Genomic DNA, 70,950 nt, shown 5'->3' on the forward strand with positions numbered 1-70,950 from the left:
TAGGTACTAACTCTTGTATTGTAACGATCTCTTTTTTAATCAAAAGAAATATAAAAGTATCAGGAGTAGTAGTGAGCACTAATGCATATACAAACTGTGTTAAAATATAGACATCTTGCTCCCTCAATTACTATGTAAAAATACACGATTTTACAGAAGCAATCCGCTCAAAAAGTGCCCTGAAATTTGGTTACTGGGCACTTACACCACCGAGTCTCGACTTATATCATAACCATTGGAGGTTAACTTGCATTTTGGACGCTGTCCAGCCTTCCATGAAAAAAAAGCCTTTCGCTTAAATGGCCCTAGGACTGGCTTTGTTTGGAAGTGCATCAATACTTCACGGTAGATCATTGCAAAATATCGAACTGCCCTTGCCGGTAGTGACTATCACACTCCAATGTCGTTGAAGCTCAACACTAACAAACCAAGCGGAGAGGCGGAGACCTCGGGCGGTTCAAAAATTAATTGCCAATGTATGTGTGAGTGCTCTGGCAGGTTGCTCTCCCATGTCTGTTGCTAGATCTGCTGTGATGGAGACATGGTCTGGTGTTATACATTGATAGCGAACATAAGCGAGTCATCAAACTGATTATGACCGTAGCGAAATTATTGTTGTATTAATTTTTTATTTACCCCCCCCCCCCCCCCCCCCAAGTTATTTACCGTAAAGTCTCAAACGAGATAGTTTCAAACGAGATAAAAAAAAATGGAGTCTGGTGGATCGTTAAAATTGTTTTAATTGCTGCAAACATAGCATTTTTGAAGGACATTCCCTAACTGAGTGAGCAACTGGATTATTAGCGCTAAATTACCCAGCCTTTTGCCTTGGGCGGTCTAATGGAGGCGTCCACATAAAACTACCCAAGACTACAGAACAATGGACCCCAGCGACAGTGAGCGAGGAAAAAAAGTTTGGAGTAAACTTAGAACATTTCTTAAGAATAGAACTCCCTAATAACGGTTTGATCTCACAACACGGGGTGGTTTATAATCCGTTTTAATGCGACCGTCAATGTAATTGCTGCACGTTTCAAAAGGATTTGTGATCAATTTCAGTCACTACACGAGTCTGCCACCGCCCAATAACCCCCTCCGCTTCGATCCGATTCTGAATGCATCCAATGTCTGAGTGTGAAATGACGAAGACAACGACATTTCTGAAAACGGTTAAAAAAGAAGTGACAAATCGGAAAGGCTAAGATAAACTGATCTATCGTTATCTTCATAATTCCATTTGTCTGTCAATGGCTGGTTGGACAATGTAGAAACGTGAATCTTCTTGGTGCTTTGCTGGAAAGTACCAGTCTTTTGTCTTTTCTTTCTCACTGCAACGAGCAACAGCGGGTTTATTGTTGGTTAATACACCCAATATCGCGTTAAAATTATTTGTACATTTAGCCAATGTATTCAGGGTGATGAGAAAATCATTCCAAAAAGCAGATTTCTGAAAAGGTAGCTGAATGAGTGAGCAACACTGTAGTATTGTCTTACCTTTGGATTTTTTTAAATTAAATTTGAACTGTCGCAATATAGCAAATTAAAAACAAAACATTTACATAAAGGAAGAATAGACAGCTAACTGGCTAACGTTAATAGCTAGCCGGCGCACCTTCGCTTACCGAGCAAAGTCGCTTTTTCTCCAGCAACGCCCAATGGTCGCTCCTATTCACGGTTTCTTTTCACAACAGAGTCCAAAGATAACCCAGCAGACAGAAACTAGGGATGATCAGAACGTAAATGAAACAATGTAACACAGTCAAAGAGCCACGAGGACCTCAATGTCCTACCGCCTATATTCGAGTGAGCGATGCACGTCCCCCTGAAAAGAAAGGAAAAGCGCTTTTGGTAGTCAATGCACACTCCTTTGCCCGGACGGATGGACAGGCGGCAGTGAGGGCTTAACCACGACAGAGCGCGGGGGTGAAATTGAAAGGGATGAATAGCCAAGGAGCTTCGATTTCTCCAGCCACTGGCCAATCACGGCACAGACTGCGATTTATTCAAATGAAGGATGATGTCATTTTTCAGGCCACCTCACCCCCAGCTCCCATACCACCATCCTCTCCCTAAACTTTCACCGCTTCGCTGTCGCCCGACCCGTTCCCTCCTACACCCCCCGAATCGGCCACAACTCCTCCTCCGCTTTTCTCCTGCATGCAAAACACTCCCGCCGTTTCCTTTAAACCCAGCATTTACCGAGGGGACGCCATTATTCCCTAAACTGAATGTGTCAGACATTGTAAAACATACATTCTCTGCTATGAATCCATTAACATTTCTAATTAACAACCAGAGATGACCGTGCTGTGTTAAGGCTCGAACTACGAAAGGGTGACATAGACAGAGAAAAGATAGCCTCTACATTTCCAGTTCTTATTGAATCTCCAACCCTCTAGATCAGGCACCATATCTTAATGATAACTGAATGACAACACAGTTGTCTGCCACAGTACAGGACTCCTATTCCAGTTCTCTTCCTACCACCCTGTTCAGTATCTCCAGTGAAGTGAGAGGATGGAAGGTTGGAAGGAAAAAGAAAAAAAAATAAAGGATTTAAATCAAACGCTGAAATTAGTGCTAAGATGAACGTGGTGCCGCCACTGTAAGGTCTAAATCCTGAGACGTTCAGTGAGAAAGTCTCAGAGGCTCTGTGTGCTGTTGTTATTATACAAGCCTTTGTCTTCCTGCGCTGTTAGTTCAGATTCTGGCATTCACAGACAGACAGACAGGCTGGGTGGGCTAGCTTGCCCATTTGTCTGCTCTCTCTCTGTCTGTCTGTCTCTCTCTCTCTCTCTCTCTCCCTGTCTCTCTCTCTCTCTTACACACACACACACAAACACACACACACACACAATCCTGTGCTTCACATTGGAAGAAAGGAATGGTCTCATTTTGCCTTGACACGACAGGTGCTGTGTTGTGGAGTAGCACTAGGCAAAAAGCGTAATGCATTTAGGTTTTATTGATTGATGTCCTCAGTGATTTCTTCACGATACGCAATCTTATTATATCTGTAATGAACAAAAATTTGATCTATCTGTCTGTCTGCGTACACATACGAACCCCAGTGTCTTTGTGAACTCACATAGCTCTATGCATGGAACAGAGACACTAAAGCTGAGAGCTGACACTGTTATGGCTGACACACTCAGAAGTAACCTGTTATAATCAGAGACCTCACCACAGACAGACAGGCAGGTAGATAGATGGACAGACAGATAGACAGATAGATAGATAGATAGATAGATAGATAGATAGATAGACAGACAGACAGGCAGATAGATAGATGGATAGATAGATTGATAGATAGATAGATAGATAGATAGATAGATAGATAGATAGATAGATAGATAGATAGATCTATAATTTTACAGAGACTGACAGATACGTAGACACCTGATTGGTCCTTAGGTACTCTGACAAGTGAAGAGTATTGTGTAAAGTAAAACTGGCATTAAGGTTAGTGGCCGGTGTCAGCGTGGCATTGATGGATATATTGGCATGGTCCGGCGGGTCAGACAAAGAGAGGAAATGTTCGCTGGGAGCGGTGTTGAGTGCCGCTGGAGTGACAGGAAGGGGCAGGTCTGTACACCCGCCACTCACATCCCCTCTTATTTATCGCATTGTGTTTTTTCCCTCTCCCGGCTGACGACGCAGCTGAAGCAGACAGCACCATACACAAAAGCACTGGCATGCTGTCAACCACCGGTACACTCTGGGAACCACGGAGGAGGAACTCTCTCTCTCTCTTTCTCTCTCTCTCTCTGTTTCTCTCTCTCTCATACACACACACACAAACTACACTCCAACCAAACATACAAAGGAACTGGGTGTGTGGCTATGTGTGTGCTGTTTTTTTTACAGGCATATATGAGTGTTCCCTCAGGGGAGCGCAAGCACTGAAGAAAAACACAGCCAGAGATTTCATCTCTGCCTTGATGGAAAACGTGCCATACGCACACAGGCTACAGCGTTATGCGCGAGCGTTATCCAGGCTCGCGTAATCTCACAGGTTAGCACACGTGCCGACGCTGTCACTCAGCTGTCGGGAATGAACAGCATTTCCCAAGAGATTAGGACATGCTAAAACAACACCTGATTAACACAAGGCATATTAACATGCTAAAGCTCCGAGCTAACCGTAAACTGGATAGATTTAAATGCAAAATGGAACGTGATCTTTACAGTGTATCAAAATATGCAGCAGACATTATTCAAATATACCTGAATGCACCTATATACACTATGCAGCATTCGTAAAGAACTGAGTAAAATACGAGGGATCTTGCATTGCAGATATTTAACAGTCCTGAGAACTTCTTTGCCTATATTTTCTTTAAAAAAAAAAAAAAAAAAGGTTAACATCCATATCTATCTTTAACCAATCGTAAAAAATCCAACAAAGGCGGCACTATGTAGCTGATTGACAGGAACGGTCACGTGGTTTTGCTACTGACAAGTTTGAGCTCCCAGGATCCAGCAGTCTTTAAACCCCGTTGGCGTGTTTGACTCTCTCCATCCGGATAAAACGGGTCGATATCCGGACAGCTGGCTCCAAGTGAAAGAAATTCGGCTTCCCCCCAACGTCTCTTAATACCACATCTGAAGGGAAGTCAGTCGTAAGAGTTCACCTTTTAGAGATGTTCACAGACTCACAACACTGTGATTGTTGTGTTACATTCAAGGTGCAAAAGCTAAAAGCCAACGGAAACGAAGCAAGCATTTCAAATAACAAAATACGCTGCAGAGTACCAGCGTAAGGCACGATGTAAACCATTCAGGTACACTGATGTTTTTCTCAGTCCCTGTTGTTCCTTTTTTTAAATATTGTGTGTCATGCACGCAGAACAGAGACAGACGTCCAAACAGACAGCGAAATTAACAAAACAAACACATATGCATCGCAATATGTAGAAGGCACAAAACTTAAAAAGGAGGCTCTCACATGTCAGCTGCACTGAAGGATGGGGATTGCACCCATATCATGATTGTTAATTTGTTTGTTTATTAATTATTGAATCATATGTTGTTTTAAACTTCTGCATTAAACAAGTTTTTAGTCTTAAATAGAACCAATCGATTAGACAAACCCGGCCATAGACTTGTTCTTATTGAGCTATGCGTAAGGGAGTAATTGCCTTTGTTCTGGGGGGTGGGGGGCAGGTAATGCTGTATTGGTTGGGGGGGGGGGGGGGGGGGGCGTTGTTATGCTCTTAAGTGGCCTGGCTCCATCCTGTTCTGAATAATGTATGATGGTGTTTAGAATATTGGACAGAACCCCAGAGTACTACATTAGAGTGAGTGAGTAAGACAAGAGGCTAATCTGTCTTCTCATCTCCTTCATCCGTGTGTGTGTGTGTGTGTATTTGCACTGGAGTCCATTTAAAACCAGTCGGTAAGGGAGACAGATGTGCGTCGCTGCCCGTGGCACATTATACTACAGAAAGGATTCCTCTCTGGAGGTAGTGATGTGCTTCTGTGTCTTTTTTTTGTTTGTTGATGTCAGTTTTTATTCTGTCCATCCATTGCTTTTCTTCTTCTTCTTCTTTCATGGAACCTTTATTCATTTTTTCTTTCATTCTCCTTTCAACTCCTCCTTCTCCTTCCCTGTCTCGTTTTCCCCCTCCTCCCTCGCGTTCTTCTTCAGACAGTTATTGATTTTCGTTGATAGCAAGAGAACGCAGTTGCCTGGAGCTGTTGTGGCGCTGCGCGCCCTCTGCTGGACATTTCGAGCGCTTACATCAGGCTGTTCCGACTCCCTGGCTGAGACGGGTTAATATGAAAGGAATGAAACCTCAGGTTTTCACAATAAAACCTGACGAAACACTACTTTGTCTGACAGCTCTCTGCCCAACTGGTCTATGACTGTCTTATAAAACCAAAGACAAAAGACAACTGAACCTCCTTTTCACTTCCCCCCCTTTTTTATTCACATAATTACTTCATAGAAATACAACAATGACTCACCACATCTGCATATTTTTATTTATTTATTTAAGTTAAAAGAAAGAGGGACATCAAAACAAGTCATTTCCATTTAAGGTCATAATTTATTGAGGACTGGGGAATGGGTGTGTTAATTTAAAGTGAGATAAGAGACAATGAGATAAGAGAGCTAATTTAGTGTCAGAAATCTCTGGATTATCCCGTTCCCTATTTACACGCGCCTGCAGCAAAAACAAATTATTACCAGAGCTTCCCAACAGTGGTGCTTGATCACGGTAACGATGCCAAGGGCGCACACCTCAAAACCTCAACAGAGAAACATATCGTTTCAAAATGTTTACAATGTTTAACTTTATAATCTGAAAGAGACACAACATAGAAACACGTGCAATAAATGAAAAAAAAAAAAAAAACACATGATAAATTAAAAAAAAAAAAAAATTAAAATCCCTTCTTAGAAATGTACAATAGAGCCTTCGCAGAAAACTTTTTTTTTTTTTTTCCCTGAACAACTTCACAGTAAAAATGTGCAAAGATCATTTACATCTTTGAAAGACAGTGATGGTCCAATTAAAAGACACAGAATATGATCATTTCTTCACTGTATTTGTAATTGTTAACATGTCGCTGAAGAATCTACAGAGTCATGAAATTTTCCCTTTTCCTCTCCCATCTTCCCAAATTAGTAGTGTAAACATAAAACTGGTTCGGGTCATCACAGAGCGTTCCAGTAGGAGTCATTAGCTTTATTTGTTTGACCTCGTTTCTTCATCCTAATACCTCATTTTCTTTTTACTTTGATCTTCTCTCACTTTTACAGAAAAAAAAATGTATTTCTCTCGACCCAAATCTGAGTCAAAATTTACATTTCAAAAAGTCTTGCTGGTATAAAACACAAACACACACACGCACGCACACATGCACGCACACACACACACACACACAAACAAAACAAAACAACAAAAATTCAGATAATCATATTCTTTTTTTAAACTATCATTCTAGAATCTCTGTGAGTGCTCCTTTTTAACAGCTGTGCTCTACACAACACAAAAACACAAGCCTAAAAAAAAAGACAAAAAACAAAAACCCAAACGGTTTCAATCCGACCTGTATCATGCCTCCATGATGGGCTCAGTAGATGGGGGGGGGGGGGGGGGGGGGGGTTGGCTTTAAAAAACAAAACAAAACAAAAAACCCACACGAATAGAAAGACAAAACAGTCAGACAGGCACTGCACAGCAGAGCTGAACAAGCACAGGGGACATACTGTGCTAAAGGAGATGGTGGTTTGGGACCAAGGTTGTGGTCTGGGACTAAGGACACTCTGCTGAGAGTGCACTTGCCTAGAGGGTCATGCCCCCTTTCCTCTTCCCTTCTTCAGAACAAAACGCACCCCATAAATATTAATGAACATAGCTCCATAGCTATATTCATGGCTACAGAGCCCATAAATATTAATGGCCACAGCCAATAGCTGCAGGGTTCCCTTCTCTTACATACAATCATTTCACAGAGGACACAGAGAGAGACAGAGACAGAGAGAGAGACAGAGAGAAACTGTACACTACCTAAAACATGGTGCAAGAAAGACAACGGCGAATCAGCAAACACTATAAAACAATGCTTATGATGTCCTTATGTTCAAATATATTAGAGGCTGGCGGAAACTGGCTAAACGTGATTCTTGTTCAGTTTGTGTACTTCAGTGACTCCACCTTAAATCACCAGTGGCTATTACTTCAGACATGACACAAATCAGTGGTCAAGACAGAATTCAGTACAGCTTAAAAAAAAAAAATCTGGCATTTTAAGTCACTGATAATAATTAAAAACCCACACGCCATCACAATGACATAAAATTAACCCCTAAAATTTAACAGCAATCAAATCAATCAATGCCCAGAAATGACACAGAACATACACATGCTTTGCAAACAGACGACGGCTTGCGTGAGGTGAATTTCCTGAAAGAAACACCACTGGTTGTGCGCATGATGAATTCTCCAGACAGCCTTCAAAACTAAGTTTGTACTAGCTTAAAACCGCCCCAAGCCAAGGGAATTTTGGGTAAGTATCGACCGACAATACCAGTTCTGTGTCCGGCACATTAATAAGCCTTTTCAGAGACTGCAAAACACGATAAAACTGTCAATACAGACGTGGGGGTGGGGGTGTGTTTGTGTTAATACTATAGCACGGCCAGCAGAGGGCACTGTTGACTGAGGAGAATTGCCACTGTGATTAAAAAGCACTCATTTTAAGGCAGTGATGAAAATAAGAAATGTGATTCATTTGAATCCATAAAACACAAATCCGTTAGAACAAACACTCCCGACACTACTAAAGTAAATGTGAATGACACTTCAGTATATGGAATAACCTGCCCTAGCAGCACATTCACAGAGACTAGTCCAAAAGAGTGGCTTCCTATGACAAACACAGTGCCTCTTTCTCTCTCTCTCTCTCTCCTTCTCTCTCTCTCTCTCTCTTTCTTTCGTTCTCTCTCTAGTTGAAGCAGCAGAGGAGAGAGCAGGCGGGGGCCTCGGGGCTCCGGAACTTTCCTGAAGTGGGCGTGTCTGTGCACTCCGCAATGAAGGCATGCAGCTCTGTGATGTGGGTTGGCTCCTGGGTTTGTTGCTGCAGATACACACACGCACGCACACACACACACACACACACACACACAAAGAATGTTTAGGTTAAACTATGACTATTCAACCCCACGGAAATATCCAAAAACCAGGCAAGCACTATCTGGGAGACATATTTTTGTCATTAAAACAGATTAACTAAGATGGCCCACTCCCACCCTCCTCTTCCTCAATACCATGATGGTGTCGTAGGCTCCGGTAATGAGGGCGATGAAGAGGGACAGCACCATGTAGATGAAGAGGGAGATGAAGGTGTAGAGATACACCTGACTGAAGACCCACACGAGGGTCCCGCTGTGCTCCACCTCAGAGAACGTGGCGAACATGTCGTCCCCGTTAATCAGCGAGAACAGGCACTCCGACACCGTGGACAAGGAACGGAACTGACAGAGAAAAAGGAGAGGAGAGGAGAGAGATATGAGTTAAAGTGTCATTTTCTGACAGTCCCTTAATTTTTTTTTTAAAAACTTAAAAAAAAAAAAAGCCTGTATGCTTGAACTGGTGTTAATGAGGGTGTTGATATACTTTAATTTGATTCCAAATAAGCTTTAAATATGAACACCATGTACTTTGGCATGGTTCTGAACCGGTTTTGACGTAAAGGTTGTCATATACTTTAGTGTTGTTCTGAACTGGTTTTTAATGTAAATGCTGTCATATACTTTAGCGTGGTTCTGAACTGGTTTTAATGTGAATGCTGTCATATACTTTAGCGTGGTTCTGAACCGGTTTTTAATGTAAATGCTGTCATATACTTTAGCGTGGTTCTGAACTGGTTTTAATGTGAATGCTGTCATATACTTTAGCGTGGTTCTGAACCGGTTTTTAATGTGAATGCTGTCATATACTTTAGCGTGGTTCTGAACCGGTTTTAATGTGAATGCTGTCATATACTTTAGCGGGGTTCTGAACCGGTTTTAATGTGAATGCTGTCATATACTTTAGCGTGGTTCTGAACCGGTTTTTAATGTGAATGCTGTCATATACTTTAGCGTGGTTCTGAACTGGTTTTTAATGTGAATGCTGTCATATACTTTAGCGTGGTTCTGAACTGGTTTTAATGTGAATGCTGTCATATACTTTAGCGTGGTTCTGAACCGGTTTTTAATGTGAATGCTGTCATATACTTTAGCGTGGTTCTGAACCGGTTTTTAATGTGAACGCTGTCATATACTTTAGCGTGGTTCTGAACCGGTTTTTAATGTGAATGCTGTCATATACTTTAGCGTGGTTCTGAACCGGTTTTTAATGTGAATGCTGTCATATACTTTAGCGTGGTTCTGAACCGGTTTTTAATGTGAATGCTGTCATATACTTTAGCGTGGTTCTGAACTGGTTTTAATGTGAATTCTGTCATATACTTTAGCGTGGTTCTGAACCGGGTTTTAATGTGAATTCTGTCATATACTTTAGCGTGGTTCTGAACTGGTTTTTAATGTGAATGCTGTCATATACTTTAGCGTGGTTCTGAACCGGTTTTTAATGTGAACGCTGTCATATACTTTAGCGTGGTTCTGAACTGGTTTTAATGTGAATTCTGTCATATACTTTAGCGTGGTTCTGAACCGGTTTTAATGTGAATGCTGTCATATACTTTAGCGTGGTTCTGAACCGGGTTTTAATGTGAATGCTGTCATATACTTTAGCGTGGTTCTGAACCGGTTTTAATGTGAATGCTGTCATATACTTTAGCGTGGTTCTGAACCGGTTTTAATGTGAATGCTGTCATATACTTTAGCGTGGTTCTGAACCGGTTTTAATGTGAATGCTGTCATATACTTTAGCGTGGTTCTGAACCGGTTTTTAATGTGAATGCTGTCATATACTTTAGCGTGGTTCTGAACCGGTTTTTAATGTGAATGCTGTCATATACTTTAGCGTGGTTCTGAACCGGTTTTAATGTGAATGCTGTCATATACTTTAGCGTGGTTCTGAACCGGTTTTAATGTGAATGCTGTCATATACTTTAGCGTGGTTCTGAACTGGTTTTAATGTGAACGCTGTCATATACTTTAGCGTGGTTCTGAACCGGTTTTTAATTTGTGAATGTTGTCATATACTTTAGCGTGGTTCTGAACCGGTTTTAATGTGAACGCTGTCATATACTTTAGCGTGGTTCTGAACCGGTTTTAATGTGAATGCTGTGATATACTTTAGCGTGGTTCTGAACCGGGTTTTAATGTGAATGCTGTCATATACTTTAGCGTGGTTCTGAACCGGGTTTTAATGTGAATTCTGTCATATACTTTAGCGTGGTTCTGAACCGGTTTTTAATGTGAATGCTGTCATATACTTTAGCGTGGTAGGGTCCCAGGACAATCCAGCCACAGAAGCAGTAGCCCATGTAAATGGCAGCAGCACAGCAGCAGAAGCGGATCACGTTGGGAAACGCAGCTCTCAGAGTCACTATCAGAATCTAAACATCAAAAAAAAAAAAGGATATTAAACACTGAAACAGCTATTATAGACGAAAACCCGGCAAAAGAAAAACTAACATTCATGTATCTGATGTCAGTAGTGAGGAGTGTAGACTGATAAATGCCCATTTGTGTGCAGTGAGGCCTGTATACTTTAAAGTAACCAAATTCAGATTTCTGTGTGTCATACTCACGTTGTACTTCTGGAAGAAGCTGAGGTAACGAATAACCCCCACCCACACCAGCAGAGTGGACGTACCCAACAGAATTGCACAGCTGTCATAGGCTGACAGGTTCTGTGGGTGGAGACATCATCTATCAATCAACTTTAACAAAGGATTATTTAAGCCCACATTGAAAAAAAAAAAAAAAGAATTTCTGAAAATGAAGGTTTGGTTTTATGTGTCCCTTTAGCGTTATGAAAGAAGAGTTGCAACATAAAACATATTCAACGTAAAGAGGAGTTTCAACATTAACTCAGACTTTTCGGTGGTTTGTGAGGCAGGAGCCACAGTGAGTCTGTTCTGGCAGTGGGTAATCTTTGACATTGCTCTTCAAACTGTCCTTGACTTACTGTCCTCCACCTCTGTTCTGATGATTATGTTTTAAGTCGTAAATCCTTTTATATTATATAAATTATACATGAACAAGGATGCCCGAACACACTGAGACCCAAACAACAACAACCAATATGGCAACGTGGCGAACGGAGGTTATCGAATCAGACTATTGTGACCAAACATCGCTTCTTGAAAATAATATAACGTTAAAGGGAACAGCTGTTGTTAAGTCTGAGCGGTTGTAAGTCACGTGCATCGTAACTTGAGGACAACCTGTATTGCTGTTGATGTATATTTTTGAGAAGTTGGAATATGTCATTAATGTAAGGTTTGTTTTAATACGGCAGTGTTAATACTGAAGGTGGATAAAACATGCTGTGTGACATTATCCAGCAGTATTAAAGAGTGATGGAGAAGTATTCTGAGGGAGGGGGGATTTGAGAGTGGGGGACACAGACCTTGGCCTCAATGCCGATTTTAATGAAGCTTCCAGTGATGGTGAGAATGTCGCTGAGGATGAGGAGAAGGTACCACCCGTTTATAAACTCCATTCTGTCACCCCAGTCCACTCTACGGCTGAGACGAAGCCAAAAGTACTGCACAAACTCCTACAGCACACACGCACGCACACACACACGCGCACACGCACGCACACGAACGCACGCGCACGCACGCACGCGCACACACACACACACACGCACACACACAGAGTGAGAGAGAGAGAGAGAGAGAGGAATGCAAATGTTACATCACCGTCCATCACTCGAGTATCACCAAACTATCACACATTACATCATCAGCATTACATCACGCATCATCAAAGTGAACTGCACAAAGGCCTACAACACACACACACACACACACACACACTCACATGCACATACAGAAACATACAGACTGCATAATCATCTCTCAGAATATCTACTGAGTATGTAAGTGACAAGGGAACATATACAAACAAACAAGTTGTCACCAAGTCACTCTTACTCATTCACTTACACATTCACCCATTTATTCTTTCTTTCTTTAAGAACCTTCTGAAATGACTTTTAGTTCCAAATCAAGCCTGAACTTCGAACAAGTCAATTATTTTGTGATCAATTATTCGCTCCCTGTGTTTCTTGCTTGCTCTGTCTTACGTGTTGTAACTGCAGTCCCTTGAGGATGGAGCGTCCACACAGCACCAGAGAGAGCACACACACCACCACCACAAACACATCAAACACTTCACGACCGTAGGTCTCCCCTGCAGAGAGAGAGAGCGAGCGAGAGAGAGAGAGGGAGAGAGAGAGACAGGAAGGAAGGAAGGAAGATAATTAAAAGAAAAAGAAAAAAAAACAAATTTATGTTAAGCATTGTGAGTTATACCTCACTGTTCTATGTGTTGATATTCTTTGTGTCATTAACAAGAGGAGATTTCCCTCTTAACCACTGTGAGTCAGTAAAGCCAGAAATGTGCTATAATATACAAAGTGAATTAACATGGGAGCACGGGGCATGCAGGCTGTCTCCAAATCACAAAAAACCTGCCTCGTTTTACTGAGGGGAAAAAACAAAACTAAACTAAAAACCATTAACAGGAACTACATGAATGCACATAAATGCAAGTAACTGCTTTGCATTCCTAGTTCACAATTCTCTACACAACCTTGTGTCACATACACATACACTCTCTCTCTCTCTCTCTCTCTCTCCCTCTCTCTCTCACCATGTCCGGATACGTTGGGGTCTCTGCATTCTTGCATAGAGGCCATGTTGTTAAGACTGATCTTCACTTTACCACTGTGGGCTTTGTTATCCAGAAGAATCTGCCGATACACACACACACACACACACACACATACAAAGTCAACCTTATACCATAACAACTGACATATGAATACAAACTCAAACATCCCCACAATACACGGTACCTCTCAGCCAGGGATTAACTGTGGGTTATTAGTCTACCTTTTCAAACAATTTGCTAATACCACGTGAGAATTACCAAAGCAGGATACTTCCTTTCTAAACCTTAATGAAGAAATCGGTTCTTGACCTCAAAGCAAAGCGGCTTTCCCTCCCTCTTGCGACCGCTTTGACCGATAAACGCTGAGGAGGAGAACGTTAAGGTCCGGGCCGGGCTGCCTACCGTGATGAAGAAGGTGTAACAGTCTGGAATCTCATTATTGATGATGGTCTGAATGTTAATGGCCTTCAGCTGGAAGTCAATGGTGACGTTAATCAGCCTACGGAGATGGGAAAGAGGAAGAGACGAGAGCGGGGCGGCCATTATGTTACACGGCAAAATTTACTAGAAGCAGCTCGTTGCCACACTTTTAGCATTTCTCAGAAACTTCTGTCTGAACCAAGAGAGCTGACGAAGAGTTGGTTCATTTTTAATGAAGTTCTAAGAATAGGGAACAGTACAAATGAACAAAGAGTGAGAAGAAAGAACAGAAAGAGAGAGAGAGAGAGAGAGAGAGAGAGGGGGGGGGGGGGGGGGGGGGGGAGAGCGAGCGTAATTATCTGTATATTTCATAATGCTTTTGACAGAAATTCAAATGTGAATGAATGACATGCTGATGGCATTATTGATTAGAATGATTCAATCAGTATAGAAATCGGTAAACTGGGCTCACTTGTAAAACTGGAGGGTGAAGTTCTTGTAATCGGTTGGAAAAGGGGCCTGAGGATCTGGGGGGGGGTTCACTCCTATACAGTCTAGAGTTTTGAAGGAGGAAAGAGAAATATGATGTGGAGGCACATTTTAAAGCAGTAGCCATGGTTACCGGCTTGAACAGCGTTGACTTTTCTTTGACCCTAACTCTCCACAGTCTTCTAAAGAACACAAATCTGAATTCAAGCAGACACCTGCACTTTATCAACCACGGTTTCACATCACTATGAGAGTTAACCTCCATTTTACCAAAATGGAACACAGACAGGTGGATTAAACATCAAAGCATTCTGCTACAAAAGCTAAAATTTACATTAAAAACACAGGTTTATGCAGCGTGCTTAGGTTCAGAGAATGGAAGCGGGTTAGTCGGTGTTGCCGGGGCAACCTTTCAAAAACAGAACATTGATGTTAGCGGGGAGTTAGCAACCCGGCAGATCAAAAACCTTAAGGTCAAATCCTCACAGTAGATCTTAAAAGACAGGTACGAATATATTATAAAGCGTTGAAGTTGCCTTTTGACAGGCTTAACTGTGAATCTTGCAGGTCATTGTAAAGCTCTTGGAGGGGGTTAATAGAGGGGATTGGAGAACTGTTTGAGGAAGGCGTTTGGGCAGAAGAAGTGGTGAGTAGGTGTAAAAAACGATGACTGACACAAAGCAAGGGGCTAAGAAGAAAGCCGAAAGGGAAGCGCTTCAGCAGAGGCCCCTGCTGAGTTGTAGGTGACTAGACAATATACCAGTTAAGGGTTTATACTGGGAGAGAATGTGGGACTAATGGAACAGGACTAAGAGGGGGTTAGGGGTGTGGTACCTGTACGGCGGCTAATGTCGCGACAGATGAAAGACAAGGAAAGAGAAAGTCCTCGTTACCCGTGACAACGTGAGGATCGATGTCAAACGTGTCGTTGAGGGGGTCAATGGTGCCCTTCCTGTAGTACCGCTGACACAGAGAGAGGGCGCTGCCGTTCACGCCCGCGTCCATCACGTACGCGTAACGACCAACGGTGGTCTGGGGCAACGCCAGATACTGAGGATGAGGAGAGAAACCACAGGATGAAGTCGTAATTTTGACGACTTATGATCAAAAGATTCCCACGGTAATTAGTTTAAGATTGTAAACAAGCTTGCTCGTTTACACTCTTTCCTCAGTAAAAGTGAATACAACAAGTGTACAAAACTGCACCTGTGTGGCTTTAACAAATTACCCTGTCAAACAAACAAAAATCACATGGCACTGAATTGTAAAATATAGCCAAATGCAGCCACGGAGGACAAAACACACAAAAAATGCTGAGATAATGACTGTTTATAACAGATAGTTCAACAGTTATTGCAGGTTGGATATGCTCAGCAATGTAGCACTAGTAGACGAGTTGTAACTGACCAGTTCTGTGTTAGCTGTTTAGTAGAGGTGTTGCACTATGCACTATGTTGAAATACTTGCTTTAAGGTGAGAAAGATCTGTAGTAGATGTGTTATAACTACTCTCCTGTGCAGAGGATGAGTTAAGCCTAAGTGGGTGCGCTGTAGTGGAACTGTGTCTGCTTTTCTTGTGTAGTGCATTAGTAATAGGGATGTTGCATTTGCTCTTTGGTGTAGCAGATTTGCAGTTCGCTATGGTGGAAACTGGTCTAATGTAGAGCTGTTGTGAGTGAGGTTTTACATTAGAGGTGTTGCATTTGCTCTGTGGAGCAGCAGGCATAAATGAGATGTGTTGAATTTATTCTGTTGTGCATGAGATGTGTACATGAGGTGTCGCACCTGTTCTACAGCATAGTAGATGTGATCGTACACGTCAGCCTGAGTGTGGACAGCCAGAGGGGTGTCCGAGTCGTCCTGGTAGTCTTTAAGGAAGAGGTGTTTGAAGGACTCAGTGTTCTCGTCCTTAAATGCCACAACCATCTGATTGCTCAGCCCAAACAGTACCAGCTGAGAGACAGACAGAGAATATCCATATTCACATATTAGTAAAGGACACAGACGTACCAGTGATTATGTGATAGTGTATGATGTTTAACAGGCACACTGAAATGCGCACGCGCACACACACACACACACACACACACATGCGGGCGCATGCAGGCACGCACGCACGCGCACACACACACGTGAACGCGCGCGCACACACACACACACACTTAGGCGATAATGCAGGGGGTAATATATGTAGAATGATGACTTTGGCACAAAATATTTGACATGTGCATATACAACAAAGAGCTGTTATCGATACAAATCTGTTATTTATGAGGCTGTGGAATTTACAGTCACATGCTAGAGCCCCTACCTGAACAGTGACGATTACTATCTTAAGGAGCTGCAGGACCAGTTTGAACGGTTTTCTGCCCTTGGCATGGTATTTATCACAAGGGCTCATAAAGAAATACTTCAGCTTCCTGCGCAGGGCTTCCTCTTCCTCATCCACCTGTCGGCATGGTGATCCGCCGAGGTCACGCGGAGGTGGGTTGCCATGACGGCCACCGTTGTGATCGTTTGATCCGTAGCTGGCCACAGAGATTAACAATCTGTCTTTTTCTTCAGTGGCAATACCCGTAATAGTTGGTAAAAGGAACCATATCAAAAGAGGGAAGTGAAAAATCGGTTAGTGGTTTTTACTGAGGGGTTTAATTGGTTGGATAATTAGAGACAAGCTAAGATTTTGGTTGACATTTACATGATAAATCAAGATCTCAGGGTTGTATTCAACGTACTAAATTAACAACAGGTTTGACAATAGCGTTAAAAAAAATAGAAAGATCTGTTCCTGTGTTTGTGTTTAGGTGCAAGGTGATTATGTAATTTCCCCTTTTTCCTAAGGCAATTTATGAGGCATACACATTAATGAGGAAACAACCTTTTCCCAATTTCCCAGAGGCTACACCCCTCCATCGTTAGTATATTTCCTTAAATTAATTTGCTGTAATAGTGTGAAAGGACAGACTGACTGTCCTTGCGTTCGCAGCAGTGACAGAACGATTACGTGTTTGAAAGAGCCTACATGTCGCGAGCCATTTACCACAACAAACAGAGGACAACTGTCCAGCAATACGGGCTACGTTTTCAATATCAACTCGTACCGCTTATTGTTATGCTACGAAGTATGAACAAACATATATTCATCGTAGTGGGAAATAAGGTTTCCTTGCTTTACTTCTGCTGCTACTCAGACAGAGAAAGAGAGAGAGAGAAAATATTTGACAAACCTGTGCCCTCTTCAGTGGGATGAACAGGGTGCGAACTTGCCATAACGATGTTTTGAACAACATTAATAAATTAAATTAAAATCCATTGCAATACAACGACTTCACAGAATTACGCGAAAATACATTTTAATCGATGCTAACATTTTCCGCAAAGTTTATCATAACCGCAGGGTTGAGGGGTAGCAGTCAACATAAACACACACCTCTCTCATCTCCAAACCACGACTTCCTCCTTAGTCACGTGACGACAATCATATGATTCAAACGAACCTGTGCTTAGTTGTGCGTGACGCTGAAATAGGTCGTTGCGTGGCTTTATTCAGGTTAAATACGGACATACATGTAATTTACGTTTGAAATGAAAGGCACGTTGTCATATGTTAAGAGAATAGGATTAAGAAATGAGTTTTAAGTAGACCGTTGGTGTATAGTTTTGACAGGCACAACAAAACATCAAAAAGGACAAGAGAGTCAGATAAATAAAACCCATTAAAAATAGGACACTCTGTTTCCTGAATATATTCTTTTAATATCAGTTTACATGAACATGCAACCTTTTCTTCTTTTTAAAAGTTCAGCTCCTACGTTCATATGTGTAAACCAATCACAGAATTACATGGGATTGGTGAAGGATTACATAAAATATCAAACTGTAAAGACAGGCCCCCATTAAGATGAAAAATCAAAAACTTACATACAATCTCACAATAATCAATACACAAACTCAGCATCATCATTCACAACAATAGGTATACAGGTCCACACTTCCACAGTATATGACAGTACACTCAGCCAGTGAGTATGTATTTGGAGTTTTTGATTAAATACATACACTGGACTAGGAACCGTGTTTGATGGCCTGCTATTCTAGAAAAAAACATTACAATAAATTAAGATGATACTGATCTCTGTAGGCAACATGAATTCACTGACTGTGAGAAACATACATACTTCCTGTGGGTTTGACCGCTACAGAACTTACTGATTAACTGTATGATTAAACAACAAGCTTAACTTCAGTCACATTGATTAAAAAAACCCCTCTGCAATCTATATATTTGTTTGTGGATGGACTTTGCTTACTTGATTTAGTCATATGCGGAATAGTTCAGATACTCTCTTCTCATTCATTCATTACTGTGTCTCTATCTCTCTCTCTCTCATACGCACACATCTCTGAAATTCAAGCCTATTCCGTGATTGGATTTACTCTTTCAGTCAGTCAGAATTAAACACTAGCATTCGACTAGCGTAACCAGTATCTACCAGTCAGTGACTCAAACTTATTCATCAAATGAAACTTTTTTTCATCCACAAAACACCCAAATGCGCTCGCTCGGACAAATACGCCCATCACACCCTTCATTCATTATGCAAATGAAACACTCAGTCCAGTTGCAGTACCGTTACCTTTACATTCAGATAGCCTATCCTTACTCACATTTCTCAACCCAGCCCCAAAAAAAGCTCAGCTGATTTCTTTCCGTTTATCTCCCATCAAGCGCTTTGTCTCGGGCGATGACCGATTCGTGGAACTTGATCATTAGCGTCGTGCCCTTGTGCCAGTGAGCGGTGACTTTGGCAGGAAAACCGCTGTGGGTGAGAATGGCCTCTACGATACCTGCAGTAAACGCGGCGCAGTTGAGCGTACTGTTCTCTTTGGGCACTGATATAAAAGTGTTGACGAGTGGTTCCTTCTCGATAATATAGTACGTCTTGTCGTCGTCGTTAGCCTGCTCCAGCTTATCCGCCTCTTTCCCAAACAGAGCTTTCCATACAGATACCTGGGTGAGAGGAGGAAGTCAGATCACATGAGTGTGTATTAGTGCTCTATAACGAGTCTGAAACTTGGGTGAGTTTAGGTGTCCCGCTTCACCAATACTGAACTGATGATCATCCGATCCTGTTTGCACATTTTTTATACATTTTCGTTCAAACTACTGCCTTATACAATTACGTGGATCTAATGTCCTATCAATTCTTATATCCACTACTGTGAATAAATCCTGCGCGAGATACTGCACTTCCCTCTCGCGTGGGTTGTTCCATTTTACTCGTTATTGAATACTGATCCGTACCTTGATGAAGAGCAGGATGTTAAGCACTTTGGTCTCTCTTTTGCCGTTTCTCTCTCTCAGCATCAGTACATCGAGTAGACTGGCGCCCACACTCTGTCCCATGTCCGCCAGACGCGCCTGGAGGTCTGACACAGAGTAGACGCGACTCTGACAGTACTGGACCATCTCAGAGAAAAGTAGAGCGAAAGCACTCAAACTCACCTCAGTTTTAGGGCGAGTTAATGAGCGCTCGAGAATGACAGACTTTCCTCTTGTAAAACACGTGTCCATTTGCTTAAACGAGAAACAAAGGGGCAGAGAAGCGAGATTATTTGGCATGCGGCGTCATGGAAATATGACTTAGAATGTACCTGTATTACAACTAAAAGGACATTCATAATGTAAAATGACGGCTGATAATTAACGCACTGTCGGCAAATCTAAAGAGCCGGCACAAAAATGGTAACCTTATTTTATTAGTCTTACATTTATGCATTCAGTAATGAACGACTTTGTAAATCCTACAACTGATGAAAAGTGCTATATTCAACGGTCAATGTCTGCAATACTTCATCATTTTGCAACAACAATGAAAACTTTACCTATGTTCCTATGTTCAAATCGATGTCACCGGGTAATAACTTCCGGATCACGCCTCACAGTGTATTTTAAAATAAAAGCATTCCTTTTGCAAGACAGCAAGAAAAGGGAATTGGTACCTAGAAATTAGTTTCTAGTACTTGTGAAAACTCCCGTTTTGCATGAAATTTCTATATTTTCCTGTCCAAAACTTCATCTAGTCCTTCGATTTTTAGAGGAAAGGAAAAAAAAAACTTAAGTGTATCAATTAGACACCATGTAAGTTTGGCGTCGTTTTCAATGGTGGCCACCAATAACTACCTCCTTATCACATTTATCGAGAAACGGTGCTCTGGCTTCAGTTAATGAAGTAAACTTTAAAAATATTTATATATTGTATACTGTGCGCTTCATGGTTTTTATTTGTGCTCAGTTGCTAATGTGTTGCCTGAATCAGAACAGCCACAATGAATATGATAATGTCACGTTTTCATTGGAACTTGAGAAATGGAGTTAATTTTATATCTTGCATTTTGTAAGGCTCGGTTCCCAGAAGAAATTTTGTTAAAAATATTGTACATATTTAATTAATGACAGGGGTACATGCTGAAGTGAGGGTCTGTTACGTTCAGTGTCATTAATGCTCTTACAACTTGGTGGGTTATATTTTGTCTAGGCTTAGGACCTCCTATATCATCATCTTTTGGTATTCTCTGGTAGCATTTTGAACATATTTTCTGCTCAGACTTACCCCTTGCTGACTTACACAGCTAAGTCTTTTGTCAGAGAGCACTCTAGACGACCAAAAGATCAATAAAGCTGCTGATGTCACTTAGCAATGTCTAAACAGAGAGGGCAATCTGTGACTGATTAGACTGCCATCTAGTCATCATGTGTCATCACTAACCCATCACCTCACTTGTAGCATGAATACACCACCCTGGAACTTTCACTCATGTAAGACTGTTTTATGACCACTAGAGGGGGGCCTACATTGGTATACTTATGCAGACTGAGGGAGAGAACAGAGAGACAACTCTTGTGCTGACCCTCACCTTCTTTATTTTCATTAACGTAATATGGCGATTGTTAAGAATACCGAAGGTGGCTGAACGGCTAAGCAGTTAGTTCCACAAACAAAGCCAGCAAGCAAACAAACAAACAAACAAAAGACTGGTATTAGATCAAGAGACTGTGGCAGAGGCATGCATTAATGCTGGTCCTACCAAACATATCCTTGGACATTAACAAGAGGAAGAGGAAAGCATTGCAGGCTGACATATGGAAGCTGGCTGCCCTTTCTGCAGGTATGGCTATCATACCAGTCCCCGTTTCTCATTCTTAGTGGATCTTGACATCTTGGAGTTTGCATTGAAGCGATTTGCAATGCTTTCAGTCTCGATGATACATCCAGACAGAAACATGCTGTCAAATCAGGGAAGTCCTCTGAGGAGCCGAAATCTATGCTGAAGTCCCCTCTGAATGAGATTAACAGAGATGTAATCATCAAACTCCTGACTGGCAGCATTGGCTTTGAGGTTGAAAATGTGGTGGATTACTTTCTCAGCAACATCCCCCATCATGGGATCTTTGGCAGCTGGAGTGTTATCCTTTGGCACAACCTACCACATGCTGCAGACCTGCCTGGGTGTACTGGCTGAAGATGCTGTACTGGCTGAAGTGTGCGCATTGCTGCCCTCTAGACCCCACCTTTGAAATTGCAATGTGATTTTTTAAAAATTTGCCTATATCCCAAAGTACATCTCTATAAAGGAACAGCAGAATAACCTTCTGTTACAGGTTTGGTCCTATCTATTAAACAAAACAAAACAAAACAAAACAAAACAAAACAAAACCAGACAGCAGTGCACAAAACAAACACACAAAAAAAGATAAAAGGAAACAAACAACCCTCAGTACTGTATGTAAGTAGAAGCACTTCCATGCTTATAAGCAGCAGAAATAAGTAATTATTTTTAAATGATCATTGTGCTTAAGAGTGTTAGGCAATATCATTGCAGGATATGTATTTCATCTGTTGTCTGAGAGTAGGGGATGGTAAGACAGTAAAAGTAAGTGATAAAATGCCATGTTAGTGTGTTTTAGATACTTATTGCATTCATAAGGATTGCTACATTAAATTGTCACAAAATGCATTTTTGATTGAGAGTATAACTTTGGGTATGGTTTGGGTGGCCTGGTGATGTGTGATCTGCAGTCACTGAGATGCTGTTCTTAACATAGTGTGGGATATGTATGTACCAGTTTTCCTGATTGCCGTGGCTTGCATGTATTTTATTTTCCCGCTGTGGCTAACACGACATGCTCTGTTAAAAGTTTACAAAACATTTGTTGAACTATAGGATAACATTTGCACATTATTGTCCACACTATACAAATATTTAAGGCTGGCCCCTGGGCTTCCTGTCTGAAATACACTACAAATCGACCTTTTTTTCTTTAGAATAAGTAAGGACATCTAAAGGCTGACAGTGAAGTACTGAAATAAAGACCATCCCTAGAACTGATAATGTCTGTTCACCTAATTCCAATGTTCTTCACTGTGTGACATTCCAGTGGGAGTGCATTCGCTTTCTGAATGGTATACTATTAGGCTGAGAGTGGAAGCTGGTAGAAAGTCAAAGTTACATCCTTGTCTGTTATTTTGTCATTGCTGGATTACTCAATAGAGATGATGTGAGTTATCTATGACAAAAAGTTGCTGCTGATGTACAAACGTAATATGGAAGTGCTCAACACGCATCGTTTAGACTTAAGAAGCATAACATGTGAATAATCACGGGAATAAAATAAAGAAACATAATGATTTCCGGGTTAAGTCTGTGCCTTTTTCTTTTGTTTTCTCACTTGTTGGGTTCAGCGTTCTCATATGAGAACATGCCTGGGATCCATTTGAAAACCTACACAGGCTAGTTGCATCAAGTTTGCCGAAATGAACGTCACTGACATAGCTGTTTGGTTCTCGCTCTCACAGATAAAATACTGAATGGCCTCATCGGACAAATGTGCAGGCCATTACAACAGTGCTGAAAACACAATTAAAATCTGATCTGTAGCTAGTTTTGGATTAGTTGTAACGTTCTCTGTGGCTATTGCTGCTTTTTTTTTGGAAATTTGACAGATTCTGATTGCAGGCACCAGAGCCCCCCCTCCCGAACCAAACACCAGAACCCATGGCGATGACTGGGGTTGACCTTTTCCACTGCGGCAGCTCTACTTACCTGGTTGTTTTTGACTATTTGTCCAGAGCCACTGAGATGGCAGAGTTGACCTCTAAAAACCATAAAAATACAAACAAACCCCCCCCCCCCAAAAAAAATAGTTGAAACTGATCATTAACATCCCTGACACAATGTCTTACGTCACTTATTTGTCATTTCCAGCCAGATGAAACCTACTGGTCAAATAAAAATTCACTATAATACCAAATTTTGAATGGGAATGAATAATTTTAGGCTAACTGTGTATATTGCCATATATATAGCTCTGAAAAAAAAATGAAGAGACCATTGCAAAATTCAGTTTCTCAGGTTTTACTATTTGTAGGAATGTGAACATTTTTATTTTATTCTGTAAACTATGGACAACATTCCTCCCACACTCCAAATAAATAGTCATTTAGAGCATTTATTTGCAGAAAATGACAACTGGTCAGAAATAACAAAAGGTGCAATGTTTTTAGACCTTGAATAAATGCAAAGAAAACAAGTTTATATTCACTTTTAAACACGATTCTAATGTTTTAACTTAGGAAGAGTTCAGAAATCAATATTTGGTGGAACAACCCTGATTTTCAGTCCCAGCTTTCATGCGTCTTGGCATTCTCTCCACCAGTCTTTCACATTGCTGTTGAGTGACTATGCCATTCCTGGTGCAAAAATTCAAGCAGCTTGGCTATGTTTGATGGCTTTTGACCATCCACCTTCCTCTTGATCACATTCAAGGTCTTGATCTGGCGGTCCTCCATCCACATGTTGATTGACCTGGCTGTGTGGCATGGAGCATTGTCCTGCTGGAAAAACTGATCCTCAGAGTTTGGGAACACAGAGCAGAAGGAAGCAAGTTTTCCTTCAGGATAACCTTGTACGTGGCTTGATTTATGCAGCTTTCACAAAGACAAATCTGCCCGATTCCAGCCTTGCTGAAGCACCCCCAGATCATCACTGATCCTCCACCAAATTTCACAGTGAGTGTGAGTCACTGTGGCTTGTAGGGCTCTCTGGGTCTCTGCTGTCTAACCAGTCGACCAATGGTTCTCAATCCTGCTGCTGGGGGCCCCCTGCTCTGCATATATTCCATCTATCCTTGCCCCAAACACACCTGATTAGCGTGATTAATATGCTCTTGATTAAATCAGCTGTGCTCAGCCAATCAAAAGTGCCACTGATGAGTTCAGTCAGGTAGGTAGAGCAGGGAAAGATGGAACACATGCAGAGCAGGGGTCCCCCAGGAGCAGGACTGAGAAACACTGCAGCAGAGGACCAGGTGTTGGGCAAAGCTGAAAACTGGACTCATCAGAGAAGACGAACTTACTCCAGTCCTCTACGGTCAAATCCTTATGTTCTCTTGCAAACCTCTGCCTGGCTCTTCTTTGCTTATCATCGATGAAGGGCTTTTTTCTAGATTTGCACAGCTTCAGCCCTGCCCCTAGGAGCCTGTTTCGAACCGTCCTCGCCGGTGCACTTCACCCCAGCTGCCGTTTGCCATTCTTTTTGCAGGTCACTTGATGTCATCCTACGATTTATGAGTGACATTCGAATGAGTTGGGGTTATCTTGGTCAGTGGATGAGTTGTTTTCGCCCTCTGCCAGTCTATAGCTTTGTTGTCCCCAATGTCTGCTTCTTGACCTTGTTCTTATGAACCACTGTCTTTGAAATCTTAAGAATGGAAGCAATATATATATATATATATATATATATATATATACACACACACACACACACACACACACACACACACATATAAATACATACATATATACATACATACATACATACATACATATATATACATATATATATATATAAAATTACACATTTCACAAGATTAAATGAAACTGATCCAGTTGTTTTTACATTAATATGAAATATGAGCTGTTTGGAAATGGCACCAAATAAACACACTCTCAATTCATTCACATTCTCAACTCATATTTACCTTGATTTTTCCTCCTTTTATTACCCCCCATGGAAGTCACTCTTTTCTCCAGCCATGTATTCCCCTGTTGAGTGGCTGTTGCTATGGTTACCAAGGATGCAAACCCTAAAACATGATCCAAGCATTCTGTTTTGTACAGTGTGGTGGAAATGACTGAACGTGAGGGACAGGGGTTCTTTTTATGAAAAATACAAGAAAATGTGAAGAAATATTACAATACATAATATCTTTTGTTAAAATAGACATTAATGTCTAATTTGTATTTGAACTCAACATTATTTTCAGTATTAAATTCAAAATAAAGCAGGGTTGAAGGTCCAAAGTCTGGCTTAGGGACAAAGGCAATATAGTAAAAACCATACATAAAATGCCTCTTATATAGTAAAATTAATGACTGAGCTATTACTTATTTTTTTATAAGTTCCTCTTGGTGTGAAGTAAGTGTGACAAAAATAAAAATAGATTTTTTTTCTTCCAGGGACACAAATGATCAAAGCTGAAGAATCACTATGTATATAGGCCTAATAGATACATATAGTAAATATCATCCAACAGCAACAGACAGTTTATTTATTTATTTATTTATTTGATTACTTCTTTATTTACTATTTATTTTCCCTTTCTTTCAGTAGTGTCTGGGCTGTATTTTGAGCTGTATTGCACTGGGGCTAGTGGATTTATTTTTCATTATACTGTAAAGTATAATGGCAATAAACAACAGACTAAAGTAAACTTTTGTAAATTCATTATTAATGCTTGAGTCTACCTCCTCACGTGCTTAACGTTCCCTCTGTTTTCTCTTTTCATTTTTCCTTGTGAATGAGTGCCATTTGTTATTTTTATGTTGTCAGGAAGGACCACAGAGCTGCGCACAGGTGCGGAATAAAGCTTGTTTATAGACGTGGTGAACAGTCGGGTTACCAGGGAACCAGACTGGGCTACCAGGGGACCAGAAGCAAATGACACAAAACTAGTTCGACAGTGGGCCAGAGAAACAGGTACAAAACAAGACAAGGAATAAACATACTAAGATTTGGTAATGGAGTAATAATATAAGCGGCTCAGGAAACCCACGGAGGGTGTAGACTTCGCACTGACTGATACGACAGAAGGGTTTAAATAACGAGAGGTAACAGGGGAAACCAAAGTGAGAGCAGGTGTGCAGGATGAGAATGATCAGACTGGCTAGGGAGGAGACGAGGTCGTTACTTATGTCCAACTCAAAGTGACCATTAGCTCGACTAAAGTTTGTAATACACTTTCAATGCTTTTTTTTCGTAAAGCTGTTAATATTCGCGCAGTCGCGATTTAGGAACGAACAGTCTGTGCTCGTTTGATGTTTTGTATGTAGGGTGCTGCTAGTGGTGTTGTAGTCCGTGGAAAGTTTCGTTTTCGCTTTAGTCTTGCGCCGCGGGTAGGACTGTGGGATAAAGCAAGGGATTAAGCGTTTTGTTTTCCTACCAGCCATCATTGTTTGTTTTCTTCCTTGTTTGTCTGATTCCTTGTGAAATTACACTGTCTTTTTTTGTTTGTTTCTTCGAGCTGTTCACGGAGTTGCGGTTCGGCAGTATCCACTCGGAAACACACCCACCCTTGTTTGAGCGGTAGTGTATCGTAATTACCTCTTCGATTTTTATTCTTGTAAATTTTTTATGCGGCATTTATTCGCTTAACCATCGAATTGTTGACGGAGGATAAAGAGAACGAGGCGCGCATGCTAATAATAATACATTTACACAGTGAACGTACTTTATGAGCAGAGATGGCAAAAGTAAAAGTACTCGAGTTATACTGAAAACCTTTTTTGTAAAGTGTGAGTGACTATTGTACTCTTACTTCCTAATTGGTTAGGGGGGGATTCTCTAACTCTATATAGAGTTTTATTAAGCAAAAGTACTTCTATTTTTACTTTTTCCGTCTTTGTTTGTGAGAAGCAAAGTTTAGATTCACGACTTTTGACGTAGACTATACTATCTACAGGTCGTCAGGAGACAGGTATTTTCTGAAACTATCTGTATTTATGAGACGTGAGTGAGAATTTCTGTGATAACTGGTTAGTTCACTGTTAAATCAATGTATGTAATCTGTAGCCTACTAAAAACACAGTGAGTGTGAGCTCAAACAGGGGCACCATAAGGGGGGGTGGGGGGGGGGGGGGGGGGGGGGGGTGGGTTGGACTATTCCAAGGGCCTGCACTGACAGGGGGCCCTCATAGAACTCTTATTAATCATAAGCGGCCCAATATTATATTCTTTCATAGGGCCCAAAATTTTTAGCAGTGCCCCCGAGCGCATACCATGTGTACTGTCCTATCTTTGTTGCTTTGCTGGTCCCTGCTAATGTGGGTTTGCTATTACAGAGTCCTTGCAAAGAATCATCACAGTTTGAGCTGAACCAAGAAAGATACATCTAAAAGGTATGAACTATGAATGCAGAGAGTGTGGAAACCAAGAGAAAGCATAACAGCAAAGTTTGTTTTTTTTTTTTCTCCCTCACCATCACAACATTGTTTTCACTTGACAACTACTTTCTCAGGATGCTAGCAGTCTGTCTCAGTAAAGGCAGTCTGAAGTTGAACAAGCTAGAGTGGAAGAGGTTGATGAACACAAAATGCTTACTTTTATGTCTGAGAAAACGATTAATTGTTTTGTTGTGGTAATAAAATAACTGAGCTGAGCTCAGAATAAAACAATTGGTTGTTATGATCAAAATAAAATTGAAGTCATGTGCGCTCTCTGCTTTCATATGAAAGTCATGGATGAGCCTTGCAAAATTTTCTCAGTACGATGTACAGGAATAAATGAAATCAAGTATGACTGACTATGAATAGAGGATGTGAGGGAGGATACAAGACAATGGGTCCCACTGAATGACAGAATGATAATTTGTACTTATTGTCATTCAAAATGTGCTAATTTTTTAGATTAAAGCCACACAAGTTATGCACAAATTCGGTGAGCATACCAGTAATCGCACTGTTTAGCTGAATTGCGCTACTACAGTTCTGTATTACATTAAAAAACAAAAGAAACAAGCCCCCCCCCAAAAAAAACCATTGTACTGTTAATGTTTTATACGATCTGGAGAGGAGTAGCTGAACTTCTCAGCAAGGCCCTGACACATGTCTGTCAGCAGAACTAACTGAAAGCTCTACACAGATAATTGGCATAAATTGCATTAGTATGAAAAACTAACAGCTTAGTGCTTGGATGGTCCCGAGAAAAAGATGCTAGCCTGAGTTCAATTCATGATAGTGGTGCTTATGACTTGGCTAGGTGTCCACATAAACACACCTGGTGGTGTTTACAGGAGCTGGCAGGGGACTGCTTCCGTTTTGCAGCAATGGTGGCTCCCAGTGCTTGGTCAGGATGTCAGACTAGTTGTAGGCAGATCTGGGGACCACAGCATGAACTACCACACGCATGTGGCCTCAGAAAAAGACCTCAGAGGACAGGTGAAAACGTGAGGTCAGCGATTCCAAATATGTCTGAGGAGACATGTGGTGGTTAAGGCAGCAGGGTACAGAAGGTAAATTGGCCACGAATAAATTTGCTGAAAAAGGGATAAAACTACAAGAAAAAATAAAATACTAATTGTTCAGCTTTCCCTCACTACTCATGAATTTGTTTATCTTTTTTTTTTTTCAACCAAGATGGCTTCTCTAGAGGATGGATTTGAGATAATTGATCCAAAAGACCTGGAAGAAATAAAAGAGGCCATGGAGAATAAGGACCTGTCAACTGTGGTTGAGAAGGTTCAAGATTACTTTGAGCAACAAGATCGTGTGGAACTGAACATAGCCATTACAGGGGAATCAGGATCTGGTAAATCAACATTCATCAATGCATTTCGAGGACTGGGGGATGAGGAGGAAGGCTCTGCTCCAACTGGAGTTGTTGAGACCACCATGAAACCAGAAGTTTACCCACATCCCAAATACCCAAACGTGAAAGTGTGGGATCTGCCTGGGATCGGGACACCAAACTTCAAAGCTGACGAATACCTTGAAGAAGTTGGTTTTCAGCGTTACGATTTCTTTATCATTGTCTCATCAGACCGATTCAGAGAGTGCCATGCTCAGCTGGCCAATGAAATAAATAAGATGAAGAAGAAGTTTTACTTTATTCGCTCAAAGATTGACAGCAACATTGATGCTGAAAGTAGAAAGAAGAACTTCAACAAGGAAAAGATGCTGGATGTTATCCGGAGAGACTGCATGAAAGGTTAACTCAATCTTATTTTTTTTGAAAATTCAACATTTTACTGTTGTTTTTGTTTAGGAAATTAAGAAACCTTATTGTAAAATATTGGCTGGAGAAGCAACAGTAGATATGATCTCTAAGTCATCTCTTCTTTCTTCCTAGGTCTCCAGAGCATTGGTGTGTCCTGTCCTGATGTTTTTTTGATCTCTTGTTTTGACCTGGGGAGCTATGATTTCGGTCTTCTCGAGGAAACAATGGAGAGGGAGCTCCCTCAGCACAAGAGGCATGCATTAATGCTGGCCCTACCAAACATATCCTTGGATATTAATAACAAAAAGAGGAAAGCGTTGCAGGCTGACATATGGAAGCTGGCTGCCCTTTCTGCCGGTGTGGCTGCCATACCAGTCCCTGGCCTTGGGGCATCAGCGGATGTTGGCATCTTGGTGATTGGGCTCAGACGGTTTTACAATGCCTTCAGTCTCGATGACCAATCTCTGCAGAGGCTAGCCGACAAATCGGGGAAGTCCTTTGAGGAGCTGAAATCTGTGCTGAAGTCCCCTCTGCATACTGAGATTAGCAGGAATGTAGTCATCAAGCTCCTGAACAGCAGTGTTGGCTATGCAGTGGAGAACGTGGTTGAGTATTTTCTCAGCACCATCCCTGTTGTGGGATCTCTGGCAGCTGGAGCGTTATCCTTTGGCACAATTTACTACATGCTAAATAAGTGTCTGAATGAGCTGGCTGAAGATGGTCGAAACGTCCTCATGGTCGCCCTGCAGAGCTCTGTTGATCCACCCCCGCCGAGTCACCCGGGAGAGGGGTCTGATGTTGAAAGACCCAAAGCCCCCTAAAATCTGTTTTTCAGATACTACAAAGTGTATGTCTACAAAGGAGCAACAGAGTAAACCTCTGCTGCAGGTGATGGTAGTACAAGTCAAATGACAAAATAGTCCTCTCTGTTTAGGTTTACTATATACAAGTTTACGACATTAAATTCTCAAAATATATATATATATATATCATAAAAGATGTAACTTTGGGCTGAGTAATCTGGATGTGTGAGTCATTAACGGGGTATAATCGGGGTAAACTGTTGACCTAGTGAAGTGTGATTCAAACAGCAAAATTCTTCTGTAATCTTAGTATGAGTTATATCTGTCCATGGTGCTATTATCATACACTCTGTTAAAGGATTTAAAAATTTATTCATAGCTATATGATGGTCATTGTGCTGCCTTGCTCGCAGCACAAGCATACGAAGCTTGCCTTGGGTTGCCCGTCTGGAATATGCAACAATTGACTTTTTTTCCCCCCAAATAGCTCAGCACATTTTGAGACTGAAAAATGAAGTTAAGTACTGTTCCTTGATATATGGAATGTCTGTTACCTTATTCTATTTTTCTAAATTGTGTGACATTGAAAACCAGGATGAAGCTTTTCAGTTTCAATAGTACGCTGACGGCAAATTTATGTTATTTACTCAGGAAGTTGGGGTCGTAATCAAGACACTGTTGGTTGATATGTCTTCACTGGATTAATGAGTAGAGATGATCATTTTTAAAGATTTAAATACAGAAAATGATTTCCCGACTGTTTTTGTGTGATCGCACAATAAATAAGAAAACTGGTCATTTGGATAAACTGCCATTTATTTTAAGAATTATTGCAAATTTTTGTAGGTAGTTATAGGTTATTTCTCAATGCCCTTGTTACCCCTTATTAGTGCAATATCAAAAAGTGAATCCCTTACAACTCTCCAATCTAGGCCAAAGATGGATGTATCAAGTTTGCCTGCTGCAAAAACTGCCGACATGGTAGTTTGGCTCTCGCTCTGACATATCATTTACAGGAGTCTTCTGGAATCTTCTGACAAATTGTTAGACCATTATGGTGATTTTGAAAATAGGAAGAAGAGTTGAAGTGGTTAACAAGTGATTTTTAAAGAAAAAAAAACCCATTTCAGTCCAGCAGAGAGTTTACACTAAATTTGAGTATGGTTGACTTAAAAAGACTTCTGTCAGCTTTAAATCTTAACCATTGTCCTACTACTGTACAGCACCTGTCAAATTCAGACAGCCCCCATTTCATTTGTCTTAGTGTTGTGCCTGTCTGCCAAGCATTAATACATGGTAACTTAATAGTCTTCCTGGAGCAACTCCAGCTGTGTGCACTGATTCTTTTGGTGGAGTTCGGTAAGCTCTCTCAAACATATTGACAACAGAACAGCTTAATGTTAGGGTTTGAAGACAAGCACAAGGTCAAACTCAATACTTTTGTTGAAATATAAATAGGTTGAGTATTTTTTCTAGGTGAGGTGTTACATTGCATTGTGTCATGCTATGAGACACGCAATGTAGTCAGAACACAGTTTTAGCATTCTCTGTGGCTATCGCTGCTCCTCTCTGAAAATTTTACAGATTCAGATGGCAGGCACCAGACTCCCTTCTCCAAAATCCAACACCAGAACCCATGGCGATGACTGAGTACCGACCTTTTCTCACACTGACAGCTCTACTTACCTAGTTGTCTTTGACTGCTTCTCAAGAGCCACTGAGATGGCACTGAGTTAACCTCTACCACTTCCAGTACAGCTGTATAACAGGTAAAATCATGGCTTGCTCGCAATGGTGTCCCCCTCCATGTCATCACGGATAACAGGCCCTGACTTCCCTCAGACTCTTTTCAAGACATTGTATAATCACTGGGTTTCACACACACAACCACAAGCTCCTTATTACCACAGAACAATGGGGCCATATGGAACAGGAGGTACAGACAGCTAAGCAGCTGCTGTGAAAATTCTCAGGCCTCTATCTCACCTACAGGTCAACCCTCTGTCTTAAATCGTTAAAAAGTCAGGTTGGGATAGTCACGGGTTGTGTGTCTTCAGCTTTGCACAAAAAAAAAAGTTTGATCTCTCGCTATGTTTTTATTGTACAAAAGCATATGGAGATCGGATATGGAGGCATAATGAAATAGTTCATGGATGCATTGGTTGGGATACTAAGAAATTTTATCCAACAAATCCAAATCACAGTCCAGTGGTTGGGTATATGATCAATTTGAGGTCTCAGAGACAATAGACAAACAAACAGGCGTGATCAATCATTCCTTTTATCCCAATAGCATGATCATGGGAGAGCACACTCTAGTCCATTCCAGCACAGTCTCTCCCGAAAACAGAGAAACACAGAGTATTTATACAGAAGAATAAACAGCTTACTCAGCATACAGGATGGGGGTGTTCTCTTCTAAGTATTATTCTCACTTTTCTGGTTACACTGTACCTGTTCCAAGAACTTATATCTTGTCTTCACCACAAACATCCTTGACGCTTCTTTTTTCTAGCGTAGCTTTGGACTGCACGGGTCTAAACAGTTCGACATGCTCCCCAGTTGTCGCTTACAAAACTTCCTGTGCTTCTTCCTTTGTCTGTTATTTTCACCGTGACCTTTCAATGACACTTAGGGTGTCAGGTACAAATTACATGTAGTTACAATTATATGACACACACAACAGAACATTAATGCTTTGACAATACTTAGCATAACTAAAGTAATAGTGGGTTGTTAATTAACATAACAAACATCTGTGGTTAATACATTCAAAATATTTCTCACAATGCTCCAAGTTTAATGTTAGAAAATTGTAGTCAAGGTAGGCAAAGGTGCTGTTCCGAAAAGGAAAAATAATTGGACTTTATTGAGAAGATACATTTGTTATGTGACAAATGAGAATTAGATTGTCACACCATGATCTCATTATCACAGTCAACGTATCGGCATTCAGCATCATCAGACTATTGATGACCAGTCTGAGCCACCCGTTATTCAAATCATTAGCTTCACTAGTTCTCTATTAGTTACCTTTTTACTTTCTGTGTATTTACGCCCCTCCTGTTTTCCTCTTTAGTTGATAAAGCCTACTTTTTCCTTGAGTGACTGATCATTTTCCATCTGTGTATATTCTTCCTTGTTTGCTGTAATTGCCCTCCTGGGAGGAAACGTTTGAGAACTTTCGTTTTCGGTTTAATCTTGCGCTGCAGACAGGAAACAGGGATAAGGCAAGGGATTCAGCGTTTTGTTTTCATGCAAGCCACCATTGCTTGCCTCTTTCCTTGTTTGTCTGCTTGCTTATGAAACACACAATATTTTTTGTTGCTGTTCATTTGTTTCTTCGAACTCACGGAGTTTTTGGCTCGGCAGAACCCACTCGGAAAAACACCCGCCCCTCGTTTGGGCGGTAGGACATGGTAACTACTGCTATGAATGTTATTTTTGTAAATCTTTTATATGTTTATATTAGGCCCATATCTTTTATCATTTATTCGCTCGCAAAAACTGACATCCATTTTTGTAAGTAAGTGACTATTTTGCTTAAGTATTTTTCAGGAGGGATACTTTATTCTACTTCGGAGTACATTTTTTTAGTAACAGTACTTCTACTTGTACTTTTCCACCCTTACTAATGTTGGTTTGCTCTGCTGTTCAGTTTACAGAGTAGGCTACTTGCAGAGAATCATTACACTCTGAGCTAAACCAAGAAAGATACGTCTAAAACAGAGGTGCCCAGATTCTTTCCTATGAAGGGCCAAAAATTAATCTGGATGGAGCGCCGCAAGCCCAAAATAAATGTTGATATTATGTGAAATTACATTATATTAAAATGTATTATATTTTATAGAAAATTAACACTAAATCTAAAAATAAATGTTCAATATAAGAAAAACATTTCTCTTTAACCCCCCAGCTGGCATTTCAATCAATGTTTAATCAAGGTTGAGGCTACTAGAAAGCAACAATTATAGTCACCTATTCCCAAATATTACAAATGTATAAATGAAATCTTATGCATTTTGAATTATTCACACACCTGTTAAGTTCAAGGAATCAAACAATTCACTTACTACATTACTGTAAATATGATCTGTAAATAAATCAACTTTTAAATACTGTAAATATTCATTCAATTCCTTCTAAATCAATGAACCATGTAAATTACTGTTTTACATATGAACATAAATGACATCAAATATTTATATTTTATATTCTATCAATAAACTGTATTTAGGCTCCTACAAATACTTTTACACAAAATCAGTCAACCAATGAAACAAACAAATTCTTCAAATACCATGTAATATATTAAGTATGTATGGTAGCTGCACAGAGACTGAGATGAACAGCATGTTGGCTGAGCAGAAGAATTAAATACGCTGATAATGACCTTTGGTGTTGTAGGCATGGTAGACTTATGTTGGTGGGTTTGTTACCAGGAAAAAGTCAGATGCCAACTATATTATACTGTTGGTTTATTTCTCAGTTTTATGACATCACTGATAGATTTTGTTTGTTGACTGTATTCATCAATCAATCACACAGGGGTAATAATCTTGACCTAACTTACTTATACTGCTTGTACATGTGTTTAATTGACCGAATGTCTCTTATATGAAGATGGCTGAAATAGGACAAGAATATGATGTTATTGGTCCAACTGAACTGGAGGAAATTAAAGAAGCTTTGGCCAACACGGGTCTAACAACTGCAGTAGGGGCGATTCAAGATTACTTTGAGCAACAAGAGCATGTGGAACTGAACATAGCCGTTACAGGGGAATCAGGATCTGGTAAATCAACATTCGTCAATGCATTTCGAGGACTGGGGGATGAGGAGGAAGGATCTGCTCCAACTGGAGTTGTTGAGACCACCATGGAACCAAAAGCGTACCTGCATCCTGAACATGTGAATGTAAAAGTTTGGGATCTGCCTGGGATCGGGACACCAAACTTCAAAGCTGACAAATACCTTGAAGAAGTTGGTTTTCAGCGTTACGATTTCTTTATCATTGTCTCATCAGAGCGATTCAGGGAGTGCCATGTTCAGCTGGCCAATGAAATAAATAAAATGAAGAAGAAGTTTTATTTTATTCGATCAAAGATTGATTGTAGCATCAGTGCTGAAAGCAGGAAGAAGAGCTTCAATAAGGAGAAGACCCTGAATGATATCCGGGAAGACTGTGTTAGAGGTTTGTGTATTCAAAAATATAAAATCAATACTTTAATCAAATATATATATATATATATATATATATTTTTTTTACAGAAATTAGGTTCAGCTTGCATTTGCTACACCTAACAGGGTTAAAAATGGACTAGAACTTTGATTTTATAACATTCAAAAATAACACCATCTCTTTTCCCAGGTCTTGAAAGCATCGGTGTGACCTCTCCTGACGTCTTTTTAATCTCTTGTTTTGACCTGGGGAGCTACGATTTCAGACGTCTGCAGGAGACCATGAAGAAGTCTCTTCCCCAGTTCAAGAAATATCTTCTTATGCTGGTCTTACTTCAAAGCTGACAAATACCTTGAAGAAGTTGGTTTTCAGCGTTACGATTTCTTTATCATTGTCTCATCAGAGTGATTCAGGGAGTGCCATGCTCAGCTGGCCATTGAGATAAATAAAATGAAGAAGAAGTTATTTTATTCGATCAAAGATTGATTGTAGCATCAGTGCTGAAAGCAGGAAGAAGAACTGCAATGAGGAGAAGACCCTGAGTGATATCTGGGAAGACTGTGTTAGAGGCTGGTGTATTCAAAAATATAAAATCAATACTTTAATCAATACTTGTTGAGAATCTATATATATGTGTGTGTGTGTGTGTGTGTGTGTGTGTGTGTATATATATATATATATATATGCATTACACTACTTCAGAGACTTCGCTAGGTCAACATAAAACAAGCATCATGCTACTCAGTATTCTAACCCTGTGTTATGGGTCCCAGGGATGGGGAACACCGTAACAAAAATGAAACCTGTAATACGCAGGAAAAAAAACAGGAGCAATGAGGACATGGTGCGTCCAGTTTGTCCCAGATCGCTTCTCCGGCTGTTTTATTAAACAACTCAAAACAATGGAAACACAACACATTTCTGTCTCATGCATTTCAGCCCCTCTTGTTTCATGCAGTTCCTTGCCTACTTTCACTACAGCCAGTCACTATATTCAATAATAAGTGTAAATAAAGCACACATTCACTCCAATCAGTCACCATTTCTGTGATAAACACATTTCTATTGACTTTTATATTCAATATACATCTTTAGTAATTAAAGAACCTTTTCACAGTATGCAACTGGTTGACACACTAATATTCACATCTAGTGTAATTCAAATGTAATTTACAATGTCTCTTTATATATACACCAAACTTTACATTAAGCTTCTGTAATATAGGTCGCTGAAATGTATTGACTAGAAAGTGTTTATATAACATGTTTGAACGATATATTTAGCAAAACAGACTTTAGTGTAACTAACAATCTTTGTTCAGTTTACCTCCCTCAACCATTAACTTTTACAAAGTGCGTTAATTATAAGCATATAGGTGAACAATAAATATCTAACATTAAATACATGAAACAATAAATAGCTGAAACAATAAATATGTGAAACAATGAATATCTTAACATTAACACTGAGCGGGAGCCTTTAGAAACACTATTACCGTTTAGTGAACTTGCAAGGTTACTATAGCGACCCAAAATGGCGTCCAGTCTGTCGACTCAGGAAACTTCGACAGGACTGACTTACTTTCTTTCAAATATATATACATATCAGATTTGTTACAACACTAACTTTTAGCAGACAGTCCTGTTTCTCACCTTATGAGGTAGATCGTTATGATTTATCTACAGGTTACCAACCTGTATTAAGCAGGGAAAAAAAAGAGCAATGAGGACACGGTGCGTCCAGTTTGTCCTGAAGAAACTGAGGAAACCATGGAAACGGACACCGATACCCCGAAGTGACTAAAACACAAATATACCGCCTCAATGCTACCTAAAACAAAAACATATTCCTCACCCCATAAATGTGGCCACACTATGTTAGGTGCGCCACACTTGCAAACATAAAGAGCTCGCCCCACACAGAAAGAATAAAGTTGACAAATACACTAAACACACTTGATATTAACCAGCAGACTGAAGAGCAAATTCCCGCCACACTTTTCAACGTGACGACTGAGCTCACTAACATGGGCTTCTCAGTTGCGGTTGCTGAAAACAGGAAAGTCATTTCCACAGAATTCTCTTGGGCACACAGGAGCTATTGTGACCCGTTCCAAAGAGAGGAAACACACCCCCCTTCCTGACTCCAGAAATAAACCTAATCTTTTGTACAAGACCTTCACTAGGAGGTTGGAAAGTTAATGTCACATCTAACATGAGAGCAAAGCAGCAGTCAGGTAGTGGTAGTAAAGGGTTACCTTTGATTTTTCTTTGAAAGCCTGGCAAATACATGTAGCCCTCCCACTGATGACTTGGCTTGTAACTCAATGCACATAGGGGAAATTACAGGTTGGAGGCACATTCAGTTAAATGTGTGGGTTCCATAGGTCTTAGATTATAGATATATCTATTGTGCTAATGCAAAATAGTGGCAGTAGTGACAATGCATAGCTAAAATAAGTTTAAACGCGACAAACCATTGAAAAGAATGTCGGACTCTACAATGTTAAGTGTTAAGAGTTAAAATGACAACAACAAACGTTTATTCACAAATTTTTACGCATTTTAACATCACCTAGGCAAGTCAGCAGTATTTACATGAACAAACCACATATGGATATAGTGATTAAACAGTGTCTAAGACTGCAGGCAGATCCAGTGAAATGAGAACTAATGTCTGCCCTCGCCAGCCGCAGGTTGTCCACAACAGTGAGGAGGAACATTTCCATGGAGGCCAGCAGTGGCATTTCTAGCTATTGAAAAGATCAGGGACTAAGTGTGGGGCTAGGAAAACCGGAGCGTTTCATCTGGGTGTGAGTGTCTTCTACGTTTGCGTGCACTGTGCAGTGCTTGATCACTCCCATCTGCTTCGCAAGTCAAGCTCGGCTCTGTTACACGGTCTGTCTGTTGTTTTGCTATGAACACCTCCTTTTTCGGGGCGAAAATGTTCAGGATTAGGCTTAACGTATTCAGGGCCATAGCCCCAAATGTTCGGACCCAACGGCGCCACTGGAAGCCAGACTGCATGAGATCTAACAGGTTATTCTGCAGCAGGAAATGACTAATCTGGTTGAAGACTACACATTCAAGAGTTTGTCAGAAATGGGAGAGACCGAAAGCTTAATATCAAGGGTTTCTCACACACACACTTTCTTTTTGCCTTAATGAAGTGGAAATCAGACATACATTGGATAAAGTCCTACGATTTGGAGGCTGGCCCCCCTTACCCCCCACAGTACTATTCACTAATTAAAATTTAATCTTCTGTGCTGTAATAATTTTGTGAATGCATTTTCATTATTTGTATGGCCTAGATCATTGTTCTTCATTTGTTCAGTTGGATGAGTTAAGTTTGTGACTGGCTATGTTTTTATTTTACGTTTGTTAATCTGTGCTGTCAGGAAAATTGCTTTGGAGTGAGAATCACAAACGGGGGAATTTTGAGATGAATTTAAACAATAAGTAGAAAAAGATTTCCATATAGAACTTTAGGCCACATTTCAAGTAGAAGTACTCTTGCTAAAAAAAAAAAAGTACTATCAGTAGAGTTAAAGCATCCCTCTTGAAAAATATTTCAGTAAGAGTAAAATAGTCACTCATGTACAATTTACAAAAAAAAAAAAAACGGTTGTCAGTTTAAGTCTCCTCAGAGTATTTTATGTTTTCCACCCCTGCATGTCAGACATAATTTGGGGTCTAGCGTTTACAAAAAATACAATTTATAAATAAATTTTAAAAAAAAAGGTTCAGCACCCGCTGCAACCCTAATTAGCATAAGTGGCTTAGAAAATGAATGCATGTACAGTATGTATATTTGGTCTGGAACATTAGAGGGCATTCTTCACACATGAAGCACATGTGTATTCACTTACTCACATGACATTTTGTCCTGAGTGGCTAATCATACACTTTTTTTAAAAATCTTTACACTACCCTTTCTCTCATTTCTACTTTGTCAACTGTTAAATGGCTATATTTTTTCTTTTCAATAAAATCATTCTTTTTCTTTTCTTTCTGGAAATGAAGCAACCCCCTATACACAGTAGGAGTATATGATGTTTCTTCACAAATGGAGTTTTTCTTCACAAATGAGTTTTTATCTGTATGGTGATAAATACATATTGGTGAACATTTATGGGTTGAGCAATAAAACCAGAAACAGTCAGTTCCTTTCTGATTTAGCGGTTCATATTTCCAGCTCGAAAAAAAAAAAAAAAACAACTTCTCCCACTGATAAATTTATTGCGGCAGGTGACTGTAACTTGAGCCAGAATCTCTGGCAGGATCAGTATCCATATAAATTGGACCGTCATCCATGTATGGCTAATTTTTCTACCATTTCTTATGTTCAAGATGTTTGGTAGATGAACCATTGCAATATGTAAGTGTTTTGTTACCAGATTACATCTTTTACCATGAGGGTTAAAGAATTAAATCATGTATAAGGTGAGAAAATTGTGGTCAAGGTAGGCACAAATTCTGCTGTTTTTTTGCTCTTTTCTGTATTACTTGTAAATGTGTGCCATTCGTTTTTCGTTTGTTTGTTTTTGTTGTTTTGTACGATCGACACCTGTACTGCTCTTTTACAAAACTTGAAAAGGACATTTGTAATAGCCTACACTTCCAATGCTGTCTCGTTAGCTGTTAATATGGGCGCAGTCATGATTTAGGGGCGAACAGTTGGACCGCAGTTGACCATTGTACTAGTTCAGTATTTTGTATGTGGGGTGGTGCTACTGGTGTTGTAGTCCTTGGTAGAGGAGACGATGGTTTGAAAAGTTTGAGAAGTTTCGTTTTCGGTTTCATCTTGCGGGCAGGACACGGGCATAAAGCAAGGTATTATGCGTTTTGTTTTAATTTCAGACATCACTGTTTGTTTTCTTCCGTGTTTTCTCCCCTGCTTGCTTGTAAAATTAAACATTTTTTTTCGTTTGTTTCTTCAGTCTCTCCACGGAGTTTTAGGCTAGGCAGTACCCACTGGGAAAAACATCCACTCCTTGTTTTAACGGTAAGATATCGTAACTACTGCTGTGAATTATATTCTCGTTAATCTTTTATACAGCATTTATTCGCTTAAGTAGTGAATTGTTTACTGATAATAAAAAAACGAGATTTCCATGCTACTTTGAGCAGCATAAAGTTCAGATTCACAACTTTGACGTATACTATGTTCCTTTAATTCGAAGACAGAAAGACAGATTTTTTGTCGAAAAACCTGACACTGAGAATGAAAATATCTGTATTTCTGAGATCTGTATGAGAATAATAAGTTATCATAGAAATTCTCAATTTAAAGAGGTGGCAAAAATAAAAGTAGTAAAATAGTAAAAAAAGTACTGAGTAGAGTTAAACTGACAACTGTTTTTGTAAAGTGAGTGACTATTCTACTTTACTTAAATTTTGCTTAGCAGGAATATTTTAAAGCTACCAAGAATAACTCTTTCTTAGCAAAAGTACTTTTACCGCCTGTATTAACTTATTGTTCAGTCAATGGAAAGAATAATCAAAATGTGAGCAAAACCAAGAAACATCAAAAAGTTATGAACTACGAGTGCAGAAAGTATGGAAGCCAAGAGAAAACATGACTGTAAAGCCCCCCACCTGCTATCAGTACATAACAATGAATTATTTTCACTATACAACTCATTTTTCTCAGGATGGTAGCAGTCTGACTCAGAAAAAGCAGTCTGAAGTTGAACAAGCTAGAGTGGAAGAGATTGATGAACACATAGAATACTGCTTTTATACTTGAGAAAATGATTGTTATGCTGTGATAAGATAATTAAGCTGAGCTCACGTGAAAACAATTGGTTGTTACCACATGAAATTGCACTAGTATTAAAAACTAACAGCTTAGTGCTTGGGTGGTGCAGTGGAAAAGATGCAAGCCTGAGTTCAATTCATGATAGTGGTGCTTATGACTTGGCTAGGTGTCCACATAAACACACCTGGTGGTGTTTACAGGAGCTGGCAGGGGACTGCTTCCGTTTTTCAGCAATGGTGGCTCCCAGTGCTTGGTCAGGATGTCAGACTAGTTGTAGGCAGATCTGGGGACCACAGCATGAACTACCACATGCATGTGGCCTCAGAAAAAGACCTCAGAGGACAGGTGAAAACGTGAGGTCAGCGATTCCAAATATGTCTGAGGAGACATGTGGTGGTTAAGACAGCAGGGTACAGAAATACAAGGGGAACTGGGTATGGCTAAATTGCCTGAAAAAGGGATAAAACTGAAAAAAAAAAAAAAAAAAATTCTGTTGGTTAAGCTTTGCCTCCAAACTCATTAATTTGTGTATGTCGTTTCTTTTATTTTAACCAAGATGGCTTCTCTAGAGGATGGGTTTGAGATAATTGATCCAAAAGACCTGGAAGAGATAAAAGAGGCCATGGAGAATAAGGACCTGTCAACTGTGGTTGAGAAGGTTCAAGATTACTTTGAGCAACAAGATCGTGTGGAATTGAACATAGCCATTACAGGGGAATCAGGATCTGGTAAATCTACATTCGTCAATGCCTTTCGAGGACTGGGTGATGAGGAGAAAGGATCTGCTCCAACTGGAGTTGTTGAGACCACCATGGAACCAGAAGTTTACCCACATCCCAAATACCCAAACGTGAAAGTGTGGGATCTGCCTGGGATCGGAACACCAAACTTCAAAGCTGACGAATACCTTGAAGAAGTTGGTTTTCAGCGTTATGATTTCTTTATCATTGTCTCATCAGACCGATTCAGAGAGTGCCATGCTCAGCTGGCCAATGAAATAAATAAGATGAAGAAGAAGTTTTACTTTATTCGTTCAAAGATTGACAGCAACATCGATGCTGAAAGTAGAAAGAAGAACTTCAACAAGGAGAAGACACTGGATGTTATCCAAAGAGACTGCTTAAAAGGTTAACTCAATCTTATTTTTTTTTGAAAAAAATCAACATTTCAGTGTTCTTTTGTTTAAGAAATTAAGAAATCTTACTGTAAAATATTGCCTGGGAAAAACGACAGTAGATATGATCTCTAAGTCATCTCTTCTTTCTTCCTAGGTCTCCAGAGCATTGGTGTGTCCTGTCCTGATGTTTTTTTGATCTCTTGTTTTGACCTGGGGAGCTATGATTTCGGTCTTCTTGAGAAAACCATGGAGAGGGAGCTCCCTCAGCACAAGAGGCATGCATTAATGCTGGCCCTGCCAAACATATCCTTGGACATTAACAAGAGGAAGAGGAAAGCGTTGCAGGCCGACATATGGAAGCTGGCTGCCCTTTCTGCCGGTGTGTCTGCCATACCGGTCCCTGGCCTTGGGGCGGCAGCAGATGTTGGCATCTTGGTGATTGGGCTCAGACGGTTTTACAATGCCTTCAGTCTCGATGACCAATCTCTGCAGAGGCTAGCCGACAAATCGGGGAAGTCCTTTGAGGAGCTGAAATCTGTGCTGAAGTCCCCTCTGCATACTGAGATTAGCAGGGATGTAGTCATCAAACTCCTGAACAGCAGCGTTGGCTATGCGGTGGAGAACGTGGTTGAGTATTTTCTCAGCACCATCCCTGTTGTGGGATCTCTGGCAGCTGGAGCGTTATCCTTTGGCACAATTTACTACATGCTAAATAAGTGTCTGAATGAGCTGGCTGAAGATGGTCGAAACGTCCTCATGGTTGCCCTGCAGAGCTCTGTTGATCCACCCCCGCCGAGTCACCCGGGAGAGGGGTCTGATGTTGAAAGACCCAAAGCCCCCTAAAATCTGTTTTTCAGATACTCCAAAGTGCATGTCTATAAAGGAGCAACAGAGTAAACCTCTGCTGCAGGTGATGGTAGTCAAATGACATAATAGTCCTCTTTGTTTAAGTTTACTATATTCAAGTTTACGACATTAAATTCTCACAAAATACATACATATATATATATATATATATATATATATATATATATATATCATCAAAGATGTAACTTTGGGCTGAGTAATCTGGGTGTGCGAGTCATTAACGGGGTATAGTCGGGGTAAACTGTTGACCTAGTGAAGTGTGATTCAAACAGCGAAATTCTTCTGTAATCTTGGTATGGGTTATATCTGTCCATGGTGCTATTATCATACACTCTGTTAAAGGATTTAAAAATTTATTCATAGCTGTGTGATGGTCATTGCGCTGCTTTGCTCTCAGCACAAACATTTGAAGCTTGCCTTGGGTTGCCCGTCTGGATTATGCAACAATTGACTTTCTTTCCCCCGCAAATAGCTCAGCACATTTTGAGACTGAAAAATGAAGTTAAGTACTGTTCCTTGATATATGGAATGTCTGTTACCTTATTCTATTTTTCTAAATTGTGTGACATTGAAAACCAGGATGAAGCTTTTCAGTTTCAATAGTATGCTGGAGGCAAATTTATGTTATTTACTCAGGAAGTTGGGGTCGTAATCAAGACACTGTTGGTTGATTTGTCTTCACTGGATTAACGAGTAGAGATGATCATTTTTAAAGATTTAAATAAAGAAAATGACTTCCCGACTAATGTTTTTGTGTGATCGCACAATACATATGAAAACTGGTCATTTGGATAAACTGCCATTTATTTTAAGAATTATTGCAAATTTTTGTAGGTAGTTATAGGTTATTTCTCAATGCCCTTGTTACCCCTATTAGTGCAATATCAAAAAGTGAATCCCTTACAACTCTCCAATCTAGGCCAAAGATGGATGTATCAAGTTTGCCTGCTGCAAAAACTGCCGACATGGTAGTTTGGCTCTCGCTCTGACATATCATTTACAGGAGTCTTCTGGAATCTTCTGACAAATTGTTAGACCATTATGGTGATTTTGAAAATAGGAAGAAGAGTTGAAGTGGTTAACAAGTGATTTTTTAAGAAAAAAAAAACCCATTTCAGTAAAGCAGAGAGTTTACACTAAATTTGAGTATGGTTGACTTAAAAAGACTTCTGTCAGCTTTAAATCTTAACCATTGTCCTACTACTGTACAGCACCTGTCAAATTCAGACAGCCCCCATTTCATTTGTCTTAGTGTTGTGCCTGTCTGCCAAGCATTAATACATGGTAACTTAATAGTCTTCCTGGAGCAACTCCAGCTGTGTGCACTGATTCTTTTGGTGGAGTTCGGTAAGCTCTCTCAAACATATTGACAACAGAACAGCTTAATGTTAGGGTTTGAAGACAAGCACAAGGTCAAACTCAATACTTTTGTTGAAATATAACTGGGTTGAGTATTTTTCCTAGGTGAGGTGTTACATTGCATTGTGTCATGCTATGAGACACGCAATGTAGTCAGAACACAGTTTTAGCATTCTCTGTGGCTATCGCTGCTCCTCTCCGAAAATTTTACAGATTCAGATGGCAGGCACCAGACTCCCTTCTCCAAAATCCAACACCAGAACCCATGGCGATGACTGAGTACCGACCTTTTCTCACACTGACAGCTCTACTTACCTAGTTGTCTTTGACTGCTTCTCAAGAGCCACTGAGATGGCACTGAGTTGACCTCTACCACTTCCAGTACAGCTGTATAACAGGTAAAATCATGGCTTGCTCGCAATGGTGTCCCCCTCCATGTCATCACGGATAACAGGCCCTGACTTCCCTCAGACTCTTTTCAAGACATTGTATAATCACTGGGTTTCACACACACAACCACAAGCTCCTTATTACCACAGAACAATGGGGCCATATGGAACAGGAGGTACAGACAGCTAAGCAGCTGCTGTGAAAATTCTCAGGCCTCTATCTCACCTACAGGTCAACCCTCTGTCTTAAATCGTTAAAAAGTCAGGTTGGGATAGTCACGGGTTGTGTGTCTTCAGCTTTGCACAAAAAAAAAAGTTTGATCTCTCGCTATGTTTTTATTGTACAAAAGCATATGGAGATCGGATATGGAGGCATAATGAAATAGTTCATGGATGCATTGGTTGGGATACTAAGAAATTTTATCAAACAAATCCAAATCACAGTCCAGTGGTTGGGTATAAGATCAATTTGAGGTCTCAGAGACAATAGACAAACAAACAGGCGTGATCAATCATTCCTTTTATCCCAATAGCATGATCATGGGAGAGCACACTCTAGTCCATTCAAGCACAGTCTCTCCCGAAAACAGAGAAACACAGAGTATTTATACAGAAGAATAAACAGCTGACTCAGCATACAGGATGGGGGTGTTCTCTTCTAAGTATTATTCTCACTTTTCTGGTTACACTGTACCTGTTCCAAGAACTTATATCTTGTCTTCACCACAAACATCCTTGACGCTTCTTTTTTCTAGCATAGCTTTGGACTGCACGGGTCTAAACAGTTCGACATGCTCCCCAGTTGTCGCTTACAAAACTTCCTTTGTCTGTTATTTTCACCGTGACCTTTCAATGACACTTAGGGTGTCAGGTACAAATTACATGTAGTTACAATTATATGACACACAGAACAGAACATTAATGCTTTGACAATACTTAGCATAACTAAAGTAATAGTGGGTTGTTAATTAACATAACAAACATCTGTGGTTAATACATTCAAAATATTTCTCACAATGCTCCAAGTTTAACGTTAGAAAATTGTAGTCAAGGTAGGCAAAGGTGCTGTTCCGAAAAGGAAAAATAATTGGACTTTATTGAGAAGATACATTTGTTATGTGACAAATGAGAATTAGATTGTCACACCATTATCTCATTATCACAGTCAACGTATCGGCATTCAGCATCATCAGACTATTAATGACCAGTCTGAGCCACCCGTTATTCAAATCATTAGCTTCACTAGTTCTCTATTAGTTACCTTTTTACTTTCTGTGTATTTACGCCCCTCCTGTTTTCCTCTTTAGTTGATAAAGCCTACTTTTTCCTTGAGTGACTGATCATTTTCCATCTGTGTATATTCTTCCTTGTTTGCTGTAATTGCCCTCCTGGGAGGAAACGTTTGAGAACTTTCGTTTTCGGTTTAATCTTGCGCTGCAGACAGGAAACAGGGATAAGGCAAGGGATTCAGCGTTTTGTTTTTATGCAAGCCACCATTGCTTGCCTCTTTCCTTGTTTGTCTGCTTGCTTATGAAACACACAATATTTTTTGTTGCTGTTCATTTGTTTCTTCAAACTCACGGAGTTTTTTGCTCGGCAGAACCCACTCGGAAAAACACCCGCCCCTCGTTTGGGCGGTAGGACATGGTAACTACTGCTATGAATGTTATTCTTGTAAATCTTTTATATGTTTATATTAGGCCCATATCTTTTATCATTTATTCGCTCGCAAAAACTGACATCCGTTTTTGTAAGTAAGTGACTATTTTGCTTAAGTATTTTTCAGGAGGGATACTTTATTCTACTTAGGAGTACATTTTTTTAGTAACAGTACTTCTACTTGTACTTTTCCACCCTTACTAATGTTGGTTTGCTCTGCTGTTCAGTTTACAGAGTAGGCTACTTGCAGAGAATCATTACACTCTGAGCTAAACCAAGAAAGATACGTCTAAAACAGAGATGCCCAGATTCTTTCCTATGAAGGGCCAAAAATTAATCTGGATGGAGGGCCACAAGCCCAAAATAAATGTTGATATTATGTGAAATTACATTATATTAAAATGTATTATATTTTATAGAAAATTAACGCTAAATCTAAAAATAAATGTTCAGTATAAGAAAAACATTTCTCTTTAACCCCCCAGCCGGCATTTCAATCAATGTTTAATCAAGGTTGAGGCTACTAGAAAGCAACAATTATAGTCACCTATTCCCAAATATTACAAATGTATAAATGAAATCTTATGCATTTTGAATTATTCACACACCTGTTAAGTTCAAGGAATCAAGCAATTCACTTACTAAATTACTGTAAATATGATCTGTAAATAAATCAACTTTTAAATACTGTAAATATTCATTCAATTCCTTCTAAATCAATGAACCATGTAAATTACTGTTTTACATATGAACATAAATGACATCAAATATTTATATTTTATATTCTATCAATAAACTGTATTTAGGCTCCTACAAATACTTTTACACAAAATCAGTCAACCAATGAAACAAACAAATTCTTCAAATAACATGTAATATATTAAGTATGTATGGTAGCTGCACAGAGACTGAGATGAACAGCATGTTGGCTGAGCAGAAGAATTAAATACCCTGATAATGACCTTTGGTGTTGTAGGCATGGTAGACTTATGTTGGTGGGTTTGTTACCAGGAAAAAGTCAGATGCCAACTATATTATACTGCTGGTTTATTTCTCAGTTTTATGACATCACTGATAGACTTTGTTTGTTGACTGTATTCATCAATCAATCACACAGGGGTAATAATCTTGACCTAACTTACTTATACTGCTTGTACATGTGTTTAATTGACCGAATGTCTCTTATATGAAGATGGCTGAAATAGGACAAGAATATGATGTTATTGGTCCAACTGAACTGGAGGAAATTCAAGAAGCTTTGGCCAACACGGGTCTAACAACTGCAGTAAGGGCGATTCAAGATTACTTTGAGCAACAAGAGCATGTGGAACTGAACATAGCCGTTACAGGGGAATCAGGATCTGGTAAATCTACATTCGTCAATGCATTTCGAGGATTGGGGGATGAGGAGGAAGGCTCTGCTCCAACTGGAGTTGTTGAGACCACCATGGAACCAAAAGCGTACCTGCATCCTGAACATGTGAATGTAAAAGTTTGGGATCTGCCTGGGATTGGGACACCAAACTTCAAAGCTGACAAATACCTTGAACAAGTTGGTTTTCAGCGTTACGATTTCTTTGTAATTGTCTCATCAGAGCGATTCAGGGAGTGCCATGTTCAGCTGGCCAATGAAATAAATAAAATGAAGAAGAAGTTTTATTTTATTCGATCAAAGATTGATTGTAGCATTTGTGCTGAAAGCAGGAAGAAGAGCTTCAATAAGGAGAAGACCCTGAATGATATCCGGGAAGACTGTGTTAGAGGTTTGTGTATTCAAAAATATAAAATCAATACTTTAATCAAATATATATATATATATATATTTTTTCACAGAAATTAGGTTCAGCTTGCATTTGCTACACCTAACAAGGTTAAAAATGGACTAGAACTTTGATTTTATAACATTCAAAAATAACACCATCTCTTTTCCCAGGTCTTGAAAGCATCGGTGTGACCTCTCCTGACGTCTTTTTAATCTCTTGTTTTGACCTGGGGAGCTACGATTTCAGACGTCTGCAGGAGACCATGAAGAAGTCCCTTCCCCATTCAAGAAACATCTTCTTATGCTGGTCTTACTTCAAAGCTGACAAATACCTTGAAGAAGTTGGTTTTCAGCGTTACAATTTCTTTATCATTGTCTCATCAGAGCGATTCAGGGAGTGCCATGCTCAGCTGGCCATTGAGATAAATAAAATGAAGAAGAAGTTATTTTATTCGACCAAAGATTGATTGTAGCATCAGAGAAGAACTGCAATGAGGAGAAGACCCTGAGTGATATCTGGGAAGACTGTGTTAGAGGCTGGTGTATTCAAAAATATAAAATCAATACTTTAATCAATACTTGTTGAGAATCTATATATATATGTGTGTTTGTGTGTGTGTATATATATATATATATATATATATGCATTACACTACTTCAGAGACTTCGCTAGGTCAACATAAAACAAGCATCATGCTACTCAGTACTCTAACCTTGTGTTACGGGTCCCAGGGATGGGGAACACCGTAACAAAAATGAAACCTGTAATACGCAGGAAAAAAAACAGGAGCAATGAGGAAATGGTGCGTCCAGTTTGTCCCAGATCGCTTCTCCGGCTGTTTTATTAAACAACTCAAAACAATGGAAACACAACACATTTCTGTCTCATGCATTTCAGCCCCTCTTGTTTCATGCAGTTCCTTGCCTACTTTCACTACAGCCAATCACTATATTCAATAATAAGTGTAAATAAAGCACACATTCACTCCGATCAGTCACCATTTGTGTGATAAACACATTTCTATTGACTTTTATATTCAATATACATCTTTAGTAATTAAAGAACCTTTTCACAGTATGCAACTGGTTGACACACTAATATTCACATCTAGTGTAATTCAAATGTAATTTACAATGTCTCTTTATATATACACCAAACTTTACATTAAGATTCTATAATAATTATAGGCCACTGAAATGTATTGACTAGAAAGTGTTTATATAACATGTTTGAACGATATATTTAGCAAAACAGACCTTAGTGTAACTAACAATCTTTGTTCAGTTTACCTCCCTCAACCGTTAACTTTTATAAAGTGCGTTAATTATAAGCATATAGGTGAACAATAAATAGCTGAAAGAATAAATATGTGAAACAATAAATATGTCAACATTAAATATGTGAAACAATGAGTATCTTAACATTAACACTGTGCAGGAGCCTTTAGAAACACTATCACCGTTAACTGAACTTGTAAGGTTATTATAGTGACCCAAACTGGTGTCCAGTTTGTCGACTCAGGAAACTTCGACAGGACGGACTTACTTTCTTTCAAATATATATACACATATCAGATTTGTTACAACACTAACTTTTAGCAGACAGTCCTGTTAATAAAGTCTGACCTTATGAGGTGGATTGTTATGATTTATTTACAGGTTACCAACCTGTATTAAGCAGGAAAAAAAAGAGCAATTAGGACACGGTGCGTCCAGTTTGTCCTGAAGAAACTGAGGAAACCATGGAAACGGACACCGATACCCCGAAGTAACTAAAACAAACACAAATGTTCCGCCTCAATGCTACCTAAAACAAAAACATACTTCTCACCCCACACTTGCAAACATAAAGAGCTCGCCCCACACAGAAAGAATAAAGTTGACAAATACACTAAACACACTTGATATTAACCAGCAGACTGAAGAGCAAATTCCCGCCACACTTTTCAACGTGACGACTGAACTCACTAACATGGGCTTCTCAGTTGCGGTTGCTGAAAACAGGAAAGTCATTTCCACAGAATTCCCTTGGGCACACAGGAGCTATTGTGACCCGTTCCAAAGAGAGGAAACACACCCCCCTTCCTGACTCCAGAAATATAAACCTAATCTTTTGTACAAGACCTTCACTAGGAGGTTGGAAAGTTAATGTCACATCTAACATGAGAGCAAAGCAGCAGTCAGGTAGTGGTAGTAAAGGGTTACCTTTGATTTTTCTTTGAAAGCCTGGCAAATACATGTAGCCCTCCCACTGATGACTTGGCTTGTAACTCAATGCACATAGGGGAAATTACAGGTTGGAGGCACATTCAGTTAAATGTGTGGGTTCCATAGGTCTTAGATTATAGATATATCTATTGTGCTAATGCAAAATAGTGGCAGTAGTGACAATGCATAGCTAAAATAAGTTTAAACGCGACAAACCATTGAAAAGAACGTAGGACTCTACAAGTGTTAAGTGTTAAGAGTTAAAATGACAACAACAAACGTTTATTCACAAGTTTTTACGCATTTTAACATCAGTCAAGTCAGCAGTATTTACATGAACAAACCACATATGGATATAGTGATTAAACAGTGTCTAAGACTGCAGGCAGATCCTGTGAAATGAGAACTAATGACTGCCCTCGCCAGCCGCAGGTTGTCCACAACAGTGAGGAGGAACATTTCCGTGGAGGCCAGCAGTGGCATTTCTAGCTATTGAAAAGATCAGGGACTAAGTGTGGGGCTAGGAAAACCGGAGCGTTTCATCTGGGTGTGAGTGTCTTCTACGTTTGCATGCACTGTGCAGCGCTTGATCACTCCCATCTGCCGCAAGTCAAGCTTCACTCTGTTACACGGTCTGTCTGTTGTTTTGCCATAAACACCTCCTTTTTCGGGGCGAAAATGTTCAGGATTAGGCTTAACGTATTCGGGGCCATAGCCCCAAATGTTCGGACCCAACGGCACCACTGGAAGCCAGACTGCATGAGATCTAACAGGTTATTCTGCAGCAGGAAATGACTAATCTGGTTGAAGACTACACATTCAAGAGTTTGTCAGAAATGGGAGAGACCGAAAGCTTAATATCAAGGGTTTCTCACACACACACTTTCTTTTTGCCTTAATGAAGTGGAAATCAAACATACATTGGATAAAGTCCTACGATTTGGAGGCTGGCCCCCCTTACCCCCCACAGTACTATTCACTAATTAAAATGTAATCTTTTGTGCTGTAATAATTTTGTGAATGCATTTTCATTATTTGTATGGCCTAGATCATTGTTCTTCATTTGTTCAGTTGGATGAGTTAAGTTTGTGACTGGCTATGTTTTTATTTTACGTTTGTTAATCTGTGCTGTCAGAAAACTTGCTTTGGAGTGAGAATCACAAACGGGGGAATTTTGAAATGAATTTAAACAATAAGTAGAAAAAGATTTCCATATAGAACTTTAGGCCACATTTCAAGTAGAAGTACTCTTGCTAAAAAAAAAAAAAGTACTATCAGTAGAGTTAAAGCATCCCTCTTGAAAAATATTTCAGTAAGAGTAAAATAGTCACTCATGTACAATTTACAAAAAAAAAAAACGGTTGTCAGTTTAAGTCTCCTCAGAGTATTTTATGTTTTCCACCCCTGCATGTCAGACATAATTTGGGGTCTAGCGTGTACAAAAAATACAATTTATAAATAAATTAAAAAAAAAAAGGTTCAGCACCCCCTGCAACCCTAATTAGCATAAGTGGCTTAGAAAATGAATGCATGTACAGTATGTATATTTGGTCTGGAACATTAGAGGGCATTCTTCACACATGAAGCACATGTTTACTCACTTATATGACATTTTGTCCTGAGTGGCTGATCATACACTTTTTTTTTAAATCTTTACACTACCCTTTCTCTCATTTCTACTTTGTCAACTGTTAAATGGCTATATTTTTTCTTTTCAATAAAATCATTCTTTTTCTTTTCTTTCTGAAAATGAAGCAACCCCCTATACACAGTAGGAGTATATGATGTATCTTCACAAATGGAGTTTTTCTTCACAAATGAGTTTTTATCTGTATGGTGATAAATACATATTGGTGAACATTTATGGGTTGAGCAATAAAACCAGAAACAGTCAGTTCCTTTCTGATTTAGCAGTTCATATTTCCAGCTCAAAAAAAAAAAAAAACAACTTCTCCCACTGATAAATTTATTGTGGCAGGTGACTGTAACTTGAGCCAGAATCTCTGGCAGGATCAGTATCCATATAAATTGGACCGTCATCCATGTATGGCTAATTTTTCTACAATTTCTTATGTTCAGCATGTTTGGTAGATGAACTATTGCAATATGTAAGTGTTTTGTTACCAGATTACATCTTTTACCATGAGGGTTAAAGAATTAAATCATGTATAAGGTGAGAAAATTGTGGTCAAGGTAGGCAAAGATTCTGCTCTGGGTTTTTTTTGTTCTTTTCTGTATTATTTGTAAATGTGTGCCATTCGTTTTTTTTTTTGTTTGTTTTTGTTGTTTTGTACGATCGACACCTGTACTGCTCTTTTACAAAACTTGAAAAGGACATTTGTAATAGCCTACACTTCCAATGCTGTCTTGTTAGCTGTTAATATGCGCGCAGTCATGATTTAGGGGCGAACAGTTGGACCGCAGTTGACCATTGTACTAGTTCAGTATTTTGTATGTGGGGTGGTGCTACTGGTGTTGTAGTCCTTGGAAGAGGAGACGATGGTTTGAAAAGTTTGAGAAGTTTCGTTTTCGGTTTCATCTTGCGGGCAGGACACGGGCATAAAGCAAGGTATTATGCGTTTTGTTTTAATTTCAGACATCACTGTTTGTTTTCTTCCGTGTTTTCTCCCCTGCTTGCTTGTAAAATTAAACATTTTTTTTCGTTTGTTTCTTCAGTCTCTCCACGGAGTTTTAGGCTAGGCAGTACCCACTGGGAAAAACATCCACTCCTTGTTTTAGCGGTAAGATATCGTAACTACTGCTGTGAATTATATTCTCGTTAATCTTTTATACAGCATTTATTCGCTTAAGTAGTGAATTGTTTACTGATAATAAAAAAACGAGATTTCCATGCTAGCGATAAGACATTTCCACAACGAGCGTACTTTGAGCAGCATAAAGTTCAGATTCACAACTTTGACGTATACTATGTTCCTTTAATTCGAAGACAGAAAGACAGATTTTTTGTCGAAAAACCTGACACCGAGAATGAAAATATCTGTATTTCTGAGATCTGTATGAGCATAATAAGTTATCATAGAAATTCTCAATTTAAAGAGGTGGCAAAAATAAAAGTAGTAAAATAGTAAAAAAAAGTACTGAGTAGAGTTAAACTGACAACTGTTTTTGTAAAGTGAGTGACTATTCTACTTTACTTAAATTTTGCTCAGCAGGAATATTTTAAAGCTACCAAGAATAACTCTTTCTTAGCAAAAGTATTTTTACCGCCTGTATTAACTTATTGTTCAGTCAGTGGAAAGAATAATCAAAATGTGAGCAAAACCAAGAAACATCAAAAAGTTATGAACTACGAGTGCAGAAAGTATGGAAACCAAGAGAAAACATGACTGTAAAGCCCCCCACCTGCTATCAGTACATAACAATGAATTATTTTCACTAGACAACTCATTTTTCTCAGGATGGTAGCAGTCTGACTCAGAAAAAGCAGTCTGAAGTTGAACAAGCTAGAGTGGAAGAGATTGATGAACACATAGAATACTGCTTTTATACTTGAGAAAATGATTGTTATGTTGTGATAATAAGATAATTAAGCTGAGCTCACGTGAAAACAATTGGTTGTTACCACATGAAATTGCATTAGTATTAAAAACTAACAGCTTAGTGCTTGGATGGTCCCGAGAAAAAGATGCTAGCCTGAGTTCAATTCATGATAGTGGTGCTTATGACTTGGCTAGGTGTCCACATAAACACACCTGGTGGTGTTTACAGGAGCTGGCAGGGGACTGCTTCCGTTTTGCAGCAATGGTGGCTCCCAGTGCTTGGTCAGGATGTCAGACTAGTTGCGGGTAGATCTGAGGACCACATCATGAACTCCCACACGCATGTGGCCTCAGAAAAAGACCTCAGAGGACAGGTGAAAACGTGAGGTCAGCGATTCCAAATATGTCTGAGGAGACATGTGGTGGTTAAGGCAGCAGGGTACAGAAATACAAGGGGAACTGGGTATGGCTAAATCACCTGAAAAAGGGATAAAACTGAAAAAAAAAAAAAAAAAATTCTGTTGGTTAAGCTTTGCCTCCAAACTCATTAATTTGTGTATGTCGTTTCTTTTATTTTAACCAAGATGGCTTCTCTAGAGGATGGGTTTGAGATCATTGATCCAAAAGACCTGGAAGAGATAAAAGAGGCCATGGAGAATAAGGACCTGTCAACTGTGGTTGAGAAGGTTCAAGATTACTTTGAGCAACAAGATCGTGTGGAATTGAACATAGCCATTACAGGGGAATCAGGATCTGGTAAATCTACATTCGTCAATGCCTTTCGAGGACTGGGGGATGAGGAGAAAGGATCTGCTCCAACTGGAGTTGTTGAGACCACCATGGAACCAGAAGTTTACCCACATCCCAAATACCCAAACGTGAAAGTGTGGGATCTGCCTGGGATCGGAACACCAAACTTCAAAGCTGACGAATACCTTGAAGAAGTTGGTTTTCAGCGTTATGATTTCTTTATCATTGTCTCATCAGACCGATTCAGAGAGTGCCATGCTCAGCTGGCCAATGAAATAAATAAGATGAAGAAGAAGTTTTACTTTATTCGTTCAAAGATTGACAGCAACATCGATGCTGAAAGTAGAAAGAAGAACTTCAACAAGGAGAAGACACTGGATGTTATCCAAAGAGACTGTGTAAAAGGTTAACTCAATCTTATTTTTTTTTGAAAAAAATCAACATTTCAGTGTTCTTTTGTTTAAGAAATTAAGAAATCTTACTGTAAAATATTGCCTGGGAGAAACGACAGTAGATATGATCTCTAAGTCATCTCTTCTTTCTTCCTAGGTCTCCAGAGCATTGGTGTGTCCTGTCCTGATGTTTTTTTGATCTCTTGTTTTGACCTGGGGAGCTATGATTTCGGTCTTCTTGAGAAAACCATGGAGAGGGAGCTCCCTCAGCACAAGAGGCATGCATTAATGCTGGCCCTGCCAAACATATCCTTGGACATTAACAAGAGGAAGAGGAAAGCGTTGCAGGCCGACATATGGAAGCTGGCTGCCCTTTCTGCCGGTGTGTCTGCCATACCGGTCCCTGGCCTTGGGGCGGCAGCAGATGTTGGCATCTTGGTGATTGGGCTCAGACGGTTTTACAATGCCTTCAGTCTCGATGACCAATCTCTGCAGAGGCTAGCCGACAAATCGGGGAAGTCCTTTGAGGAGCTGAAATCTGTGCTGAAGTCCCCTCTGCATACTGAGATTAGCAGGGATGTAGTCATCAAGCTCCTGAACAGCAGCGTTGGCTATGCAGTGGAGAACGTGGTTGAGTATTTTCTCAGCACCATCCCTGTTGTGGGATCTCTGGCAGCTGGAGCGTTATCCTTTGGCACAATTTACTACATGCTAAATAAGTGTCTGAATGAGCTGGCTGAAGATGGTCGAAACGTCCTCATGGTCGCCCTGCAGAGCTCTGTTGATCCACCCCCGCCGAGTCACCCGGGAGAGGGGTCTGATGTTGAAAGACCCAAAGCCCCCTAAAATCTGTTTTTCAGATACTCCAAAGTGCATGTCTATAAAGGAGCAACAGAGTAAACCTCTGCTGCAGGTGATGGTAGGCAAATGACATAATAGTCCTCTCTGTTTAAGTTTACTATATTCAAGTTTACGACATTAAATTCTCACAAAATACATACATATATATATATATATATATATATATATATATATATATATCATCAAAGATGTAACTTTGGGCTGAGTAATCTGGGTGTGCGAGTCATTAACGGGGTATAGTCGGGGTAAACTGTTGACCTAGTGAAGTGTGATTCAAACAGCGAAATTCTTCTGTAATCTTGGTATGGGTTATATCTGTCCATGGTGCTATTATCATACACTCTGTTAAAGGATTTAAAAATTTATTCATAGCTGTGTGATGGTCATTGCGCTGCTTTGCTCTCAGCACAAACATTTGAAGCTTGCCTTGGGTTGCCTGTCTGGATTATGCAACAATTGACTTTCTTTCCCCCCCAAATAGCTCAGCACATTTTGAGACTGAAAAATGAAGTTAAGTACTGTTCCTTGATATATGGAATGTCTGTTACCTTATTCTATTTTTCTAAATTGTGTGACATTGAAAACCAGGATGAAGCTTTTCAGTTTCAATAGTATGCTGGAGGCAAATTTATGTTATTTACTCAGGAAGTTGGGGTCGTAATCAAGACACTGTTGGTTGATTTGTCTTCACTGGATTAACGAGTAGAGATGATCATTTTTAAAGATTTAAATAAAGAAAATGACTTCCCGACTAATGTTTTTGTGTGATCGCACAATACATATGAAAACTGGTCATTTGGATAAACTGCCATTTATTTTAAGAATTATTGCAAATTTTTGTAGGTAGTTATAGGTTATTTCTCAATGCCCTTGTTACCCCTATTAGTGCAATATCAGAAAGAAGTGAGACCCTTATAACTCTTAAATCTAGGCCAAAGATGGATGTATCAAGTTTGCCTGCTGCAAAAGCTGCCGACATGGTAGTTTGGCTCTCGCTCTGACATATCATTTACAGGAGTCTTCTGGAATCTTCTGACAAATTGTTAGACCATTATGGTGATTTTGAAAATAGGAAGAAGAGTTGAAGTTGTTAACAAGTGATTAAAAAAAAAAAAAACATTTCAGTCCAGCAGAGAGTTTACACTAAATTTGAGTATGGTTGACTTAAAAAGACTTCTGTCAGCTTTAAATCTTAACCATTGTCCTACTGCTGTACAGCACCTGTCAAACAGCCCCCATTTCATTTGTCTTAGTGTTGTGCCTGTCTGCCAAGCATTAATACATGGTAACTTAGTCTTCCTGGAGCAACTCCAGCTGTGTGCATTGATTCTTGTGGTGGAGTTCGGTAAGCTCTCTCAACCATATTGACAACAGAACGCCTAAATGTTAGGGTTTAAAGACAAGCACAAGGTCAAACTCAATACGTTTATTAAAATATAACTGGGAGGAGTATTCTTGCTAAGTAAGGTGCTACATTGCATTGTGTCATGTATCGAGTGACAAGCTAAGTAGTCAGAACACAGCTTTAGCATTCTACGTGGCTATCGCTGCTTTTCTTTGAAAATTGTACAGATTCAGATGGCAGGCACCAGAGCCCCTTCTCTCAACCCCAGCACCAGAACCCAATGCAGTGACTGGGTGCTGACCTTTTTGAAACTGTCAGCTGTTTTTAGCTACCGTAAATCAACACTGGGTCTCAAATAATGGCCCGGGGTGCTGCCTGTTTGGGCAAATAAAGGCGGGTCCCAAATACTGGCTGGGTAAAAAAAAAAAAAAGGAAACTCAGAAAGGCTAAAATGGTAAATTTATTATATTTCCACATCAGTACAACAACATACTGTAATTATGCCCACCACTGTGTTGCTATTAGTTTCACTATTTAGGCTAACAAATACCATACCAATAGTGCGCTAGCTCACATGGATTGCGGTCGCTGTAGGACTGTGTGTATTAACGGCCCATTATTAGTATTCAGGGACATCACTGCCAAAACTCTCTCCTTCCTATTTCCTATGCATTATTTTAATGAGTTATTTCATAACAGCACATCTTAAATGGTACTTTGAAAAAGTCACGGAAGGGAAAAAATGTAGTGACATGCCAGCCAGTGAGGTGGAAACAGAGGGACAATATTAAACAATAATAAATTAACAATAAAACAGATAGCTCACAGAATAATCAAACACTCTCACTCACTCATTTTCTAAGCCGCTTTTGCTAACTAGGGTCACGGGGTGCTGGAACCTATCCCAGTGCTCATTGAGCAAAAGGCAGGGAAACATCCTGGACAGGTCACCAGTCCATCACAGGGCAGACACAGACAAACACACTACCATCACTCATTTGTAGTTTGTCAGCTGTTTGTTAATCAACTATTTTTTCCCTTTCAGTAAAATCATGCTTTCTTTTCTCTTTGGAAATGAAGTGTCAGGTTTGAATGGAGAACTGGACCCAAAAGCAGATTTAGTTCAATTATTTAATGAAGAGCTCACTCAACAAGTAACACAAATCTCTAGTCTTGCAGATAAAAAACAAAAACACAAAATTCTAAAAAAAACTGTAGACCAAGAAAAGCAAAGGAAAGAATGTAAAAATTGACAAACCTGAAAACAGTCCAAATGAAATCCAGGGGCAGGCAAAGGCAGGCAAACTATCCAAAACAGCAGGTAGAAAATAGCAATCCAAAAACTGGCGGGGTTCAAACAGGCAGAATACAGAAGCAGGTTAAGATAAGCACAGTCAAGAGGCTGGGAAATCTGACAAACAGGGACTAGCAGAGGAAGATATAAATAGACTAAGTCATACAAACAAAATGAGAAAACAGGCGAACTCAGAAGGCGGGAAACACAATGGCAGGAAGTAGAACATACGGGGGCGGGGTCAGAAGCACAAGGAAAACCAAAACAAACAAAAGCACATGGTAAAAGAAAACACAGACTGACCAGCAGGAGGCCACAGAGAGACTGAGTTCAAGCAGAGGTACTGACATGAAGTAACCCCCTATACACAGTAGGAGTATTTATGATGTTTCTTCACAAATGGAGTTTTTCTGCATCATCCATGGACCAAAAAAAAAAACCAAAAACACGACTTTCACTGTTTCGTAAATGATAAATCAGGAGATGCTTTTGGATAAGGGTAGAGCTTTCTGACAATATCTCCAAGAGGTAACACATCCAGGTAAAAATGTAGATTTATCTTAAAGAAAGGGAGATAAGACAGGGGTCCAAAATAACTTACAGTGTTTCTGGTTTAATGTAATGTTTTTAAAATCATGTATCTTCTATAAATAAACAGGAATGCTTCGAGTTTAATATTCCTCTCAAGAAAGAGGGAAAAAAACTATTGGACATTAATGAGAAGATACATTTGTTAAGTGACAGATCAGACTTAGATTGTCATGCTATCGTCTCCTTCTCTCTCACAATCAATGTATCAGAATTCAACGTCATCTGACTATTGATCACTGGTCTGAACACTCATTATTCAGTCATTAATGACACCTGTTGTCTATTCGTTACCTTGTTAGTTTTTGTGTATTTATGCCCCATTGTGTTTCCCTGTTTAGTTTACAAAGTCTACATGTTCCCTGAGTGACTGAACCTTTTTTGTCTGTGTATCTACTTCCTCATTTGCCTTAATTGCCCTCCTGTTCCTAAAAATATTCATCTTTATTTTATATTGTTTATATTTGCAAATAAAAATCCTTCGGCATTTACATCCTCTTTCCTGGAGCCTAGCTGATGTTGATGACTTGGCAAAAGCTGAGCTTTATTCCTCCCAGTCTTAGTTACATATATTTTACTGAAACAGAGCCCAGGGATCATTTATTCCTTCAAGAGTCAGACAGCTTTAAGATGGATGAAATAATTGTTCAACTCATTTCTTCATTCTTGAAAAACACAGGCACAATAAATAAGTTCATGGTCTTTCTATTAATAATAGCACAACAGACCAACAGATGACCAACAGATCATAGACATAAAACTCCAACTTTTATCGTTCATTTTACAAGTCTAAGTCCTCTAAGCTTGAGTCTTTTAGTTTCTTTTGGATCTCTGAATATATCAATAAGCTATGCAACAGGATCTTATTAAGATACTTCATAAGTCATCAAAGGGTTACTGCTTTTGGAGAGCTGGCGCTTCATCACTGCATTATGCTATGATTATAAACTGTTGGCACATGTACTTGCCATTGGACTGAAACAAGGATATACAAAAGAGTTTGGGAATACCAGTCATGTAGTATGAGTTATATTAAAGGCAAGGCTATATTTGTCTAGTCTATGATGATAACTCTTAGATTCAGAGTTTTGTTTGTTTGTTTATTCATGGCAGCATTTAATACAACTGAACATCCTTTTTGACTTACAGCACTAGAGTATTTTGGTTTTGGGCCCTTTTCCATAATGTAATTTGTAGTGTTCTGTAATATTCTTAAAAAAAAATATGCGGTGAAGTATTTTGGTATTGTTATTACTTGAATGTAGCCCAAAGAGAAAGCCTGAACGTATCAGAGAAAGTCTCGGACTTTTGTCAGTCCTTGACTTGAAGACTCTGGTTTGTTTCTATCACATAGTAGGTTTACTGATTGGATTAACTACCTCATAGAGGGAATATGCATCTGCACCTGCATCCGCTCAGAAATTCACTGCAGAACTATAATAGGATGATTTCATTGTCTTCCCTCAAAGTACGAGACCTAGAAGTAGAATCATTAGAACTTTTTCCCCCCAATGTAGATTTACAAGACAATTTTGAATTGACATTAATGGTCAGTTGTCTCTAAAATCGAAGAATATTCCTGGATTTGAATATATCCATGTATGGTTTCATCTGGAATACTACTCAATTCTGCTATATATGGTATTAATTAAATTTCTATTATTTATAAATATCATGAATGATTTTTGTTTATTATTTAAAACAATTACAATAAAGGTAAGAACAAATAATTGATACTCTACTTGAGAATATGTCCCTGTGTCTGTTACTCTGAACATTTATGCCTCTACTTCTGATCACTTTTGTAAATTCAACAGACAGACTCTTGATTGATTCTATCTTTTAACTTCACAGTCTACCTCCTCTCGTGCTCTTAATGTTTTCTTTTCTGCATTCCTTGTAAAGGAGTGCCATTTCTTTGTTTTTGTATGTCCACCACTTGTACTGCTCTCTTGCTAAACTAGAAAAGGACGTTTGTCATACACTTTCAATGCTTTCTCGTAAAGCTGTTAATATTCGCGCAGTCGTGATTTAGGGGCGAACAGTTCAACCGCAGCTGACTACTGTGCTAGTTTAGTATTGTGTATATGGGGTGCTACTACGGGTGTTCTGGTCCGTGGCAGTGGAGGCGACGGGTTGAAAAGTTTCAGAAGTTTCGTTTTCGGTTTCCTCTTGCGGTGTGGGCAGGACACGGGCAAAAAAGTATTAAGCGTTTTGTTTTAATTCCAGCCATCATTGTTCGTTTTCTTCCTTGTTTGTCCGCTTGCCTGTAAGACTACACAGTGTTTTTGTTGTTGTTCGTTTCCTCAAAGTCTCCACGGAGTCTTCGGCTCGTCAGTCCCCAGTCGGAAGAACACCCTTTCAGCGGTAGGATATCGTAACTACTGCTGTGATAGTTATTCTTGTTAATCTTTTATACGGCATTTATTCGCATGAGTAGTGAATTATTTACTGAGGATAAAGAGAACGAGGTGCCCATGCTAGTGACAAGACATTTCCACTATAAGCTTACTTTTTGAGCGGCATAGAGTTTACATGAGTTTGATGTATACTGTCTTCAAGCTGTTAGAGGACAGATCTTTTCTCGAAAACTGACACTTAGAATGAAAATATCTGTATTGATGAGATATGTGTGAGAACGAGAATTTCTGTGATAGCTGGTTAATTCATTGTGTAGTCAGTGTATGTAATCTGTACTGTAAAAACAGCGAGTGTGAGTTCCAAACCATGTGACCTGTCTTATCTCCGTTGCTTTATGACTTGTGATGTTTGTTTGTTCTGGCACTTACCTTACAGAGTCCTTGTAAAGAATCCTCACAGTTTGAGCTAAAAGGTATGAACTATGAATGCAGAAAGTATGGAACTTTCTGCATTCTGCACCCCCCCCCCCCCCCTTGCTATCACAACTTAACAATGAATTGTTTTCTCTAGACAACTAATTTTTCTCAGGATGGTAGCAGTCTGACTCAGTAAAGGCAGTCTGAAGTTGAACAAACTAGAGTGGAAGAGATTGATGAACACATAGAATACTACTTTTATACTCGAGAAAATGATTAATTGTTATGTTGTGATAATAAGATAATTAAGCCGAGTTCACATTGAAACAATTGGTCATTACTACATTAAATTGCATTAAATTGCATTAGTATTAAAAACTAACAGCTTAGTGCTTGGTGGGTGCAGTGGAAAAGATGCTCGCCTGGGTTCAATTCATGATAGCGGTGCTTATGACTTGGCTAGGTGTCCACATGAACACATTTGGTGGTGTTCATGGGATTACCTCCTTTCTGCAGCAATAGTGGCTCCCAGTGCTTGGTCAGAGTGACAGACTAGTTGTGAGTAGATCTGGGGACCACAGCATGAACTCCTGCATGGTTTAAGCAACAGGGAGCAGAAATACAAGGGGAACAAGCTATGACTAAATTTGTTGAAAAAGGGATAAAACTGCAAAGAAAAAAAAAAGAAAATACTAATTGTTCAGCTTTCAGCTCACTACTCATGAATTTGTTTGTATCATTTTCTCTTATTTTAACCAAGATGGCTTCTATAGAGGATGGATTTGAGATAATTGATCCAAAAGACCTGGAAGAAATAAAAGAGGCCATGGCGAATAAGGACCTGTCAACTGTGGTTGAGAAGGTTCAAGATTACTTTGAGCAGCAAGATCGTGTGGAACTGAACATAGCCGTCACAGGGGAATCAGGATCTGGTAAATCAACATTCATCAATGCCTTTCGAGGACTGGGGGATGAGGACGAAGGCTCTGCTCCAACTGGAGTTGTTGAGACCACCATGGAACCAGAAGTTTACCCACATCCCAAATACCCAAACGTGAAAATGTGGGATCTGCCTGGGATCGGGACACCAAACTTCAAAGCTGACAGATACCTGGAAGAAGTTGGTTTTCAGCGTTATGATTTCTTTATCATTGTCTCATCAGAGCGATTCAGGGAGTGCCATGTTCAACTGGCCAACGAAATAAAAAAAATGAGGAAGAAGTTTTACTTTATTCGTTCAAAGATTGACAGCAACATTGATGCTGAAAAAAGAAAGAAGAACTTCAACAAGGAAAGGACACTGGATGTTATCCGGAGAGACTGCATAAGAGGTAGACTCATTCATATTATTTATTTGAAAATTCAACATTTCATCATTGTTCTCTTGTTCAGAAAATTAAGAAGTCTTGTTTTTTATTGTAAAATATTGGCTTAGAGATGCAGCAGCAGATAGGATCTCTAAGTCATCTCTTCTTTCTTCCTAGGTCTCCAGAGCATTGGTGTGTCCTCTCCTGATGTCTTTTTGATCTCTTGTTTTGACCTGGGGAGCTATGATTTCGGTCCTCTTGAGGAAACCATGGAGAGGGAGCTCCCTCAGCACAAGAGGCATGCATTAATGCTGGCCCTGCCAAACATATCCTTGGATATTAATAACAAAAAGAGGAAAGCATTGCAGGCCGACATATGGAAGCTGGCTGCCCTTTCTGCCAGTGTGGCTGTCATACCAGTCCCTGGCCTCTCATCAGCAGTGGACATTAACATCTTGGTAATTGGGCTCAGACGGTTTTACAATGCCTTCAGTCTTGATGACATTTCACTGCAAAGACTAGCCATCAAATCGGGGAAATCCTTTGAGGAGCTGAAATCTGTGCTGAAGTCCCCTCTGAATAATGAGATTAGCAAAGATGTAATCATCAAGCTCCTAACCGGCAGCATCGGCTTTGCCGTGGAAAGCGTTGCTGAGTACTTTCTCAGTAACATCCCTCTCATTGGATCTCTGGCAGCTGGAGCATTATCCTTTGGCACAATCTACTACGTGCTGCAGACCTGCCTGAATGAGCTGGCTGAGGATGCTCAAAATGTCCTCATGGCTGCCCTGCAGAGCCCTGTTTGAAATTACAATGTCAAGTTTTTAAAATCAGATTTCCAGATACTCCAAAGTACTTGTCTACAGAGGAACAGCAGAGTAAACCTGACGATGGTACAAATGAAATGACAGAATACTCCTCTCCGTTAAAGTTTACTACATTCAAGTTTATTTCTACATCAAGTTTACTACATTATATTCTTACAAAATATATATGCCATGAAACGTGTAACTTTGGTTGCGTAATGTTGGGGTATGTGTCATTAGCAGAGAACATTGTTGATCTAGTGAAGTGTGATCAAACAGCAAGTGTGATCAAACAGCAAAATTCCTTAGTAATCATGGTGAGGCATATATCTGTGTGTTGACACACTATGCTAAAGAATTTAAAAATGTATTCATAGCTCTGTGATAATCATTGCACTGTGCTGATCACAGCATACGAGCATTTGAAGCTTGCTTTGGGTTGCCTGTCTGGAATGTGCAGCAAATTTTTTTTTTTCCAAATAGGCCAGGACATTTTAAGACTGAGCCTGAAATATGAAATTAATTAATGTTTCTTAAGTATATGGAATGTCTGTTGACCATATTGTTTTCTTTTAAATAATGGGACATGGGAAACTAGTATGATGCTTTTCAGTTTGAATAAATTTGCCTTCAGCATACTATATTATTTGCTCAGGAAGTTGGGGTCGTGATCAATACCCTGCTGGTTGATTTGTCTTCCCTGGATTGATCAACAGATCAACAGAATTTCAAAGGTCATAGGGCAGATTTCAATATGTATAGCTTAGACTTTTCAATCATAAAAGATATATAAATAAAGAAAATGACTTCCTGACTAATGTTTTTGTGTGATCTCGCAATAAATAACAACTCAGATCAGTCACTCAGATTAACTGTCATTAATATTCATATTAAGAATTATTGGTCATTTATGTGGGTCATTATAGGTCATTTTTTCTCAATGACCACCCCCCCCACACACACACATACACACACACACACACACACACACACACACACAAAGAGAATCACAAAATCTCAGTTTTAGTGACCAGTATAATAAAGGAATTAAAGAGATGTTCATTTTTAAAAATGTGCAAGTTTGGTTTCTCCCAGTGTTTGTCTTTCTTTTTCTCATTCACTGGGTTCTTGGTTCTGACTCTCTTTGCCTTGGCAACCTGCAGACATCAGAATTGCAGCTCAGATACATTTTTTTGTCTGACTGCACGTTATGTTAGCCATAAAGTTTCCCATATTAGTGCAAAAGATCAGAACAGAAAGAACAGAGAGTAGTACATCCCTCTCATCCATTATGGACCTAGATTGGCGACTCGGAGCACAGAGTAAATTTCAGTTGATGTTTAATGAATACAGTGCTTTCGAGAAATCCAAAGGAATGTATTATGGTGACGGTATCAGAGGGCAAAGACAGAGGCAGAGGTCAAAAAACAGGCAGAGAAGGTCAAAAGGCAACAGGCAAAACTCTTTTCCAAAAGACAGGCAATGGTCAAAAAGGGGAACAAGAAAGAAACAAGACAAACCAGTGCAGGAAACAAGAAAGATGGCTAGATAATCCGGCAAACTGGAGTGGAAACAGACAGGGCTTAAATGCAGTGGCTGATGAGGTAAATGGCAGCAGGTGAACAGAAACCAGGCAGGGAACAGTGTAAGACATGGACCGGAGCAAACAGAAACAGACAGACAAGACATACATGACAAGACACAAGGAAAACATGGACTAGGATCTGGAAGAGCCAGGCTGGACTGTGACAGTAGCAGTCTTCTGGAGTCTTCTGACAAAGTGTAAGACCATTACGAAAATGTTGAAAATAGGAGGAAGAGTCAAAGTGGTTAACAAGTGCTTTTTTTAAACAAAACAAAACCAAACAAAACAAAACATTCGGGTACAGCAGTGAGTTCATACTAAATTTGGATATGGATGACTAAAAAAAGACTTCTGTCAGCTTTATGTCTTAACCGTTGTCATTCTACTATTGTACACCACCTGTCAAATTCAAATTCTCCCCATTTCATTTGCCTTAGTGTTGTGCCTGTCTGCCAAGCATTAATAAAAGGTAGCCTAACAGTTTACTCAGACAACTCCAGCTGCCTGTACTGATTCTTTTAGTGGAGTTAGCTAAGCTCTCTTAAACATGTTGACAACAGAGGGCCTAAATGTTAGGGTTTAAAGACAAGCACAAGGTCAGACTCAGTACGTTCGTTAAAATATAACTGGGAGGAATATACTTGCTAAGTGAGGTGCTACTAAGAGATATCACGATGTTCATAACATAAATTTATTTACTAACAGGACAACCATTTGTCATTTGACTCAGGCATTCTCTTTGTGCCCATTTGGAGCCAGGCCAACGTTACTAGCATTAACATTCCTAGCATTAACATTCAAGTTCAAGTTCAAGTTTATTTAGAGCCCAATATCACTGTTTACAGTCTCAAAGGGCTTTATAGGCCACAGCAGTCAAATCAGAATATGACGGCCCCCCCTTACTTCCGTTACATAGACTAGCGTTAGAGTGAAATAGCTTTAAGATGGATGATATAATTCTTCAACTTATTTCTTCAGTCTTGAAAAACACAGGCACAGTATAAATGTCACGCCCTGTTCTTCTCATTCCCCTCTCTACTGGTCAGGTTTGGTTGAAGTGTCTGTTACTTCCTGATTCCCTAGTTCAGCTTGTTTATTTAATCACTGAATTTATTTGTTAGTTCTGCCTTGTTTAGTCTTGTATAAGTACTTTCACTTTTCCCTTTAGTTTTTGTGTGGAATTGCTGAGTGTTTGCCCTATGTTGCATTTGATCTACTCACCTGCCTGAAACCTGAATCGGTTTTCTGTTTGGAAATCTTGGAAATCTTTTTTTGGTTACGTTTAATGTAAATAAAATATAACCTGACCTGCACATGCATCCAGCCTCTCTTAACAAGCATGACAAAAAGATCAATTCATAGTCTGTCTATTGATAATAGGGCAATGGAGCGACGGATGACCAACGGAACACGGAGGTAAAACTTCAGCTTTTGCAGTTCTTTTAACAAATCTAAGTTCTCTAAGCATGAGTCTTTGTTTCAAATCCATGTGTAACTAAACCCTGGAATTTCTGAAAATATCCCAAAACCAGGAAACCGGTCTTATTCCATCACTTCCAAAGTCATCAAATGGGCACTGCTTTTGGAGAACTGTCACTTCATTACTTTACTATGCTATGATTATAAACTGCTGGCTCAACCATTGGTGTTTGCCATCAGACTGAAACAAGGATATACAAAAGAATTGGGAATATCAGTCATATAGTATCGGTTATATTAAAGGCAGACATATTCAGAGCTAAATTTGTCTTGTCTTTGATGGTAACTCTTAGATTCAGAGTTTTGTTTGTTTATTTACTTATTTATTCATGACCCGAGCATTTGATACAGCTGAACATGCTTTTTGACTTTCAGCACTGGAGTATTTCGTTTTTGGGCCCTTTTCCAGAATGTAATGTGTCGGGTTCTGTAATATCCCTAAAAAAATATGTGGAGAAATATCTTGACATTGTTATTACTAAAATGTCGCCCAAAAAGAAAGCCTGAACTTATCCAAGAAAGTCTCCTGTCTTTCTTTTGCCTTGAAGACTTTGGTTTGTTTTTGTCACTCAGCAGGTTTACCGATAGGTTTGGTTTAAATATTTAATCTGATTAGAAATTCACTGCAGTACTCTAATAGGATGGTTTCATTGCCTTCCCACAAAGTGCAAGACATGGAAGTAAAATCATTAGAATCTTTTTTGTTGTTGTTGTTTTCCCTGTGTAAACTTAAAAGACAATTTTGGGTTGTCATTAATGGTCAGCTGTCTTTAAAACTGAAAAATATTCCTGGATTTGAATATATTCACATTTCATTTAGATTCCCCCATTTCTAATGTATATGATATTATTAAATTCGCACTTTTAATTGGAGGGACATTCCAACCCCCATGCCCTCTTTATGAATGATTTTGTTTATTATTTCAACAAATTATGATAAATTAAAGGTAAGAAAAAACAACTGATACTCTACTTATGAATACGTCCCTGTGTCTGTTACTCTGAACATTTCTGCCTCTGCTTCTGATCGCTTTTGTAAATTCAATGGACAAATGCTTGATTCTTTCTTTTAACTTCCCAGTTTACCTCCTCTCGTGTTCTAAATGTTCGCTCTTTTTTCTTTCTTTTCTGCATTCCTTGTGAGTGTGTGCCATTTTTTTTGTTTGTTTGTTTGTTTGTTTTGTATGTCCAACACTTGTACTGCACATTTGCCAAGCTAAAAAGGACGTTTGTGATACACTTTCAATGCTTTCTAGTAAAGCTGTCAATATTCGCACAGTCGTGATTTAGGGACGAACAATTTGACTATCGTGCTAGTTTAGGATTTTGTATGTAGAGAGCTGCTACTGGTGTTGTGGTCCATGGACGAAAGAAGGACAAGGTCGAGAAGTTTCGTTTTCGGTTTACTCTTGCGCTGCGGGCAGGAAACGGGGATGAAACGTTTTTTTCATGCCAGCCATCATTTGTTTGTTTTGTCTCTTCGTTCCTTGTTTATCTGTTTGCTCGTGAAATTACACAGTCTTTTTTGTTTGTTTGTCTGAACTCTCCACGGAGTTTTCGGTTTAGCGGTACCACTAGGAAAGACACGCACCCATCGTTTGAGCGGAATCGGAACTGCCGCTGTGAATGTTATTCTTGTAAGTCTTTTATACGGTAGGCCTATTTATTCGCTTAAGCCAGTTGTTTATTGGGGCTAAAGGGAACGAGGTTCCCATACTTATAATTAGACATTTCCGCAATGAGCGTACTTTGTAAGCAGCATGTTTAGATTCACAATTCTGACGTATCCTCCAGCTGTCAGAAGACAGATCTTTTCTCGAAAACTGACACCGAGAATGAAAATATCTGTATTTATGAGACGAGAACGAGGATTTCTGTGATAGCTGTTGACGATGTATGTTGTCTGTACTAAAACACAGCGAGTGTGAACCTAAAGCCAAGTGACCTGTCTTATCTCCGTTGTTTGACTTGTGCCTGCTGATTTTGGTTTGCTCTGGCGTTCACCTCACAGAGTCCTTGGGGAGAATAATCACAGTTTTAACATGTGGGATGACAATACGTCCTTTTTCCCGGACATGTCCTCTTTTTCGGACCTAAAAATGCGTCTGGCCGGGATTTCTAAATCGACAAAAATGTCCGGGATTTGGCTTTTTCTTTCCACAGTCGCCATTCCTTGTTTGTACACATGCGTTACTTTGACCTTTTTCTTTATGTCCCGCCCTCTCGCACGCCACCAGTGTACGGTCATGTACACTATCATGCCATAAACAGTTAAACTGCATCTCATTCATTACCGTTAACACCGCAGCAACAGCCAAGAGACCATAAGAAAGCCGTAGCGCCACCAGAATATGAATGGAAAGAAATAAGGTAATCGTGCCACTGTTATTATGCTAGCAGTTATTTGCCTTATTAAAGACTATAAAGGCTGTAGCCGGCTATATATTGCGGCAGTTAAGTACAGATGCAGTTTCACATTGTATTGTCAAGCATCAGCCTTACATGCGCAACGACAGGAACCTAAAAAAAAAAAAAAAAAAGAAGTTTTGAAGTCATGTCCTATCTCTGCTTCCATATGGAAGTCATAGTTGAGTCTTGCAAAATGTCACTGCGTCTCAGTAAGTTGTATAAGAATAAACAGAATCAGGTATGATTGTTGCTTGTCAACAGAAGATGTGAGCTAGAATGAAAGACAATGGGTCTCACTGAATGATGGAATAATTATTTGTTCCTTATGGTGTCATGAAAAATCTGCTGATTTTTTTTTAGATCAGAGCCACAAAAGTTGTGCACAAATTTGGTGAGCATACCAGTAATCACACTGTTTAGCTGAATTGTGCAAGTAGTGTTCTGTATTATTTAAAACAACAACAACAAACACACTGTTTTACCGTTCAAATGTTTTGTACATTATGGAAAGGGGTAGCTGCATTTCTCTTAGCAGGTTTGTTATGAGCAAACATTTATGGCAAGGCCCTGACACAACATCTGTTTCAGCAGGTTGAGAGCTCACTAATCACTCTACATGGACAATATTGTGTTAAATTGCATTAGTATTAAAAACCAACAGCTTAGCACTGGAGTGTTGCAGAGATGCTTGCCTGGGCTCAAGTCATGATATCAGTGCTGTACTGTCTTCATTGGGTACGGTAATAAAGAACATGTGTGGGGGAGAGTTTGTTGGGTCAAGTCCAATGGTTTGACAGAGAAAATAAAATCCAGTATAAGAGACTGGATCAGAAGTAAGTGGTCTGTTATATTTGTATTAATTCACTTATAGTTGCTTGTTTTGCTCTGACTACACCTAACAGACTTCTAGGTGAGGATCATCTCTGTTTAAGCTGAAGGACATCTACACTTCTACCACAAAAGAGAAAGTAAGTCAGTAAGTAAAGGTATGAGCTCCTCATGTTGAGAGTCTTTATGTAGATGTCTTTTTGGTGCCACTTTATTTATTATGATGTATAAAAGGACACATCTTAGTCAGTTTGGTGGTGAATAAAGAACATAACTGATATGACAAAGAAGGCTGAACAGGGCGTAACCCAGCCAGCCAATCATTGTAAATATAGGTCACTTATACTGACACCTATTTAACATTTTGGCTTGGAACTTTAGAGGTTGAGCTGTATAACAGTGTGTTCACCATGTCAATGAGTTCTTTTT

At 39.6% G+C, this 70,950-nt stretch overlaps 8 protein-coding genes across 8 annotated transcripts; 6 read left to right on the forward strand and 2 right to left on the reverse strand.

The window, feature by feature from the left end:
* Window positions 1-8,445: 8,445 nt before the first annotated feature.
* mcoln1b (mucolipin TRP cation channel 1b) lies at window positions 8,446-17,514 on the reverse strand. The gene is made up of 13 exons (XM_030793480.1): window positions 17,445-17,514; window positions 16,529-16,776; window positions 16,003-16,170; window positions 15,112-15,268; window positions 14,202-14,283; window positions 13,712-13,808; window positions 13,289-13,388; window positions 12,720-12,826; window positions 12,039-12,188; window positions 11,215-11,316; window positions 10,897-11,019; window positions 8,780-8,986; window positions 8,446-8,589 (listed from the first exon to the last, which is right to left on the reverse strand). The coding sequence occupies exons 1-13, from the start codon at window positions 17,485-17,487 to the stop codon at window positions 8,458-8,460; spliced, it is 1,716 nt and encodes a 571-aa protein (XP_030649340.1). The 5' UTR covers window positions 17,488-17,514; the 3' UTR covers window positions 8,446-8,457.
* Window positions 17,515-18,355: 841 nt separating this feature from the next.
* On the reverse strand, window positions 18,356-19,792 carry LOC115829384 (trafficking protein particle complex subunit 5-like). The gene is made up of 2 exons (XM_030793481.1): window positions 19,523-19,792; window positions 18,356-19,228 (listed from the first exon to the last, which is right to left on the reverse strand). The coding sequence occupies exons 1-2, from the start codon at window positions 19,790-19,792 to the stop codon at window positions 18,932-18,934; spliced, it is 567 nt and encodes a 188-aa protein (XP_030649341.1). The 3' UTR covers window positions 18,356-18,931.
* Window positions 19,793-28,910: 9,118 nt separating this feature from the next.
* Window positions 28,911-30,311, forward strand: LOC115829718 (interferon-inducible GTPase 5-like). Its single transcript, XM_030793886.1, has 2 exons — window positions 28,911-29,481; window positions 29,623-30,311. The coding sequence occupies exons 1-2, from the start codon at window positions 28,911-28,913 to the stop codon at window positions 30,309-30,311; spliced, it is 1,260 nt and encodes a 419-aa protein (XP_030649746.1).
* Window positions 30,312-34,916: 4,605 nt separating this feature from the next.
* On the forward strand, window positions 34,917-37,357 carry LOC115829719 (interferon-inducible GTPase 1-like). Its single transcript, XM_030793887.1, has 3 exons — window positions 34,917-35,487; window positions 35,665-35,808; window positions 37,284-37,357. The coding sequence occupies exons 1-3, from the start codon at window positions 34,917-34,919 to the stop codon at window positions 37,355-37,357; spliced, it is 789 nt and encodes a 262-aa protein (XP_030649747.1).
* Window positions 37,358-41,795: 4,438 nt separating this feature from the next.
* LOC115829720 (interferon-inducible GTPase 5-like) lies at window positions 41,796-43,199 on the forward strand. The gene is made up of 2 exons (XM_030793888.1): window positions 41,796-42,366; window positions 42,511-43,199. Exons 1-2 carry the CDS (start codon window positions 41,796-41,798, stop codon window positions 43,197-43,199), a joined length of 1,260 nt encoding a protein of 419 aa, XP_030649748.1.
* Window positions 43,200-47,822: 4,623 nt separating this feature from the next.
* On the forward strand, window positions 47,823-48,717 carry LOC115829721 (interferon-inducible GTPase 1-like). Its single transcript, XM_030793889.1, is given in 3 exon segments — window positions 47,823-48,393; window positions 48,564-48,674; window positions 48,677-48,717. Coding segments are annotated over 3 exon segments (723 nt in total).
* A 4,563-nt stretch (window positions 48,718-53,280) lies between these two features.
* On the forward strand, window positions 53,281-56,089 carry LOC115829661 (interferon-inducible GTPase 5-like). The gene is made up of 3 exons (XM_030793825.1): window positions 53,281-53,341; window positions 54,685-55,255; window positions 55,400-56,089. The coding sequence occupies exons 2-3, from the start codon at window positions 54,685-54,687 to the stop codon at window positions 56,086-56,088; spliced, it is 1,260 nt and encodes a 419-aa protein (XP_030649685.1). The 5' UTR covers window positions 53,281-53,341; the 3' UTR covers window position 56,089.
* A 5,549-nt stretch (window positions 56,090-61,638) lies between these two features.
* LOC115829671 (interferon-inducible GTPase 5-like) lies at window positions 61,639-64,220 on the forward strand. Its single transcript, XM_030793834.1, has 4 exons — window positions 61,639-61,697; window positions 62,127-62,163; window positions 62,868-63,438; window positions 63,592-64,220. The coding sequence occupies exons 3-4, from the start codon at window positions 62,868-62,870 to the stop codon at window positions 64,218-64,220; spliced, it is 1,200 nt and encodes a 399-aa protein (XP_030649694.1). The 5' UTR covers window positions 61,639-61,697; window positions 62,127-62,163.
* The last annotated feature ends 6,730 nt before the right edge of the window (window positions 64,221-70,950 follow it).

Source organism: Chanos chanos, chromosome 16 (genome assembly GCF_902362185.1).
Source record: "Chanos chanos chromosome 16, fChaCha1.1, whole genome shotgun sequence".
NCBI lineage: Eukaryota > Metazoa > Chordata > Actinopteri > Gonorynchiformes > Chanidae > Chanos > Chanos chanos.

Coding starts and splice junctions, on each gene's coding strand:
- mcoln1b (XM_030793480.1), bottom strand. CDS start 17,487: ATGGCAAGTTCGCACCCTGTTCATCCCACTGAAGAGGGCACAG. Junction 13,809..14,201: donor TTCACCCTCCAGTTTTACAA/GTGAGCCCAGTT, acceptor CCATCTCCGTAG/GCTGATTAACGTCACCATTG. Junction 12,827..13,288: donor CCCCAACGTATCCGGACATG/GTGAGAGAGAGA, acceptor CTCTCTCTGCAG/GGGAGACCTACGGTCGTGAA.
- LOC115829384 (XM_030793481.1), bottom strand. CDS start 19,792: ATGGACACGTGTTTTACAAGAGGAAAGTCTGTCATTCTCGAGCGCTCA. Junction 19,229..19,522: donor ACATCCTGCTCTTCATCAAG/GTACGGATCAGT, acceptor CCTCTCACCCAG/GTATCTGTATGGAAAGCTCT.
- LOC115829718 (XM_030793886.1), top strand. CDS start 28,911: ATGGCTTCTCTAGAGGATGGATTTGAGATAATTGATCCAAAAGACCTG. Junction 29,482..29,622: donor CCGGAGAGACTGCATGAAAG/GTTAACTCAATC, acceptor CTTTCTTCCTAG/GTCTCCAGAGCATTGGTGTG.
- LOC115829719 (XM_030793887.1), top strand. CDS start 34,917: ATGGCTGAAATAGGACAAGAATATGATGTTATTGGTCCAACTGAACTG. Junction 35,488..35,664: donor CCGGGAAGACTGTGTTAGAG/GTTTGTGTATTC, acceptor CTCTTTTCCCAG/GTCTTGAAAGCATCGGTGTG. Junction 35,809..37,283: donor TCTTCTTATGCTGGTCTTAC/TTCAAAGCTGAC, acceptor GTGACTAAAACA/CAAATATACCGCCTCAATGC.
- LOC115829720 (XM_030793888.1), top strand. CDS start 41,796: ATGGCTTCTCTAGAGGATGGGTTTGAGATAATTGATCCAAAAGACCTG. Junction 42,367..42,510: donor CCAAAGAGACTGCTTAAAAG/GTTAACTCAATC, acceptor CTTTCTTCCTAG/GTCTCCAGAGCATTGGTGTG.
- LOC115829661 (XM_030793825.1), top strand. CDS start 54,685: ATGGCTTCTCTAGAGGATGGGTTTGAGATCATTGATCCAAAAGACCTG. Junction 55,256..55,399: donor CCAAAGAGACTGTGTAAAAG/GTTAACTCAATC, acceptor CTTTCTTCCTAG/GTCTCCAGAGCATTGGTGTG.
- LOC115829671 (XM_030793834.1), top strand. CDS start 62,868: ATGGCTTCTATAGAGGATGGATTTGAGATAATTGATCCAAAAGACCTG. Junction 63,439..63,591: donor CCGGAGAGACTGCATAAGAG/GTAGACTCATTC, acceptor CTTTCTTCCTAG/GTCTCCAGAGCATTGGTGTG.